This window comes from Apium graveolens, chromosome 9 (genome assembly GCF_009905375.1).
Source record: "Apium graveolens cultivar Ventura chromosome 9, ASM990537v1, whole genome shotgun sequence".
Classification (NCBI taxonomy): domain Eukaryota; kingdom Viridiplantae; phylum Streptophyta; class Magnoliopsida; order Apiales; family Apiaceae; genus Apium; species Apium graveolens.
Window position 1 is genome coordinate 78661125 of NC_133655.1, and position 72089 is coordinate 78733213.

General features: G+C 39.5%; 2 protein-coding genes across 12 annotated transcripts; both read right to left on the reverse strand.

Annotated features, from left to right (window-relative positions):
• Positions 1 to 20842: 20842 nt before the first annotated feature.
• On the reverse strand, positions 20843 to 23727 carry LOC141687480 (ADP,ATP carrier protein 1, mitochondrial-like). 2 transcript variants are annotated; one of them, XM_074492770.1, is made up of 4 exons: positions 23615 to 23727; positions 22034 to 22517; positions 21572 to 21943; positions 20843 to 21374 (listed from the first exon to the last, which is right to left on the reverse strand). In XM_074492770.1, the coding sequence occupies exons 2-4, from the start codon at positions 22475 to 22477 to the stop codon at positions 21078 to 21080; spliced, it is 1113 nt and encodes a 370-aa protein (XP_074348871.1). In that variant the 5' UTR covers positions 22478 to 22517; positions 23615 to 23727; the 3' UTR covers positions 20843 to 21077. The 2 variants fall into 2 exon arrangements, with proteins under 2 accessions (XP_074348871.1, XP_074348872.1); XM_074492771.1 differs by having other exon boundaries at positions 23545 to 23646.
• A 1054-nt stretch (positions 23728 to 24781) lies between these two features.
• On the reverse strand, positions 24782 to 46313 carry LOC141683014 (putative RING-type E3 ubiquitin transferase C3H69). Of its 10 annotated transcripts, none has more exons than XM_074487710.1 (8): positions 46188 to 46313; positions 44422 to 44512; positions 43548 to 44335; positions 43283 to 43352; positions 41003 to 41091; positions 40830 to 40897; positions 38478 to 38528; positions 24782 to 25185 (listed from the first exon to the last, which is right to left on the reverse strand). In XM_074487710.1, exons 1-6 carry the CDS (start codon positions 46196 to 46198, stop codon positions 40861 to 40863), a joined length of 1086 nt encoding a protein of 361 aa, XP_074343811.1. In that variant the 5' UTR covers positions 46199 to 46313; the 3' UTR covers positions 24782 to 25185; positions 38478 to 38528; positions 40830 to 40860. The 10 variants fall into 10 exon arrangements, with proteins under 10 accessions (XP_074343811.1, XP_074343803.1, XP_074343810.1 ...); XM_074487702.1 differs by having other exon boundaries at positions 24782 to 25228; XM_074487709.1 differs by having other exon boundaries at positions 24782 to 25228; positions 38472 to 38528.
• Positions 46314 to 72089: the final 25776 nt, after the last annotated feature.

Sequence of the window (72089 nt, forward strand, 5' to 3'; positions counted from 1 at the left end):
ACTTAAGCAAATCGGTGAGCGCAAAACAAGCGTTAGAGTCTAAGTTAGTTAAAGTATAGATTTACAAGTGACTTTGGTTTAATTCCAACTTACTTGTTATTTATAGGTTACCAGACTCGTCCCGAGCCATTCGTAACCCAAGTCGCTCAGGCAAGTTTTCTACCCGTTATACTGTTGTTGTGATGTAAATATATGTATATGCATTATCTTGTGATATTGCATGATTGTTATTAGCAAATTTTGCGATATATTGGAGCATGCTAATATGGTATATATGCATGCCTTTTTCATATTCTTGAAATATATATCTGTTGGTTCATTTGATAATACCTATGCTTTTCATATTCTTGAAATATATATCTGTTGGTTCATTTGATAATACCTATGCTAGAGGATAGCGGTAACTTGCTTATACCCTTAGTATAGGGACCCAAAGGTGAAAATATTTTCTAAAACCGGGAGTCGAGGATCCCGAGTAGATTTCATATATATATGGATATGGATATATATATATATATATATTTATATATATATATGGTTATAGTTTTCCAAACTATTAATCGAATAAGGTTTATTCGATAACTTTAAACTTTATTTTATTATTGAATATTATTTTGAATAGTATTCGAAGGCGTATGACTCCTTTTATTTATTTATCTGAATATTCATTTGAGGATGTATGACTCCTTTATTTTATTTAATGAATATTATTTATAATATTCATTCGAGGTATTATGACTCAGCTTATTTTATTTAATGAATATTATTTGAATACTCATTTGAGGATCTATGACTCCGATTATGTGCTGTAATATATTCTTTATTTTATTAAAGAGTAAGGTGTTAATAATCAAACTTATTTTCGATTATTCAAATAAAGATAATACTTTCATATAAGTATATCTTTGGTTATTTAATGTTTATTTCAAGTATAAGTTTTAATACTTCTACTTCAATTATTTTTATAAAGATTATTCTTTATGGGAATATTATTTAATTAATAATATTCAGTCATTTTCTAAATATTCTGGGGACTGATTTACTTCATTAAATCAGCCTTACTCCAAACACTCTTTAAAGTGTTTTCGAGTCTTCAAAATGATTTTTAAAAGTCAGAGCGGATCCCAAAACTCATTTTTATATTTAAGATCTTCCTTTTTAAAGGGGATTTAAATACTCGCTCAAAACCTGGGGAATCCGGCTCTGTGGTGTATTTTATATTCGCAACGAGGTTGCAGATTTGGTAAATGAATTGATTACTTGCCCAACGTTCGGGAAGTAAGCCCATCTCATTGAGTCGGCATAAGCGACAGGCCGGGGTACGGTCTATTATTGTGTAAGTGGCTGGGTGGCAGTCCATCAACGCGTGAGGGGCCGGGGTACGGTCGAGCGCGAGGTCCTAATGCGGCCAGGGTGATGACCTGTGAGGAATTCATCCATCTACAGTAGAAAAGGTTACTTATTGGTATCTTTGCCTGATCAGCGAGATATCGGGTTTATGCCAAAATTCTTTTCCTTTCCAAAATTCATTGGATGTTTCAAACTCTGTTCATACTTTACATAACAGAGGTTCCAGGAAATGTTTAAGAGATATATATATGTGGATATATATATATCGGGACTAAATAAAGTATCTCATAACTTTATTTCATTCAATAATATTTCAAAGATTGAATCTATTCAAATCTTGTCTTGTAGTCTCATCTATGTGATGAACTTTTGAAACTGATTGTAACTTGAACGGTGGTAGTTCAAGTGGTATTGGGAAAGATATAAGTATATTGGGGTATTTGGTAACCTCATCTTTTAAACTTATATCTAATTAATAATTGTCTTATGAATGACAAAGATTTTCAGAAAAACGTTGAGACAAGGTTAGATATATGAGATCACCTTGCAACGATATTTTTTTATACAGTTATACACTGGGACTTTGTGTATATTATGCATGGAAGAGGACTTCCAATATTTTGAAAAGTATATATGTATATATACTGAATATTTTGCGACTTCATCGCATTAAGATATCAAACTTGGTTCATTTCTTTTGACCAAGACTTTCATGAGTATTATGAGTAGGCTCATATACTATTAATCATTATACATATTATTTTGGTGGGCTTGCTGCTCACCCTTGCTTTATTTCTTCATCACACAACAACAGTTAGGAAAGATGGCCAGACTCCAGCAGACCCAGCGCAAGCGCGTGGGAAGCGTCCCGCGTCTTCCCGAGGATGTTGTAGCTGCTATAGCTGCAGAGGTAGATCTATTGTAGATCAGACCATCTACTTTTGAGAATCAATTATGTATAATTATAACTTGTGGCAGATAATGGCAATTAACTGTAAATTTATCAAGTAATCATTTTGGGTTGTAATAACTTTTAAATTGTGGATTCAAAGACTTGTACTTATTTAAATTTCATCTCTGAGACTATAACGGGTTGTGGTGTGTGTTAGTGTGGGGTCACAGCATAAGGTTATTTATTAATTAAGTGAAGTGTATTGTGGAAAGAAAGACCGTGACGACCCGGATCCCCGACCCCGGATCTGGGGGTGTTACAGAAGTGGTATCAGAGCTAAGCGTTATAAACCTCAGAGATGATGGGACGTTAAGATAATAAGTTCACTAAGATAATAAGAACTCTTGCCAAGTTCATAGTCGGACTACCTAACGTAGTACTGACAGTTAAAACCCTTATGGGAACCCTTATAAATGTAGCGATAGAAGCGTAGTTCGTTATCGTATATGGTAGCGGGACTCCGAACCCTGAAGTTGAGGAACATCAACGCGATGATGTTTTATTACTAATTGGAGATCAGATTGTGGATCCAATAGAGCGTCCTAATGCAGGACCGGATGATGTTGATATTGAGGATGTAGCGGTTGAGGATGTTGTCCTAGAAGGGATTGTTGCTGAGGAGGATCCTGTGGAGGATCCTGACAAGAATGAATAAAGGACCACTGATGAATTGATGACCATGGTTAGGTCGACTACCAGAGGTAGGATTGGTCGGTCACTACCAGAGGTTCGTTCAAGTTTGTAAAGACAGTAGCCCCTTTAACGCGGCTTACTCATAAGACTGAGAAGTTCGAATAGGCAGAGAAATGCGAGAACAACTTTTAAGAACTGAAGCAAAGGTTGGTGACGGCCCCTATGTTGGCGTTGCCGGAGGGAAAAAGGAGATTTTGTGATTTGTAAGTGACGCTTCGCATAAGGAATTAGGGTGCTTCTTAGCACAGCAAGATAATCGCGTCTGCGTCAAGACAATTAAGGTAATATGAAATTTGATATCACCGCCCATGAGCTTAGGCTCGTGGCAATAGTTTTACCCTAAAGATTGGAGGCACTACTTGTATGGAGAGAAGTGCAAGATTTACACAAACCATAGGAGCTCTAGTACCTTTTTACGTAGAAAGAGCTCAATATATGCCAGAGGAGGCAGTTAGAGCTAATCAAGAATAATGATTGGGAGATTCTTTATCATTCGGGGAAAGCCAATATGGTGGTTGATGCCCTTAGTAAAAAGGAGAGACTCAAGATGATAATGTCTTTTGGAGAGCTTATAAGAGATTTTGAGAAAATGGAAATAAAAGTGAAGGTAACCGGAGCCGGTACCGAAAAGCTGTTTGAGATTGCAATACAGCCCGAATTATTGGAAAAGATCATATTGTGCCAGAAAAAGTTATGAATGAAGGCAGAGAGCCAACAATTAGATAAAAGATTAATATCGAGAAAGATGGTAAGGGAATAATGAGGTATTCCTATAGAATTTGGGGTTCCAAATGTTTAAGAGCTTAAAGATGAAATCTTAGATGAAAGCTAGTTTGAGGAATAAGAGTTAGAGCAAACCCTGAATGTGATAGTCAGGGAGGACGCCATCAAGATAGAAGGAACCCATAACATAATGAAGTGGAAAATGAGGATTTTAACGTACAAGATAACCCCAAGTATGGGAGAAGGATGAAACATTCCATACTAAGGAAATGGAAAGTCGAGTAAGGAAAGGAGACCCGAGACGGTACTCCAATATGGCAATTCATGGACCTGTCTAAAGAGAACTTAGACTATTATCCCCAACCACCACCCTGAGGGGACAATGCGGCAGGAAATTCTTTCATGACCTTTAAAGCGTTAAGCTCTCAGAGTTCCAAGGAACAAGTTGACCTAGTCGAGGCAAGAGCCTGGCTAAAGGAAATATAGGAATCATTTGAGATTCTAAATGATTGACGAACCACAAAGGACTGTTTTTGTCACTTACCCTCCTAAGAGAGAGGCCACCCGCTGGTGAAAGACCAAGAAAGGTACGGAGCCAGAGGTTATGATAAACTGATTAAAGTTCAGCCAATTGTTTTCGGGAAAGTAATTCCCAAGGTTATGGAGAGAGTGTAAAAGCTTTAGAGCCAGAACAAAGGCAGACGAGTATGATGAATTGTGAATTTAAGTTGTAAAAGTTGTCAAGATTCGTTCTAAGGACACGAATCCGGAATGACGGGATGTTTGAAATCAATGCTTATGTTGTGTTGGTTCATGAAATAATGATAAGAGAAAGGGAAATAAAAAGGGACTGAAGTGGAAAGGGATATAAAGGCAAAAGAGTTTGAGGTATGATAAGGGAGTCGGGTATGAGGAAACCCTAAAGACTCATAGCAATAGAAATAGAAAAGTATGTAATCGTCAGGATGATGATGATCCACCATGAGTTAAAATTGATGGTTGAAGGCATAAGAGATACATATATTGTACCCCCTTTAAGTTGGGAGGATTCGAGGAAACCTTGAGATAGTTCGAAGGATAAATATTGAGACACGGATAGACTGAGGAGACAAGAAAGTAAGAAATCAGGAAAAAAAAAATTTGGATGAAGGAAGTGACCTTCAATAATGTGAAATGTAAGACCGGTGGCTCGATACCCAGAAAGGGAGACGCCAGGTATGAGAGATATCCCAACATTGAGATGACTGTGGAGATAAACAACAAAAGTAAATAAGGAATTATTAAGAAGAGGTTCACGTTGAACATGACCAATATCTTCCAGAACATCCATGTTATCATTACCAAATCAGGAAAGAAAAGCGGATGACCATTGTTATCTTTTGGAGGCCATATGGATTGACCTCAATTTGAATAAGGATGTTATTATGAAGTTAGGTATAGACTATCGAGGTGGGAATGATTGAATAGGACACCCTTATCAGGGATATATGACTTGGGTTATCCATAGAAGGATGCAGGTACCTTTTAAAGGTGGAATTAAGGATAGAACATTGGTAACTTAAAATGAATCCTAGGGGACTGCATAAAGGTTGGCATGTCACCCTTAATAGGGACAGTATGAGTTTTGACAGGATGAATTGGAAAGGATTAAGGTAATAACAACCTTTAAGAATCAGTGGAGAATTTTTTTCAGAAGTATATAGACAATGGTTCTACTATTAGTAAATGGTATTGTGATATGCCCTGTATCTAGGGAATACAGGAGGAACGATTGAAGGATAACCTTAGAGGTTTTATAAGGAAAAAGGTAATATTCGAAATTCTCAAGAATAAAAATGTTGATAAAGGAAATATGACATAATTATAATGTTGCCAAGTGGGGCACGTGTTAAACCACGAGAAAGTATGGATCGAACCAGTAATGGTCGAAATTATTCAGGGCAATTAGGACTTAAGATAAAAGATGTTCTAAGTATGATTGAGAGTCAGTCTTGACAGTGATTAGCCTCTAAAGACTGAGGCAATAACTTATGGAAAAATGGTGATATTTTTTTTTCTTTTTCCCATCTGATTTTAAGGAAAACATCTTCACTCAAGCAGTGATCGGAAATAAGGTAGAAAATTATTTGGAGATGGTTAAAGTGACATTGACTGTAAGGAAATTTTACTATCAGGAAAGGCCAAAGAGGTGGCCGACACTTTAAAGGTAAGAGGATAATTATGGGCGCTTGTGCCAAAAGAATACAGTGATGATGGTTAAAACTGTGAAGGTTGTATTATGGTTTGGAAGATTGACATTCCTTCTGATGACTGTGCAATACCCAGCCGTAATAGTAGTTGGTAAAGGTTTAATTCGTGTAATCGCCATGAGCGGGCTATCTATCTTAGAAGGTACTATCTTGAGAATGAGCCTGGACCATGTTTCAAAAGGACTAAACGAACCTTTGAGATCAGGAGTGTTCTTCATGAATCAGAAATGGTGATTATGTTACCTCCTTAGAAGGATTTGATACGACATGTATGGACTCCGTATGGTTAGCTATTAAGATTTCATGGAAAGTGAATGATGACAGTGGGTCAGTGGTGGACCATAGTAAGGCAGCAATGATTCTGTGAGTAACGAGCTGATTACAACCGTGAGAGTTGTATTGGAATGGATGTTGAGATTGAGTACCACTAAACGGTCGTGGTAGTGTATAAGTTATCATTGATAGACTAATTAAGTAGAGTATCTACCTATTGAATATTTATTCCCTCTTATGAAAAGAGAGTCGTATTACTATATGAGGAAGGTTGCGGTGCAAGCATAGAATCCTAGTAACGGTGATATATAGAATAAGATCCCAAATTCGATTTTCGATGTCGAGGGAGTTTCAAAGGTGATTGTGTATAAGCTCGAGGAAGAGCATGGGTCCATAGAATGATGGACGGGATAGCGAAAATATTTAGGCACGTGAAATGCGATGCTATAATACTTGATGTTGATATAAATACATATATGTTTTGTTCTTCTATGACAAACCTCTATAGTTCAGAGGTAGATTCCAAGCCAGATATTTTATGGCAATAAAATTTTTTTATGAATATACAATTCTCTTCAGTTCGTTCTTTTCTCTTCTTTTCATTTCATGTAAGTTGAGAAGAACAACCCTTCCAGAAGGGGAGGTATTGCCGAATGACTGTCTATCTGTGTGATAGAAGCCTAGTAGGATACCAACTATTGTTTAATTGCTTGTCAAGTACTAAAGGTTGGCCACCTTCTGTACTAACTATGCGAGATAACAAGTGTTCATGATCATAGTGATCTCTCAATAAATTCTTTTACTTCTATATGAAGGATTAAGCTTTCGAAAATAGAAACAGCTGAAAAAGGAGTAGTAAAGTTATGGTGGTATTCAGAATGGGAACACATTCGTAATACTAAGGTTGACGTGGTTATTAAAAAGTTATAGAACGCTAGCGAGCAAAAGTATAACCAGTATAATATTAGGAATGAAAGGTGATAGCGATTACGAACTGGGAAAGAATGGGTATTGAGAAGCAAAAGTTCTAATGCTAAAAGCTATAATGAGAGTCTGTGCAATAGACTTGAAAGAATTTGGAATGATCATTTAACGCGGATTAAGTTATCTTACGACAATAGATCATATGTCAGTATTGAGGTGTCGCCTTATGAGATCCTTGAGGGAAGATAATGTCGATCTCCCTTATGTTAGGATGAAGTTGTAGAGCGCAAGATGCTCGGACCCGCAGTAGTCCAAAGGACCAGGGATATAATAGATCTAATCAGAGGACGGCTGGTAGTAACCCAAGATGGACATAAGAGGTATGCTGATTTGACTCAAAAAAAAAAGGACAAAGAGTATGAAATAGGGGGCCTAGTAATGTTATAGGTATCCCCTTGGAAACCCTTGAAAAGGATTGATGAGGTTCGGAAAGAAAGGAAAGCTAAGTCTACAATTTGTTGGACCCTTGGATATATTAAGACGTTTGGGAAGTTAGCATATGAGCTAGCCCTAGCCCCGAACCTGTAGCAAGTTCGTAACGTGTTTCACGTATCAATGTTAAGGAAGTGAAATTCAGATGCCAGATAAATAGAGGCATATGAGCGCATAGATATGTAACCCGACGTAACCTATATGGAGCAACCAGGAAGGGTTATAGAGTGAAAAGGGAACAAGTGCTTTGGAGAAGGGTTATCAAACTATTCAGAGTTTGATGGAAGAACCACAATGTGGGAAAATTTACTTGAGAGTTAGAAAATGTAATGCTAAGAAAGTATCCCCATTTGTTTTCTATCTGATTCCGGGACGGAATCCTTTTAAGGAGGGGAGACTGTAATAACCCCAATTTTTGAGAAATTTTGAAACCCTTATGAATAGTGTTTTTGCTGAACGAGAAAACTTTTCATGCCACACTATGTAGGGGTTCTGATATGGATATTCTGAGATTTTATTAGTACTTTATATGAGATATAAGTGTATGTAAAGATCGTCAGAATCCAATTCCGAACACTTTGATTTTTCCCGGAAATCCACTAGATACGGAGAGAATTGAGTATAAGGTAACAGGATAAAAAGGATTTAAATTAAAGGATTATAAGAGAGGATCATAAAAGGAATACAATGTATTGAGAAAGGTTAAGGGAACCTAAGTAATAAGATCCCGGGTATGATCCTTCAAACGATAAATGAAAACGAAAGTTAAGCGAACCGTATAACAGATCAGCGGTCATTAGGCAAACAATTAGGAAGTTAAGCAAAGGGATTAGAGGAAGTGATGTCACCCAACCAATGAGAAGAGGACAAGGAAGGGAGGATGACATAGCAAAGTGATGCAAGCATGACATAGAAGGGAAGGAAATGTGGTGGATTGTTAACCACACAAAATCAAGGGTAAATGGGTAATTGGCCTAAAACAAAACAAAAATCTAGCAACCAAGCAAAACAAATCACAAAACACAAAAAAAATCTCTCTTCTTCTCCTTGAAGCTCTCGGGTGCTTTTCTTAGAAAATGGAAGTCCAAGCTCCTCCACTTACTATTTAGCAAGGTAATTATCTAAGCTTCCCCATGGATAGTTACATACTTCCTATAAGTTTAAGCTTCTAATTCCAAGCCAATCTTTTTCTATAAATCATGAAAGAAGATGGTGAATAGTGTTTTCAAGAACTAAAATTTGTGTTCTTGAAGTTTTGTTTAGATTAAGCTTGGATAAGGACTTTAAGGGTGATTCCAAGCCATTCTCTTGATTCTCCACTCTCCAAGGAAGGTATAAACTACAAACCCTACTTTAGTTTTGAGTAATTAGGATTGAATGTGTTTGATATAGCATATGTGAGGCATGATGCTTGATTGGTTGAAGTTTGGTTGAGTTTGTAGAGATTAGTTGGTTTTGTTGTATTGTTGAAGTTGTAAATCTTGGTAATTAGTTAAAGAACCTAAGTAAAGCTTTTAGTTCATGTGAGGAATAAGTATAAATGGTTAATATGGATTTGTTGGGGTTGTTATGATGTGATAAGGATGGATATTGGTTGTATGATTGATTTGGGGTTGATTTGTGGTTGGTATCGAGTGGTTTAAATTTGGGAAATCGCGTAAACATAGCCGTCGTAATGTCCGATTTACCGTAGACTGTTTTTGTTCTTAACATCAGAACCCTTGAACTCACTGCTAGGTTTTGACCATTGTCATGTGTAGATAGTTCATGTTACGAGCTTCGTTTTGATATGTGGTTCGTTTGATTCCGATGAACGGTTTAGGAGAAACGACCGTTTCAAGTAACGGCGTTTCGCGAACGAAACTTTTTCCCCTCGCCTTACTTTGAAATGTAGGTTAAAGACCGAAAAGGGTTAATTAATGCATGAAACATTTATGGTAAGTGTTTTAGGCAGTTGGTAAGTCACTCGCGAAGGAATCGCTTTAAAACTCGTAAAGGTTAAATTATTAAAAATGGTGGAGCCGAGGGTACCCGAGTGACTTAAGCAAATCGGTGAGCGCAAAACAAGCGTTAGAGTCTAAGTTAGTTAAAGTATAGATTTACAAGTGACTTTGGTTTAATTCCAACTTACTTGTTGTTTATAGGTTACCAGACTCGTCCCGAGCCATTCGTAACCCAAGTCGCTCAGGCAAGTTTTCTACCCGTTATACTGTTGTTGTGATGTAAATATATGTATATGCATTATCTTGTGATATTGCATGATTGTTATTAGCAAATTTTGCGATATATTGGAGCATGCTAATATGGTATATATGCATGCCTTTTTCATATTCTTGAAATATATATCTGTTGGTTCATTTGATAATACCTATGCTAGAGGATAGCGGTAACTTGCTTATACCCTTAGTATAGGGACCCAAAGGTGAAAATATTTTCTAAAACCGGGAGTCGAGGATCCCGAGTAGATTTCATATATATATGGATATGGATATATATATATATATATTTATATATATATATGGTTATAGTTTTCCAAACTATTAATCGAATAAGGTTTATTCGATAACTTTAAACTTTATTTTATTATTGAATATTATTTTGAATAGTATTCGAAGGCGTATGACTCCTTTTATTTATTTATCTGAATATTCATTTGAGGATGTATGACTCCTTTATTTTATTTAATGAATATTATTTATAATATTCATTCGAGGTATTATGACTCAGCTTATTTTATTTAATGAATATTATTTGAATACTCATTTGAGGATCTATGACTCCGATTATGTGCTGTAATATATTCTTTATTTTATTAAAGAGTAAGGTGTTAATAATCAAACTTATTTTCGATTATTCAAATAAAGATAATACTTTCATATAAGTATATCTTTGGTTATTTAATGTTTATTTCAAGTATAAGTTTTAATACTTCTACTTCAATTATTTTTATAAAGATTATTCTTTATGGGAATATTATTTAATTAATAATATTCAGTCATTTTCTAAATATTCTGGGGACTGATTTACTTCATTAAATCAGCCTTACTCCAAACACTCTTTAAAGTGTTTTCGAGTCTTCAAAATGATTTTTAAAAGTCAGAGCGGATCCCAAAACTCATTTTTATATTTAAGATCTTCCTTTTTAAAGGGGATTTAAATACTCGCTCAAAACCTGGGGAATCCGGCTCTGTGGTGTATTTTATATTCGCAACGAGGTTGCAGATTTGGTAAATGAATTGATTACTTGCCCAACGTTCGGGAAGTAAGCCCATCTCATTGAGTCGGCATAAGCGACAGGCCGGGGTACGGTCTATTATTGTGTAAGTGGCTGGGTGGCAGTCCATCAACGCGTGAGGGGCCGGGGTACGGTCGAGCGCGAGGTCCTAATGCGGCCAGGGTGATGACCGGTGAGGAATTCATCCATCTACAGTAGAAAAGGTTACTTATTGGTATCTTTGCCTGATCAGCGAGATATCGGGTTTATGCCAAAATTCTTTTCCTTTCAAAAATTCATTGGATGTTTCAAACTCTGTTCATACTTTACATAACAGAGGTTCCAGGAAATGTTTAAGAGATATATATATATGTGGATATATATATATCGGGACTAAATAAAGTATCTCGTAACTTTATTTCATTCAATAATATTTCAAAGATTGAATCTATTCAAATCTTGTCTTGTAGTCTCATCTATGTGATGAACTTTTGAAACTGATTGTAACTTGAACGGTGGTAGTTCAAGTGGTATTGGAAAAGATATAAGTATATTGGGGTATTTGGTAACCTCATCTTTTAAACTTATATCTAATTAATAATTGTCTTATGAATGACAAAGATTTTCAGAAAAACGTTGATACAAGGTTAGATATATGAGATCACCTTGCAACGATATTTTTTTATACAGTTATACACTGGGACTTTGTGTATATTATGCATGGAAGAGGACTTCCAATATTTTGAAAAGTATATATGTATATATACTGAATATTTTGCGACTTCATCGCATTAAGATATCAAACTTGGTTCATTTCTTTTGACCAAGACTTTCATGAGTATTATGAGTAGGCTCATATACTATTAATCATTATACATATTATTTTGGTGGGCTTGCTGCTCACCCTTGCTTTATTTCTTCATCACACAACAACAGTTAGGAAAGATGGCCAGACTCCAGCAGACCCAGCGCAAGCGCGTGGGAAGCGTCCCGCGTCTTCCCGAGGATGTTGTAGCTGCTATAGCTGCAGAGGTAGATCTATTGTAGATCAGACCATCTACTTTTGAGAATCAATTATGTATAATTATAACTTGTGGCAGATAATGGCAATTAACTGTAAATTTATCAAGTAATCATTTTGGGTTGTAATAACTTTTAAATTGTGGATTCAAAGACTTGTACTTATTTAAATTTCATCTCTGAGACTATAACGGGTTGTGGTGTGTGTTAGTGTGGGGTCACAGCATAAGGTTATTTATTAATTAAGTGAAGTGTATTGTGGAAAGAAAGACCGTGACGACCCGGATCCCCGACCCCGGATCTGGGGGTGTTACATTAGCTAACCACCTCTGTGAAGAGATTGTGCTTGAGAACCCTAACAACAAACTAGATTGTTGGGTTCAAGAGAGAAGGCTCATTGCAGATTTGAACATGGCCAATCATCATAAGGATGTGCCATTGTTCTATTTTCCTGTAATGCAAGCACCTCAGGTAAGTGAGGTAAGTTCAGCTATCCCTACAAATATTCCAACCTCAACAATTTCTTTGAGTTCTAGTGTGGCTATGGCAACTGTGTCAATGACCCAACAGTTGCCTACCAAAGCTACCAAAACTGCAAAAAATTTCAAACCCAAATAGCCCCCTCTGGTATCTCTCAAAAGATGCCAGTTGCAAAATCCACTAAAACCAAAGAGGGGAGTGTGAAGGAGGGCAAGATGGGTGAGGGAAGGGGTGAACATTAAAGAAATCCTAAGGATAAGGATGGAGAGTTGAGTGGATCCCAGCCTAGCCACACTGCAGTTTCCCAACAAACTGCAGTATTTAAAAATGATAAAAGCTTATTTCTAGCTGCATCCTCCTAAAAGGATGTAGTTATTGAAAAAAGCTCTCAACCAAAAGCACAGGCCAAGAGGGTTAGGGACACAAGCTCACCCCAAACTTATGCCAGAAAGAAGAAGTCTAAAACCCTTGGGGATGCACAGGGTACACACACAGTGCAAACTGGTACAACAGACACAGTCACTGCACCTTCACAAATTCAGTTTGATGTGGCTTCAATAAATATGGAGTCATAGCCAAAATCTCTCGTTATAGAAGCACCTCAAATACCAAACTCACCAACAAATTCTCTGGATGTGGATATGATAAATACATCAATGTCTGATTCCCCTTCTTTAACTCTGTTGGGGAAGCCAAAATCTAGTGCAAGTGAGCATCATCTTTTAGATGATTTGTTGTCTCACTTGCCAATTCTTTCAGGAACTGTTGTATCATCTGTGCCCAAAATATCTTCAATCAGCACAGAGTCAACAATAGTTTCTATTCCCATTTCATTCGTTTCTACTCTCTCGACGGATATTGCTCATCCGTCAAGTAGTGTTTGTATCCCGACGGATAAGCTTAACAGCAGTTATCCGTCGGATAGCAAAACCACTCACTCGATGGATATCACTCATTCGTCGAGTATCTCTGCACAGCTTCAAACTTCATTTATTTCGAGTGCAGAAGATTTAGTGGTTGTACAGTCACTCTTAGGATTGAGAGAGAAGAGTGTTTTGAGTGAGAGTCTGGGTTGCTCCCAGGAAAAAGGAGAGGAAATGAGTGAAACTATGCAATCCATTTCTTCAGGATTGGCAAAAGAGAGTGAGAGGAGTCCCACCTTAGTAGGTGAAGGTGAGGGTGTGAGGGTGGGGAGCAAGGGTGAGACCCTGATGCAACAAAAGAGAGAAATCGAGAGAAATGCAGGTACTAGAGCTATAAGGTTGGATGTCATTATTAGTGAGTCAATGAATGTCCAGGATGCAGAGAGGGAAGGACTATCGCAGTATCCTAAAGCTGTTATAGATTCCACTTCCCTTGATGCTGAGGCATTTACTCACCCTGTTCCAGCTTATCAACTTCTAGCTGAACAGGGCAATGACAATACAGAAAGGATGCTAAATTTAGTGCATACCACACAGTCTATGATGAGAGCTAAGGATGTCATCACAGCTCTGCCTTCTATAGTTGGTGATATGGACTATGAGACTGGTGGTTCAGCTGATTTCTTTGGTGATGGGAGTGGGGATAGTGAAGATGAGTCAATAGACATAGGGGAAGAAGTAGGCTCAAGTTCAAGATCAGGTATGCCATCATGGGCATTCTCAAAGCACTGTGATGAGCACTACTTCAAGACCACCCTGATCCAACTAATCAATCAGACAAATACTGCTCTTCAAACCACTACTAATGCCAGTATCAAGAAGCTCCTTCAGGCACATCTAGCCTCCCTGCAACTTCAACAAATCTGGGGCTTCCAGCATACTAGGGATGTAAACACCATGAAGGGTGATATTGAGGAGATGAAGAAGGCCATTTTAGACAAGCTAGATTCTAAACTTCCAGAAGCTACAATGCTTGACATCAAGAGGAAATTAAGGAAAAATTCTGATCTTTTAAACAAGATAGATTCCTTGGACACAAGAATGTCAGCCATGGAAGCATCTTTAACAGCCATCCATCTTCATCAAGCCCAACAGACAGATCTACTTCAAAAATTGGCGGCTGCTCAAACCTCCTCCTCTACTCAACTTGATGATAACAAAAACGGGGAGAAAGGACCAAGTGAGGGGGAGAGTCTTCAGATTCATATCAGTAAAGTAATTGTGCCTTCAATTACTATCTCAAAGCCACCAGTTACAGACAATATTGATCTGATCAATGCAGCAGCAGCCAACATAAGAGCAGCTGATAAGGAGAAGTTGAGTTTAGTCAACTGGAAGAAAATTGATGAGGAAATACAGAAGAAGTTTGAACTTGTCAAGGAGCCAGTTAAGTCAGCCATCCATCACTCTCAAGTCAAGCAAATTAGTATGAATGAGATGAGCATGAACTATCTGGAAAGAGGACAGCCATCCTGCATCAAATCTCCAAAGGCTGAAACAATTCTGAAACCAAGGGTAAACTACTCAAAATCATCATTGAAGAACCCTTTGGATACTGTGTATGAGACACCTAAGCTTGATGAGAAGAAGCTTCTGTCAAGATCAATTGCTTTCTAAAAAGATCCAGCTGATTCAGCTTCAAATAGAATTGCTAAAATTTTCAGGAATGGGAAAGAAATTTGTGTGGTAGTTGGACATCCTCAATTTGCTCAAGCAAAGAGAGAAGAAAAGGCTAGATTGAAGCAAGAAAAGAAGTAAGCTGCTCTGGATGCTAAAAAGACTAAACAAAAGAAAGAGCAAATTGCTATCTTGGCCAAGCTACATGCTGTAAATTCATCACAACAAATTCCTTCTCAGCCATCTGAAGTTATTGAATCAAAGAAGCAAGTTGAACAACAGATGAAATCTCCAAAAATCAAGGAATTGGCTAAAAGAACTAAAAGGAAACTGGACATGGTTGATAAGGAATTGGAGAATCAGTTTCCCAAGGAATCCACTCCAACCACAACTCAAGCATCAAAACCCTCTGTGGTATTTGAAGATATCAAAGTGGTGGATCCCTACAGGAACATCCATGGTGAACCTATAGTGCCTAAGGATGAACCAGTAGAATGAGAGAACATACCAATTCATGACTTCTATTTGCCAATCCTTAACAAGCCAAAGAGAACAAAGTCAAGAGCAGTCAAGAAAGTGAAGTTGTCACCTCTCAAATCCAAATCTCTAGTCAAAGCTCAATCTAAAGTCAGTAAGGGAGATTACATGTACTTGTGTGACATCAAAGAATTTTCTGATCTAAACCTCTATCTAGATGAACTAGATGAAGTGAGAGGAATTGATGAATATAGAAACTTACCTGAAAGGTTAGTGTTCAAGTACAAAGGAGAAAAGGAGATTTAGTGGCCACTTTACAGGATCCTTCAAGAAAGCCAAGCTCTACTGATTAAAGTTTATTAATCCTTCAAGAAGAACTTTGGGTTCAATATTACTGCAAGAAGATTGGTACTGAAGAAGATTGAAGAACTAAGGAGTCTTAGAGCCAAAGATGCACTCCCAAAGACTCTAATTATCCCCTACACAGGGAGAAGAGTGCATCTAAGGCCCTACTAGCTGATGGAGTTCATGGATGACAAAAGAGTGAGAAGATTTTTCAAATTAGAAGACCAATTGAGCATCTCCAGCAATGAGACTCTTTTGGAAATGCAAGAAAAGTTAAATCTCTCAGAATCTGATGAACTGAAATTCCATAGGCAGCTCCAAAATCAGATTGAGGAAAACAACAGAAAGCTTGGAAAGAGATCCAGACCTTCAAGGAACTAGATAAATCTGCTCAGGCTAGAGGAGCATCTTGAAAATGACTGTGAGCAAAAACTTTGTACATTTTGTTAATTGAAGCACTTTTCAGTAATATCTACTTTCTTTTAAAGTTGTATTTTTAAGATGTTTTGTTATCATCAAGTGTCTCTTAATTTATGGCTACAATTCCAGTAGACATAAATTGGGGGAGATTATTGTGTATATGTTGTGTACTTGATGATTTCATGAACAAAACATCTTGGTAGATTTTACTTAGTAAAATAATATAGCACTCGACGGATAAGGTTTAAAGTCCCGACGGATGACTCAATATAGTCCCGACGGATTATTATCCATCGAGTGAGTAGCTTATGTAATAATAAGTCTGAAGCACATTTCTGCATACACATTGTTTAGAATCTGTAGTAGTACTTAAGTCATGAAGACTTTAGTTAGATATGCATAATAGGTTGATTAATTGTACATAGATGATGTCTTGTAATTCTGCATAAGTGAAATGAAGTCAAGTGCCTGATTGCTACCCGACGGATGAACAAACAATGAATTGGACGGATGATCAACAACCCGACGGATGATCAATAACTCGACGGATGATCAATAACCTGACGAATAAAGAATTCAAATATCTGTTGACAGTGACAACACAATCACATGCGTCGAGTGGATGCAAATGGAATGTGGTAGCCTATTCAACTGGGTTTTCGAGAACAAAGAAGCATTGCAATTTCTATGCTATTATGAAGATATTCAAAGATGCTGGAATAGAGTAATGAAGTAGCATTGTAATATACTAGATAGTTTTGTTTTATTATCCTATCTCATTACTTTGTAATCTTGGTGATATATAAACCAAGAAGTAGCAACTAAGAAACTATCCAATCTGAGAAACAAGTAGAGAAACATTTGTAAGCAGAATCCTTAGCATTTCTCTGTATTCTTAATTGTTCAATTGTTGTAAGCAGCTGTGAGCATTTTGCACACAGGGTTCTCTCGATATATAATTTATATCTCTGGTGGAATCATTAAAATCCACCAGAAAGTTTTTAAAGACTCTTATTTTTAATTATTTGTGTTTTGATTCATTTAAGTAACTATTCCGCGTTGTGCTAATCGATTCACACTTATATATATATATATATATATATATATATATATATATTCGAGTTAGAACATTTTTATTTCAAGAACAAGTTTCAAGAATTCCATTCAACCCCCTTCTGTAATTATTGTCATATTGTTAAGGGACTAAGAACCTCTACAAGTCAAATTAACTATAGAGTACTAGAGATCTCGATAAGCCAATATACTCATCGAGCTGTCAAGTTCTCTATAGATCAAACTGGAGATCTCGAGGTAAAATCTCAAAGTACAAAATTGCAGATCATTTAAATATCCAAGATTAACAATCAACAAACAATCCAAACAGCTGGATTGACAAGTCTACAAAAAGTAGCTTGAAGGATGTGCAAGATCAATGGTGAAGATTAACTGACAAAGGAAGATCAAAGTAAACACATGATGCTAAGATATGCTAAGAAATAGAAGATATACTTTTCTATAAATGGAAATGACAAGTGACTGTTTACTAAAGTTAATAGCATGTCTTATTATACACTGTGTAAACCGGCACTTAACTAAATTATAAAGTTAACACTGGTCATTTAGCAAGTGTAACAATAAAGATAGAAAATCTTGTAACACTCTCAAAAAGAATCTAAGCTCTTTATCAACAAAGAGCCTAGAAATTTTGTAGCATAACATTCTTAATTATAATATAAAATTAAGTGAGTTTTGAAGATTTGTGTTCTTTATTCTTGCAAATTTAATTTCTGCATTAACACACTTCCACTACAAGATTTAATTTTATTTGTTCAACCATAATAGATTCAAGAAAAGCTTAAAAACAGTAAAACACATTCACCCCCTGTGTGTTATTCATTTTCTAATAATATACATATAATAATGAGAAGAAGATTAGAATGAAATTATGAATTCAATTTTGAAATAGATGTCAGATAATCAATAGCAAAGCAATTCAAAATTATTCAAGATTGATTCTTATTTTTGAATTGATATGGCATGTAACAAAGAAAGAAGAAGAAGATAATGATTATCAAGGAAAGTACATAGTAATGATTTTTGAATTTCAATTATTGAAGACATGATTTATGGATTTGTAATTGATTGGGTATAAAAATAAATCTATTTTAAAATATGTTTGATCTTTTTAATATTGAAAAGTGATTTTTTATTAATTATAAATACCATTTAAGATATGGATAGGTCATGAATATTTGCATATTTATAAAGGAATTAGTTGATTTAAGAAAATGGGTCGACCCACAGGTCAAATTTAAAAAATATGGGTCAAAATATTTATAAAAATACCATTCTTAGTACAAATTTTTGGGTCTTTTCACTAGTGATCATTAAGACATAATAGATACCATTTTCATTAATGAATTATATCCAAAATAAATAATCATTGAAAAAGTTTACCTTTGTTCAAAAAAATAAGGCCTCGTTAAACTCACAAAAGTAATATTATGGGAAAAAAACTCATAAAAGAAAAAGAGTGCTATATAAAAATTAAATTTTATATAAAAATATAGTGTTTTTCGATCACCGTAAGAAGTCCTTCATGTTATCCAAATTTGTAGATAAATTGTATTGTACTTTATTATATAATTGTGTTTTTTGCTTTAACATTCCAACCATCCTGAAAATAAGAACAAATAAAAAAAATTCAACCATCCTGAAAATAAAAACAAATAAAACAAGAAAATGTATTAAGAGTAGCAAAACAAAATTACATCTGATAATAAATTTTCAGAAGAAAAATAAATGTACATATAATAACTGATAATTTGTCTTGCACTATCTTTTTTTAATTTCATATATTACGTGTTTTTTCCGTAAAAAAAATATTTTAAAGCTCTCATATATTACCGTTTTCTCACGAAAATGAATAAAAAATAATTTTAAAGAGAAAGCAATTTTTTTAATGCAAGATAAATTGATCCAAAATCAGTTATATGTAACATGCAGAAGAAATCGATTGTTCTTGTTATATAGTACTAGCCTATAACCCGTGCGATGCACGGATTGTTTTTAACATTCGATAGTTTTTAATAATATATTTTATAATATTATTTTCAATAGTTGAAAAATAAATTGAAGAATATAATAAATTATAACAATATATGTTTTATAATAATTTGAGACTTGACTGAAAATAAATAATATAATATAATATATTGTTTAAATAAAAAATATAAAAATTTAAATATAATAAGCTGTTCACGGGGTTCGAATGCTGAATCCATGAGAGCAGTTTAAATATTAATATAATAATATTAATATTTTATTATTGTATCCAATGGTTCTCATTTTTCTGACTTTAGATCTAACGGTTGTTATTTGTCGTACCAAACAACTGTACCGAGTAACTACCAAACAACTGTACCGAGCAACTACCAAATAGAAGGCGTTCTGGTTATAATAGTATACTATAGATAGGTTATAGCCTACAGGTACATGTACGATGAAGGGGAGATTAAATATATATATATATATTTTAAATAATAATAAGGATTTATATCTTTTTACGAGCATAGAGATTTATATCTTATAATCCATCAGCATATATAATTTGTTTCAAAAACTAAATGTTTATCCTCAACCTTATCAAATCTGATAAACGAAAATGATTATCTACATTTCAAGTAATATTACCGACTCAGCCCCTCTATATATGATAAGATATTCTTGTCTTTTTTTTTGTCTGAAAACCTTAAGTACAAACAAGGTCCCAAGAGTCATCATCATCTTTCCTATCCAAACCTCTCTTGAATTATCGTCATCATATCATCCCAAATAACTATACAGAGAGAAACATGTTGCATATGTTTTTTGCAGTGGCTTTTTCTGCAGTGCCATTGATTCTGTATATTCCTCCTGTTAGAAGCTTAAATCTTTTTGTGGAGACCATGGAAGAGTTGTTAAGAGAGTCAAGTGCTCAGACTAATAGGCTTTATCCGCGTCTACGCTATGCTTGCTCTAGGATCTTGAACTGCCTGCTTTGCAATGATACAAGGTAGATTTTATGTTGAGTTTTTTTCTAGCTTGTTTTATGTTGGATCATCATCATGTATTTTAATTCTAGTTTGTACTCTGTTTTATGTTGTAATTACTTTTGGTTTCTTTGTTTCGGAAGTATATATAAATTATGAATATGGGGAATTTTACTACAGTTTTATATGTATCGAATGGACTTATAGAGCAACTCCAATAGAGATTGTGAAGTCCTATGTGACATGACATTCTTGGATGTCAGTTTATTCTGCTTGAAGGTTGGTGGTCAATTTTTGACATCTCGGCACTCCCTTAATATAGTTAAAATCCAATTCTTATAAGAAATGTATATATAAATCTTACTTTTTAATTATATTTAATTTATTTATTTATCTATTGTTGATTTTATAAGAAATGTATATATAAATCTTACTTTTTAATTATATTTAATTTATTTATTTATCTATTGTTGATTTTATTTGAATTAGTATGGGGATGATTTAAGCACATTGAGACATTGCTATTGTTGGAGTTAAAAGAATGTTAATTTTGACAGAAGAGATAAATTAAAAAATAAATATTTTAGATGAGTTGGCACTGAGGCGGCCCAAGGAAGGACTATATTGGATATATTCTAAGAGAGATTCATCGTCATGCCTTCAACAAAAACTGCATAATAATATTTCTAAAGCTGAACTAGGGAATATTGTGTAGTTACAAGTTTAAAACGATACTCAACAAGTAACAAGAACTTGTGGGGGTTCAGGGACAACTCCCATTATCGAACTGATTTATTTAAAAAAAAAATCACATAGAGTGTCAGTATGAGAGATCACATGTTCAAATTATTTTCATCACCATCTAATGTCGAAGGGATCAAGGGTGTACAATGTTTATGCACCGCCAGATCCGTACTTCTTTCCGAGAACTAGCACTTGCAGCTTGTCATAGCCAGCAAGCACACCAGCACCTGCAATAGCACGAAGAATGTTGGCACCAGCACCTTTGAAGAGAGATTTCGCACCTTCATTTTTCATAATCTGTGAAAGTGCATCCATTGAGCCTTTGTACTTTACTGCTTCACCAGATGTCATCATCATTCTTCTGCGGACAGTGTCGATCGGGTAGGATGCTAGTCCAGCACCATTAGTAATCACCCAACCAAGGGCAAAGCTAGCAAAGAAACTATCCTGAAAGCACCAAAAGTAAAAGAGATGAATCGAAGAAAGAATTGCAATGATGATATTCATTTTGTAAGTTTTTCGATGTTCATGTTTGAAATCTACAAAGAAAAAAAGACGAAGATGTCTACATTTTCTCTGAGAAGAAGAGAATCGTATGCAATCATGTCAATTCATCGTTTAGGATTGAAAGCAAAAATACTTACCTGCAACTTCCCGGTGAGGAGTACTGGCTTCAAGGAGTCATACATTCCAAAGTACAGACCCCGATAAACGATAATCCCAACACATGAAATAGTGAATCCACGATAAAGCCCAGCAACACCATCAGACGCCATAGTCTTCTTGTACACATCGATTAAGCCATTGAATTGCCTTCCTCCTCCTTTTTTTGCTGCCTTTGCATCATTAGCTAGACGAGTTCTAGCATAGTCCAACGAGTAAACAAAGAGGAGGGATGAAGCGCCAGCAGCACCTCCAGAACCCAAGTTACCAGCAAACCATTTCCAGTATCCATCCCTGTCTTTCTTGAAGTTGAAAAGACTCTTAAAGTAATCCTTAAAAGCAAAGTTTAGGGCCTGACCAACCATCACATAATTTTGAGTGCAAGAAGTACGAAAAAAGGTTTTTTTACTAAAATGCTAAAGAGGGGTTCAATTTTTTCTGACCTGAGTTGGGAAGTAACGAATGACATTAGCAGTATTTCCTCTCCAAAGAGATATTGCACCTTCATCCTTCATTGTTCGACTGAAACAATCACCTATGCCTTTGTATGGTTCAGAAAGCCTTCCAGATTTGAGCATCTCATCTTGGTTCTGTATCAGAAGTTTCACACGTTCAATTGGCGCAGCCGCAGTCTTAGATACAGCTGCAGAGACTCCACCCATGAGGAAATCAGTGACGAACCCTTTAATGCCTTTCTCTTGAGGTGCTTGAACAAAAACAGGTGATACAGACGATGATATTTCACATGTTGATCGATTTGGCTGCACCAATGGATATTGCAAAGCAACATTACTATAATTTCCAAAATTGCGTTTGCTCTGGTACAAATACGGGTGCTGGAAACCAAAATCTTTCTTAGTGATACTAGGGCGGTGTTCTTTATCCATCGAGGCTTTTCTAGGAAGAATGTGTCAGAATTCTTGAAATCTGTCAGGCAACACAGAAAACAATTCCAATAGATTAATCAGAAGTACTAATCAAAGTTCATGTACAAACAGAACCGTCTGCATCAGAGTATCTCATACTACTAATCATTCGACTAGTCAGGAACTCTGAAGGAAATGATTATCAAAAGTGCTAATTATTTCCAATCCAAGGAAGTAAATACACCTATGTCTGTAAATGAATACCTTCAAAGTATCTACAATTATATTCTGCAATAATTGACATTAAATGGCTTAGAGTCTTTTGCTGCCTAGCTCAGATAAAATAAATTTAAGCACTCCTATAATAGCAGGCTGACTCTTAACCAAATAATAACAGCATCCCAGCTTAACCACACACATGAGACAGAGATCAGGAATTTGATTACTGGGTTTAAGGAGGTGTGCTTCGATTACATGCAAATTAAAGTTCTTCCCCAAAATATAAAAGATTTCATTGCAATGAAAATGAACGTACATGGGTATAATGTAAAAAGTATGATCATTACAACTAGATCCTAGCAGTTAGGAACGCTTTTGGGGACTTCTCTTAAAACATTACTCCCCTTCAGCCTGTAATAATAGTTATGAGGTAATCATAATACATATCAATTTTTCAAGTTTCAATGTAAATATGTGAACATCTCTGTTAAACTTTCCTTTTAAAAGAAAATTGTATAACAATTAGTGAGGAGGAGGGAGTAAGGGTCTAAATTAGTGTATATTCTTATGAAATCAATTTATTTAGAATAATGGATATAAGTGAAAATGTATTATGAAAACTAATATTTAAAAATGAAAAGAAACAATGATGATGGCACGGGAGTAACATATAACCATGTTCCATCAAAAAATTTCATATTAAGCTGGGAGATTATCGATGTAAATCAATATAATATTTAAATCCATAGGCATTACACACTTTAAAATTCTGGTTCCATCCATGCATGCGTAGGTTAGGTATACATACAATACAAACTTAGAACAAAACAATTACAAATTATGTTAAGAAAAGAGAGAGAAAGAGGTACCTTCAAAGAGAAGATAGATGTAAAAAATGAGGTAGAAAATAACAAGAAATAAACATAACAAAGTATATACCTAGTAGAAAGGGGGAAAGAGAAGGGGGAGAGGGGAAGTGCGTCTCTTTGGGCTTGCCTTGGGGATTTCAGGAGGTCGAGAGAAAATACAGGACCTAACTCACTTATTTCACTCACACCAGGTCTACGTTTTTCTTTACTCTGGGTCGTTGGTGTTGCAGACAGTTATAGCAGGTTTTTGCTGTTAAAAAAGTTTTTGGCAAAATATGCCCCCTTATACTTTTGAAAAAAAGCTTTTTCAGCTTTTAGAGGAATTAGTTATTAGTTCTCAAAAATATTATTTTTTATTAGGAATTAGCTTTTACAGAAATTAGCTATCAGATAAAGATACAGAAAATGATTTGGTTTTATGACATGCATGTTTTAGTTGAATTAGCAATCACAAAATATAAATTATAACAAGTTAATACAAGAAAAACATCATTTATTCAATCATTTTAGTTACATCTTCTCATCTCATTGTTTATCCCCTTATCTTCTGCTTCTTATTTGGTACTCCCTCTAATTTTTTATATTGCACATTTTAAAACTCCCATAAAATATAGTTCTCTAAATAATTTTAAATATATATATATTTTTTAATAAAAATATAATATTTAAATTTTTATACAGAAAAAAAAAATTAAAAAATAAATTATAAAATGATATTTTATAATTGCCTTAAAATTTGTATAAAAAAAGTATGTAAACAGAGGGAGTAGTTTTTTTCAAATGTTAGGGGCTTTTACTTTTTATTTGGAGGTACAGGTTTTAAACTTTTAGCCGAGCGAAGATTTATTTTTATTTTTTTGAAAACGAGCGAAGATTTAATTACTCGGGTTATCTGTTAGATCACAGATGAGATAATCGTTACCATAGCACATATACACACACTGTTGACTGTTTATCATGGTTGTTATAAACTACTATTTTATTTTAAAGCAATTTTCTATTTCACTTGCAACAATTTTACATTTAGTAAAACTCGTTACATAAACTAAAAACATATAATATAAAAAAATCTAAAACTGACTGCATAGATAGTTGCATTTATAATTATATACAACAAAATCAATAATTATTAAGATTATATGATTCCAGAAAAAAAAAAGTTTCTTTCAAAAAATAAACTCCTTTGTTGGGGAGCTTTAGCAACCAAAATGTGCTACAACTCCGAAGAGCCACAAGATTGTAAAAAATTTCGTTACCTTCAGCTTCACACACTATTTTATATATATAGGTGATGATTTTCTATTCACTTGTTACATGAACAGTGCAAATGACAGTACATGACCCCTCAGCAATGCAAACTCATGTCTTGTAAAAACAGGTGAAGGAAGGATTTGCAATTTAACAATTTCTTGTAGCAAAATCTCACAGTTTTTTACAGTTCTCATTATATATAAAGGGTCAGACAGGCAGGCAAAGGCAAGTATACATATTATCCTTTTTTATCAAGTTTCTTTATGTTTATCCAATATATATACTTAATTGCTTGATATATTATTAGAGTAAGTTTGTGATTGCACTGCCCCCTGCTCTGGCTCTGCACTGCCCCCTGCTCTGGCTCTGCTCTGCCCTGCCGCCCTGGGCCTAAAAAAATTTCCCAACGCAGCAAGAAGGCGACCATTAAACACTGTGGATGGATAATAGGAAAAAGGTATCAGTACAAGTCAAGTGATAACGTAGCTGTAGAAGTACCGAAACTGCAGAGCATAAATAAATTGGCCTCTAGTGACTGAAAAGAAACAACTTGTTATGCACATTGATATATGTACACTTCTTCATGACATGCAAAAAAATAAAGAAAAAGTTGTCATTGGAGTTCTAATGTGAACTTGGACAAACAAGAGCTATTATCAGGGTATTAAAGAACTAGCTTTGTATCTGACTAAAACTACGGTAAGATAAGCTTTCTACGAAGGAATGGTCATAAATGATATCAAAATTAACAATCCTACACTGCTATGAATATAGACAGATAAAAAAATACACAAACAACCTTAGGCATAATGTGAGAAATATTGAAAACTATGAGATACATGGTAAGGAAAAGGAGATGGGACTCTAAAGATTCATTGTAACTATCTGTAATAAAACACTAGTTCTAAACTCGTACTTAAGTTCAACTTTCTAGAAATCATAAATTTACTATAGTGTCTGTTATAGGGAGAATTTCGTATAATAATGTTGTGGAGGTTAATGGGCGGAACAAAGATCAAGGACAGTGTTTGAGGGCGGAGGAAGGTTGTTTGGTGGTGGTTGAGCTTGTATGTGGACTCCTTAAGAAAGAATAGGGTTTGTTATTCTCTGTCAAGTGTCGACCCATGTCTCATACAAGTGCCTACGTACCCTATTTATAGGGATCAAGCCTTACGTAGTTCTTGGGGAACAAGTCATGTAGGCTAGGGTTAGGACTCTTCAGCCCGTGCAGCCCAAGCCCACGATAAAGTCAGGCCTTCAGCCAATTAGTCACATAAATCTCGATCGGCTCCACACGCTTCCTACGATCTCGCGGCATCTCCGCAATCCTTCCCGTGATCGTAGGAACAACCCGTATCGACCCCGAAATCTACGAGCAACTCAGTCATCTATGAGTCACTTTCCATGTTGCACACAAAGTCTTTCGATGCGGCCCGGCCTGGTCACCTCGGCCCGCACCGCCTTCAAATAATAAATATAATGTTACCTCTGTTTCTATAAGATGTGGGCTCATGAGCTCAGCCCGCGTATGGGCAGCTAAGCCCACCTCGCATGAAGGCACCTGAGCCCACCTCGCGTGGGCACAACCGAGCTCAGCTCGCACATGAGAGCCCAAATGACAAATATGAGCTCACCTTACATATGTGAGCCCAGCTCGCATGTCCTCACTTGAGCCCAGCTCGCATGTTTGAGCCCAGCTCTCATGTCATGAGCTCAGCTCGCATGTAAACTCAGCTCGCATGTTACGAGCCCAGCCCGCATGTGAACCCAGCTCGCATGTTGCGAGCCCAGCCCGCATGTGCTGGCCCAAGTCATATAAATCCATGGTTCTAGCCCACACACAAGAGTCCAGCTATTTAGTGCACCCACAGGGACCTGTTTAGGGCCCATGGCCGAAAGCGGGCATAACAACTACCCCCCAAAATTCCTGGTCGCATCTTGAGGCTAGGTATTTTCTAATCTTTTTATGGCCTCGCAAGTGTGAGCCCACCAGGCCGCACCAAGCCGCCTCGCGTGTCTCGCCTCGCATGCCTTTTATCTTTGCATTCATTTTGACAGCCGTTGGACAGCTGGCGTGGGGATTCGTGTCATCTTATGAGATAACGACATGTGTCGCCTCCTCCTTTCTCTCTCCTATCCCCTATAAATATGTGAGATTTCAATTCATTTCTCACATTTCCAAGAACACTTCCTGAATTGCTGCTCAATTTGCTCAAGGATCTACCACGGCGAAGATTATCATTTCAACAAGAACCGTCTACCGGCGGCGATATTCTCCGGGACCAGATTCATCAGGATCTTCATACACCTCTCCCACAGGTACTCTTCGATTCGAGCCCGTTTTTTTATTCATGCTTCATTCACGCACACCATGCGAGCACACACCACCTGTTCGATGCGAGTTCACACACAACCACAACGCGCGATGCGAGTCCTTTTGCTCGTTTAGATACTTAGGTGCGATCCCGTGTGAGATGTGAGGACACTTAGGTGCGATCCCATACTTGTTTTTTTTTTTTTTTTTTTTTTTTTTTAGGGCCACACACTAATCTTCACCATCCTTTACAGATGTCGAGTGCGTCTTCAGCCCGCTCCTATGGATCATCTCGCTCTTCCTCGAGCCCGGCTCGCACCTCTGCTAGCCCGGCTTGCTCTTCAGCTACTCCATCTCCATTAAACCAATACCCTCCTGAGCAGCGAGGCTCCAAGGACTTCCAACGCGAGCTGACCTCTCTTTCTGGTCGTCTTAGCCAACCTATCTCTCCCGGCTCAGCTATCACCCCTCAAGGGGCTTTGAACATTGCCAGAGTTGAGAACTCGATGCGAGCAGCTGGATCCGGCTCGCTTGATATTCACCTCGACCCGAACCCTGAGGATTTTACCAGGGAGAAGAATATATATAATTGGAGAAATAGGCCCGTGGACCTCTCTCATATTCCAGCCTCCCTTGGGGTAGAAGAGCTGCTAAACCGCGAGCCTGCTCCCTTGGATAAAGACCGAGCCGAGGAGATTTTAAGAGAAATGGCTGAAGAGAAGGCAGCCCGTCTGAGGCAAGCAGCAGCTAACCACCTCGACCCCATTCACCTTGACTCAGAATCAACTGACAGCGACCTGGGGAGTGCATACTATGACACCAGGAAGAAAGGAAAAGAGCCTGTAGCTGCTGAGTATCCCATCCTGGGACTCGAGGGTGAAGAGGACGGCTCGCATTGGTCCTATGACTCTCCTCAGAGCGAGGAGGTGGCAGATGTTACAAGTCAGTACAAGATTTGTAACTATAATTATGCCCCCGCAGCCTCTCCCGAGCCTTATGTGCCTCCTGCCCAGCCTGAGCTCGAGGGTGAGATTGTTTTCAGAAGGCAGATCATTCCTGATGGGGAGGAGAGCTCAACTGCAAACGAGGAGGTTAAGGTGCTCGCTTGCCGCGACCTGCCTACCTCGCTGACTCAGAAACATCTGGCCGAGCACATTGAGCAGTTTCAGCTCGAGGGCCATATTGTCTTGCCCCTACCTCATATGAGATGCTATAGATTCAATCACTCGGAGAATGGAGGCAGGGTGCCTCGCATGGTCTTGTCCACCTTCCTATTAAGGCTGGGAATCTCCTCTCCTCTTCATCCCTTCATCAAAGATGTTTGCGAGTACTTCCAGCTCGCACCCCTTCAGATCAATCCAAACGGATACCGGGCCGCCCTCGCATTGTACATCATGTACCACAAATGCGGGTACCCTTCTCTAACCGCGAGGCAGCTGGGTTACTTCCTCCATTTGAAGCATTCTCCTAATGACTTTGGGTATTTCTACTTCTCTCTCTGGCCGTGCTTCAACAAGAAGAACCTCATCCACAACGGGCCGAGCAACTTAGGGAAGTGGAAGAGCCCTTACTTCTATATCCACGAGGTGCCTCGAGTTCAGACTCATTTTTATTATAATCCATGTAAGTTTTTTCCTGCCCGCTCTCGTCTCTTCTACCATAGCTCTTTCCTTTTAACAAGAATTTCTTCTATCTCCAGCCACCCCGCCTCGCACTGTCCTTGTGGGACAGGAAAAGATAAACGCGGACAGTCTTCTAAACCTTCCTAAGGCGGACCGGGACATCCGAAAACTCATAACGACCTCCAATCTGGTCGCATGTGGGTTTTTGAAGGAAGGAGTGAGGCTGACTCCTCAGAAGAAATCTAGTAAGAGATCCAGAAAGGGTAAGAATATCGGGCCCGCACGTCCGGGCCTGGCTGCTCGCATGCGCGAGCTTGTGTGCTCGCGTGCTCACTTTTCCTGCATGCATCTTGTTTCACATCGCACTTTAATTCTCCGTATTTTTCACCTGCTCGCATTACTTCTTTCCTTTGCATCTTGCTGTGACTAATCTATTGCTTTGTTGTTTTCTTTTTCAGAAATGGCCATCTCCCCTATCCCCTTCATGGAGGAGGCTGAGCAGGCTGCGGCCTCGGGCCCAGTTCAGCCCACAGCTGCGAGCACAAGGGCTCGCTCTCAGTCCAATCCTCTGGCCCGCATGACTACTCTTTCCGAGCATCTCAAGGATTCAGGGCCCTCTCCTCGACTAAAGAGACATAGAGGTAAAGAAGGAAAAAATGGCGAGCCTGAGCCAAAGAAAGCTGCTCCCTCTGATGCTCCTCTTCCCTCTTCTTCTTCTGCCAATGCGGTTGCGACCACATTCGGCCGGCTCGCCCAAGGTCACATCAGCGAGCAGGATTTAAAGGATTGGTCTTCTTCTGCTCTCGAGGTTAACCAGGATGCCCTCTCCCGAGCCGCGGCCGAAGTATACTATCGTCAGTTATCTAAGGCTCGAGAGATGCGAGCCCTCAGCCAGACCAACACAAAGCTCGAGGCTAAAGTCAAGTCCCTTCAGAGTAAGGTCGCTGAGCACGGGCAAGAGAAAGTTACGCTGGTGAACATATATAATCAGAAGATAGTTAACCTGAACGCTGCTCACGACAAGGCCCTAAGGGAGCAGAAGGAGGCTCATGACCTAGCTGCTGAGGCATGTAAGAAGGAGAAGGATGCCCTCGAGGAGAGGGTGCTCGAGCTGGAGGGATCAGTCTCTGCCCTGACCGAGGGCCGTGAGGCCGCCCTCGCTGATGCTAGGAACCTGGGGGCCAGGAATTTCATGAAAGTTTTTATGAAGAAGGTTCCTGACTTCGATTGGGAGGCTCTGGGTGCGAGCACAGCGAGGCATGCTGACAAGTTGAAGCTGGAGATGGAGAGGGATGCCCAAATTGCTGAGGAGGCTAGGCTCGCGGCCGAGAAGGCCCAGGTCGCTGGTGAAAATCGTGAGGGAGCAGAGGCTGATAACCCTTGATGTAATTTTGATTAGAACTAGACTTTTGACTGGGTAAGCGGGCACCCCTCTCGCCTCGCGCTTGTATTTGAAATATTCTGCCACGGGGCATAACTTATTTAACTTTTGTTTGTATAAAATGTCTAAGTTTTTTGTGCCCGCGTATGTCTTTACGGTGCTAGCTTTTTTTTTTTTTTTTTTTTACCATGCTTCTACTGACCAAAAAGTAATCATAACTCTGGCCGCTTATGGCGAGCGTTACCCCTTCACTGCGAGCCCAATTTATTCAGCTCGTGTCATTTGTTCAATCAAACAACCATTGAAAGAGAATGCCAAGTGGAACAAGCCCGCATCGACTCGCAGGTGTTGTAGGTGTGCTCGCACTAGGAGCTCGCATGTGTCTTCTCCTCGCATCATGCGACTTTGAGTATGTTTGATGGAGGGCTGGGCCCCCTGGGTCGCATTTATGGTTTTGAGGGCCAGGGTATGGGCTCGCATCGCGGGCCTATATCTCTATCAACATCTTTTATCTACTATGTGTTCGTATTTGCCTAAGCGGGCCGTGGCCCGGCTCGTTTCATGTTCTTGGCATCAAGTGGGTTGGGGCCCAGCTTGATTTAACATGTTAATAAAATAACTGTTCTGTCCTCGCATGGGTTCCCAAGGATGGGGTCCCCTGCTGGGTATTTAATCTATTAACAGAAGTTAAAATATCAAGTGCACAAATAGAGATCAATCGTTTATTCATAGATAATGGGAAGTGAAAGAAATACATGCTTGTGGTCTCAGGGAGGCACCTATATGGCACTACCCCCCGAGACTTAGGAATATTTGAAGATAATACTAAGTCTGAAAAGAATAATATTACTGATAATACTTACAAAGGTGTTCCGCGTTCCAGGCTCTTGGGATCGACTTGTCTTGCATATCATTGAGGTGGTAGGTTCCCTCCCAGAGCACCGATTTTATCTTATAAGGGCCTTCCCAATTTGCTCCCAAGACTCCGTGACTCACCACCTTGGTATTTGGCATGACCCGGCGCAGAACTAAATCTCCCACCTTGAAAGTTCGGGCTCGAACCTTACTGTTGTAATGCCTAGCTGTCCTCTGCTGATATGCCGCAATCCTGATCTGAGCCTCTTCTCGAGTTTCTTCGATCATATCCAAATAGAGCCGATGATTGACCTCGTTTGCCTCTGAGTCATAGTTGTCCCTTCGAAAAGATCCTGCTCCCACTTCAACGGGCACCATAGCTTCACACCCATACACCAAAGAGAAAGGGGTCTCTCCAGTTATGGTTCGGGGTGTAGTGTTGTAAGACCATAGGACCTGGGCGAGTTCTTCTGGCCATGCTCCTTTCTTCTCTTCAAGCTTTGCCTTTAAGGTATGCTTAATGATTTTATTAACCGCCTCTGTCTGCCCGTTACTCTGAGGGTGGCAGACTGCGCTAAAGCTCTTCTGAATCCCCAGCTGCTCACAAAACTCTCGCATCTCCTTGCTATCAAATTATTTCCCATTGTCAGATATCAGCTTGTAAGGGATGCCATAGCGACATACAATAGCCCTGTATACAAACTCCCTGAGCTTTCTCGATGTGATAGTGGCTAGGGGCTCAGCCTCTGCCCACTTAGTGAAATAGTCTACCGCAACTACCGCATACTTGACGCCTCCCCTGGCCTTCGGGAGTTCCCCAATCAGATCAATTCCCCACATGGAGAAGGGCCAGGGGCTCATGAGGGATGTGAGAGAGGCCACGGGGTTGTTGTAATAATTGGCATATCGCTGACACTTATCACAAGCTCGGGAGAATTCAAAGGCGTCCTTTTTCAGCGTTGGCCAGTAGTAGCCTTGACGGAGGATTTTCTGAGCTAGAGAGCTACCCCCCGAGTGATTGCCACAAATACCCTCGTGTACTTCCCTTAGGATGTAGTTGCATTCCTCCCCATGTATGCATTTGAGAAGAGGAACACTGAACCCTCTTCTGTATAGAATCTCGTCGTATATCACATAGCGGGCTGCTTTATATTTTATTCTCCTTGCCTCGTTCTTTTCGTCCGGAAGTGAACCTTCTCTTATGTATGCTAGAATAGATGTCATCCACGTGGGGCCGAACTCATTATTGAGGCTGCTCACCTCGTGCTCGGGCACACTAGGTTGCCTCTGTATATCAAGGGGCACGGTCCCTAGCAAAGTGCTCTCGCGGCGTGAGCCGAGCTTAGCTAGCTCGTCCGCGCCTTCATTCTGTCCACGCGGGATTAGTTCCAGCCTCACCTCGTTGAATCTGGCGATTATCCTCTGTGCGCACTTCAGGTAAAGCTCTGTTCTCGGCCCCTTAGCTTGATACCCCCCATTTATCTGATAGACCACAATCATGGAGTCGCTAAATACATTCAAATTCTCGACCTTCATTTCCAAAGCTAGCTTGAGACCGTTGATCAGGGCCTCATACTCAGCATCATTGTTGGTTGCATGAAAGGTCAGATGGGTCGCATGTCTGATTTTGTGAGCCTCTGGGCTGATTAGCTCGATTCCAGCTCCTGCTCCATCACCGTTAGAGGCACCATCCATATATAGGCTCCACCATGGGGCACTATTTTGTCTTTCCAGTCCAACTTCTTCTGTGCTAGGTATAACAATAAGGGCTCCCGGCTCCACTTCTTGATGAGGGGGAAATTCTAGCACAAAATCGGCCAGGGCTTGGCCTTTGATCGCAGTCCTTGGCTTATAATCCACCTCGAATTGGCCGAGCTCAACCGTCCACTTCAACATTCGACCAGAAGATTCTGGTCTATGCATCACTTGTCTGAGGGGGTAGGAGGTTCGCACTTCTATCTTATGTGCCTGAAAATAGGGCCTGAGTTTTCGGGAGGCCAGAATCAGAGCATACGCTAGCTTTTCGAGGCTTGTGTATCGAGTCTCGGCATCGGCTAGCCTTTTACTCACATAATATACCGGGAGCTGGACACCATCCTCCTCTCGGACTAATACTGCACTTATTGCAAAGTCGGAGACGGCCAAGTATAGGATCAAAGTTTCTCCTGCTTTTGGGTTGGACAACATGGGAGGGCTACTGAGATGCTTCTTTATGTTCTGAAAGGCTTCCTCACATTCTTCGGTCCACTTAAAGTTCCTCCCCACTCCTTTGATTGCTTTGAAGAACTCTTGGCATTTATCGGAGGATTTTGAGACGAATCGGTTTAAGGCAGCCACTCGTCCCGTTAAGCTTTGAACATCCTTCACCCGTCGAGGGGATCTCATCTCGAGTAAGGCTTGTATCTTGGCTGGGTTGGCCTCAATGCCTCTATGGTTGACAATAAATCCCAAAAACTTCCCCGATTCAACCCCAAACACGCATTTCTGGGGGTTGAGTTTCATTCTGTACTCCCTTAGTATCTGGAACATTTCTGCCAGGTGGCGGACATGATCCCTCGCTTCTTTCGATTTCACCAGCATGTCGTCTACATAGGCCTCCATAGTCTTCCCCAATTGATGTTTGAACATCTTATTCACCAGCCTCTGATAGGTTGCCCCCGCATTAAGGAGCCCGAAGGGCATCCCGATGTAACAGTAAAGGCCCCGATCAGTAATAAAGGAGGTGTGCTCCTGATCTGGCCCATACATGGGGATTTGGTTATATCCTGAATAAGCATCCATAAAACTAAGCAGCGCGTGCCCAGCCGTGGAATCAACCAGCTGGTCGATTCGGGGTAGAGGAAAGCTGTCCTTCGGGCAAGCTTTGTTCAGGTCGGTGAAGTCTACACATGTCCTCCACTTGCCATTGGGCTTCTTGACAAGCACAGGGTTGGCCAGCCACACGGGGTAGAAGGCTTCTCTCACAAGTCCTGCCTCCATTAATCTATCCACTTCTTCTCTGAGGGCCTCTGCCCTCTCTCCACTAATCGGCCGTCTCTTTTGCCTAACCCCCTTCTTTTTCGGGTCCAAGTTGAGCCGGTGGCATATGTCATTTGGGTCAATCCCTATCATATCGGAGTGTGACCATGCAAAGACATCCAAATTCTCCCTTAGGAAGCGGGCTAGATCCTCTCTCAAGTCAGGACTTAGGTTAGAGCCTATTCTGAGTACCTTGGAGGGATCATTTGGGTCTACCAAGATCGGGATTGTGTCCTCTGCGGCCCCGGCCCTCTCGACCATTGAGGGCATTCTCGGGTCTAGATCTGCTTGAGCCTCGCTAGTTTTTTCCATTTCCGTGATTGCCAAACCTTCCGCATCCTTGAGCTCGGTTTGGTGAGCTTGGGTCGGGTTTATCAAGCGTTCAGAGGTCGCAGTTACAGTTCGAGTGATTCTGTCGGGTGGGTCCATAGTGGTTGTTGTTTCTTTGTGTGCCCACTTCTCTCTCCTAAGTGTTGCAGTGATTTGTTCTGGGCTCTCTTCTTCATCACTTGCTTCCTCTACAATCCCCTCTTGTATCAACATGATGGGCTGAGATGCTTCCATTAGTAAGGCCCCTGGGCGTGGTTCCACATGAATTCCCATGTGCTCGAAGTAGTTCTCGGGAAACTCCTCAATTGAAATCAAATTACAAGTCTCGTGGCCCTCAGGACGTATTCTTTTCCTGCCCTCTGCCTCTTCCATGGGGATGTCGCACTCACCTACTTCAGCTATCTCCCTTGAGGCATTTCTTGACTCGGCCGCTTTGAGTGCCTGGTTGTAGTAGACCCTGGATTCGTATTGACAGCTCTTCAAGATGCCTACCCCCGTGGGGGTTGGGAATTTTATCGTCATATGATGGATCGAGGTCACCATCCTCATTGCCCTCATAAGGGGTCTGCCCACTATAACATTGTAGGCACAAGGCTGGTCTACGACTGTAAACATAGCGATCTGGGTGGCCACATGAGGCTCCTCTCCTATGGTCACCGGGAGTCGAATTGTCCCTTTCACTCCGATCGAGTCTCCCGTGAACCCGTACAGGTGCCCACCTGTTGAGGTTAATTCTCTATCCAATAATCCCAGTTTTTTGTAGGCATCATAAGTCAAAACATCAGCCGAGCTCCCGGTGTCCACCATTGCTCGGTGAACATTCACCGTCCCAATCTTCATTTTTATGACTAGGGCATCGGTATGAGGGTAATGCACCCATTTTGCATCATTCTCTTTAAACACGATATCATCGACCTCCCTTTCAAAGAGTTCCGGGGGCCTTTGGCTTAGATGATTGACGTTGGTGAGCGGCTTGTCCTTTGCTTCCCGGGCATATCTGTCCATCGCCTTCCGGCTGTCTCCACCAATGTGAGACCCGCCTAGAATAATATGAATACTACCAGCCCGAGGGACCCTTTCTTTGTCTTCTGGGGGTGGAGGAGGGACGGTATGATAATCCGTCCTGTGTCTTCGAACCTCCTTGACAACCCACTCCGTAAGCTTCCCTTGTCTAATCAAAGTCTCGATCTCATCCTTTAGTTGTCTACAATCAGCGGTATCGTGTCCGGTGGCCTCATGGTATGCACAATACTTCGAAGTGTCTCTTTTATTGTAGTCTGTGAGAGGAGTTGCCTTCCTGAATACCCCCTTCCCCACATATGTAGCATATATGTGGTCAATAGAGGCTACCAGAGGGGTGTGTGTCTGCCATTTGCTTGTATAAGGCCTTCCCGAATCTTTAGTGGTCTCTTTGCCACGGGCAGACTTTTTCGGGCTCGAACTACGCCGATACGTCTTCCTCCTTTCATCAGGGCTTGAGGATCGGTCCCTCTTGTCTCGATAGCTTTCGCTGATTTTCAGCTCTCTCATCGATTTCTCTACCCTCTTGAAGGGTTCGGCTTGCTCATAGAACTCGGCCAAGGTCCTCGGCTCACTCGCTTGGAGGCTCTTCCAAAATTTTGATCCTTCTTTCAGCCCTGCTATCAAGAAATTTTTGATGGTCTCCTCACTGGCTCCTCTCACCTTCGGGACCTCGGCGTTGAACCGACGAAAGTATTCTGCCAAGGGCTCCCCCTCCCTTTGCTTGATGTTGGCTAACGTGGCCACAGGAGGCGAATAGTGGAGGGTCGACTGAAATTGTCTGACGAACAAGTCCTCCAATTGCCTCCACGTTCTTATGCTAGCCGGTCCCAACTTGGAGAACCATTGTTGGGCACTACCTCTGAGTGATGCCGCGAAGAGTCTGCAACGGGTCATCTCCGGCACCTGATAGACTTCCATCTCAGTGTTAAATTGAATAAGGTACTCCGCCGGGTCGGCTTCGCCGTTGAATAGAAGGTCGGGGTTGTGCCTAAACACCCGAGGTAGGGGGGATGATCGGATAGCAGTCGTAAACGGAGAGGGGGCAGCCGAGGCAGGGGGCCCTCTCTTCTCTTGCTCCATCTCATCTAAGATCCTTCTCAGGTCCCTTACTCTAACAACTTCTCCTTCTCTGTCACCACCCGCATTACTCGAATGGTGTGAGCCCTGAGGTCGTTCGCGGCGTCCCCCTCCTCCAGCTCGGTCCTGCGACTCCTCTTCACGATTGTATCTGCGTCTATGTCGCTCCTCCCTCCTGGGTGAGGTGTGTTGACGTCTTTCCGGAGGGGTCGTTGCCCGTTCCCTTTTCGAGCCTCTTTTATCCACGGGCTCTTTCTCTTCTCTCTCCTTCTTACAATTCTCCAATTTGAGCCTGAGGTCATGCTCGCTTAGCTTTCTACCCACTCGGTCTAGCACGCTAGTTGACCTTGCCTCAGATGAAGCTGGCTTCGGCCCCGATCTCGTAGAGATCTGGCTGCCCCGCTCATCATGGCCTTGGGGTATATCTTCCTTTTCGCGTGATGTCTCTTTCTTCTGTTTGGTCTCGGTTGCCACGTCATCAAAATCGTGGATCAGCTTCTTCTGAGGGCCTTTGCCCTTCCAGCTACGCTGTGAGACCTTGAGGCGGCGCGCCTTACGCTTGGCGTTCCGGACCGAGCTTCTTTCTACCTTTGACATTCGGGCGTTGATCTGATTCATCTGATCGGCCAGCCCTTCGAGATACGTCATCACAGCCTGCCCGTCCACGGTTGCAATTGGTGGAGGTGGCGCCTGATTCTCTGGGGGCGTGTGTTCGAAAGTAGGGTCCTTCTTGCCTCCGCTCCCTGGTGTCGTTGCTTGCTTGCTTTCTTTGGTCATCTTTCTCCCTAAGATGAACGTCCCCTCCTTCTAGCGCCAAATGTTATAGGGAGAATTTCGTATAACAATGTTGTGGAGGTTAATGGGCGGAACAAAGATCAAGGACAGTGTTTGAGGGCGGAGGAAGGTTGTTTGGTGGTGGCTGAGCTTGTATGTGGACTCCTTAAGAAAGAATAGGGTTTGTTATTCTCTGTCAAGTGTCGACCCATGTCTCATACAAGTGCCTACGTACCCTATTTATAGGGATCAAGCCTTACGTAGTTCTTGGGGAACAAGTCACGTAGGCTAGGGTTAGGACTCTTCAGCCCGTGCAGCCCAAGCCCACGATAAAGTCAGGCCTTCAGCCAATTAGTCACATAAATCTCGATCGGCTCCACACGCTTCCTACGATCTCGCGGCATCTCCGCAATCCTTCCCGTGATCGTAGGAACAACCCGTATCGACCCCGAAATCTACGAGCAACTCAGTCATCTATGAGTCACTTTCCATGTTGCACACAAAGTCTTTCGATGCGGCCCGGCCTGGTCACCTCGGCCCGCACCGCCTTCAAATAATAAATATAATGTTACCTCTGTTTCTATAAGATGTGGGCTCATGAGCTCAGCCCGCGTATGGGCAGCTAAGCCCACCTCGCATGAAGGCACCTGAGCCCACCTCGCGTGGGCACAACCGAGCTCAGCTCGCACATGAGAGCCCAAATGACAAATATGAGCTCACCTTACATATGTGAGCCCAGCTCGCATGTCCTCACTTGAGCCCAGCTCGCATGTTTGAGCCCAGCTCTCATGTCATGAGCTCAGCTCGCATGTAAACTCAGCTCGCATGTTACGAGCCCAGCCCGCATGTGAACCCAGCTCGCATGTTGCGAGCCCAGCCCGCATGTGCTGGCCCAAGTCATATAAATCCATGGTTCTAGCCCACACACAAGAGTCCAGCTATTTAGTGCACCCACAGGGACCTGTTTAGGGCCCATGGCCGAAAGCGGGCATAACAGTGTCTTATCTTACATTTTTGTTATGAGTACCAAATTCATTTTTTTTTTAAATCTACTTTTCGTCTTACTGCAGATTTAACCTATTCTTTAAGTTTTAGGAGAACAAATCTTTGTTATGGCTACAATAGGACCTCCCAAATATTCGTAACTAGATAGGCCATTATGCTTAAGAGTAATAATAGCATGTGATTGGTAACAAAAGTATGGTCAACTGATTATAAACTTAAATATACTGCAACAAAAATCATGATCATAGAACTGTAAATATACAAACTCTTCAGAGACCTTTACCTCAAGAACAAATTGCACTCTGCAGCGGCTTATTTAATGAAATTTTCTTTCCTGCCATGGCACATAATTCGTTATGTCAGATATCCTGCATCAGAAAGATATCTTGAGACAGTTAACTATATATCTGGTACTTCCCTATTTTTGAAATGGTATTTTAATCTGTTCCAAATCACATTCAAGAGATTCCACAATTCCCATTGACAATCAGTAATATGCGTACAAGTAATACTTGCATCAAAATATTAACATTAATTTACTTGCGCGTAAATCTCATCAAAATTGATCTCCAGGATTTCACAGACTGACAGTCTGACAATAACAAAAATTCTTAAAGGACCCTTCTGGAACACATGAAAAACTTAGTTTTAATTATATTTTTTCTTCGGAATCGGTATAATTCATTGCTTTAATCTTTTGTTCTTGTTTTTATATTATAATTCATCTTTCTGAAATCTTGTCCTGCATCAGGTTGTTAACATATTGGCTCTTAAAGTATGTCTATTTGTACACATCCACCCTTAGACAAAGAAAACGTTCACTTTAACTTTTAAAGAAAGCTGTACATCTCGATTATATTCGCCATTTTTATTCCCAAAACAACCTTTCCGCATTTTGGAAACAGTTGGGGACTGGAATATGTTGGAAATGAATCTTAAAACTTATTATTTAGATTTTGTTTTAATTTTAAATAAATGTGTTGATATTTTAATCTAAGCTTATTCTTTGTTTTAAGTAAAATGCAGCACCCAGTTTGTAGTCGTGGAATTAGTCAGCTAGAAGAAATCATAGTCTGTTTGAGTATTTGTAGGGCAAGTTGGAGTCATGGAGTATTTTTAGGAGTGTTATTCCTAGATGTACATAGTATGTGATAGATTATATATCACTGTATGTAATTAGTTTCATTTTGAGAGAAATAATATTAGTACTTGTTTTTATGTTCTCTTCATCTTAAACATACAAATGTATGTTTGAGTATTTTTAATTCTACACTTGGTATCAGAGCCTCATGATCTAGGGCTTGTGAATTATTTTTATACATATATTTATATATATATATATTAAGTATTTATCTGTGATTTAAAATGGCATCAAAAAAAAAATCTCCATCTATATTGAATGAGTTATCAAGATGAAAATATTCTTAATAGAGAAGCATGGGAAAAAGAAAGAGAAGTAAGAACAAAAATCAAGGAGGAATATGAGCGGTGAAAATAATGAGAAAGATATCATGGCACAAGTGACCGTGAAATATTTTAGAAGTATGGGTGATTATGTGCACCTGGAGAGAGGTACTCCAAAATTGTTTTTGATGAGAAGTGCATCAAACTTGATAGTGGTGAGAAGTGCATCACAAAATGAAGAGATGGTGATGAGAAGTGCATCACAAAGATGAAGAGAAGTGTTTCATAAGTTTAAGATTAAGGGGGTGATTGTTGAAAATTAATCTTAGAACTTATTATTTAGATTTTGTTTTAATTTTAAATAAATGTGTTGTTATTTTAATCTAAGCTTATTCTTTGTTTTAAGTAAAATGCAGCACCCAGTTTGTAGTTGTGGAATTAGTCAGCTAGAAGAAGTCATAGTTTGAGTATTTGTAAGGCAAGTTGGAGTCATGGAGTATTTTTAGGAGTGTTATTCCTAGATGTACGTAGTATGTGATAGGTTATATATCACTGTATGTAATCAGTTTAATTTTGAGAGAAATAATATTAGTACTTGTTTTTATGTTCTCTTCATCTTAAACATACAAATGTATGTTTGAGTATTTTTAATTCTACAGAATATTTGTCCAAATCTTTAACTACGTCACATATCAACATCCACCCATTATAAACTTGACTTTATGATCTTTAAATTAAATTTTAAATGGGAAATACTATTATATATACATGCATATGTATATATGAGCCAATAGTAAACCATGATTGAATAGTCGTAATGAGTAGTAAGAGAAGAGAAGGCTGAGTTGAATGCCTAAATTGAATATGTGGTTCTTGGAGATTCCAACCAAAAATAGCTCTTCAAATCCAACAGTTTTTATCATCCTTCAAGGGTAGTTTTGGAAACAATTACCTAAAATGGTCAAAACACCCGGAAGCCAACTTAAAGGGCTAAATCGGACATCTTTTTTTCTTTAAGGGTTCATGTGTACAACGAGCAAACCCTCAAGGAAAATATGTTTATAACCCAATATATATGCTACAAGTTCTATTATAAGATTGGTCATGGAGATGGCTTATTCAAATTATATCAATCATCAAGATTGCTTCATATATCATCAAGAACTAAAATTTAAGCAACTATAATGCATGGGAAAAAAGTAAAAAGGACCAAAAAAACTCGAGCCATTACCTGAAAAGAACCTCAAAGCAAATCTGGGAGTTCACCTTAGCCGTAAACTGTTTAGGAAGTCTGACAGCCTGAACCACAAGTATATAATTTAAAGAAATTGTAAAGACAAAAACAAAATCGTTCATTGAGAAATTAAAGAAAAATGACATTAAATGAAATCACATATGGTCAACCTAATATCTTTAGCAATCACTGTATTCCCATCTTCAGCTCCAAGATGTCGCAGATCAACTTCCTCGAGACGACCATCACGGTATGCATGCTGTAAAAAGAAGCAATATAAACAAACATATCAGACACTAACTATGATCTTGAGCTAAGAAAAAAGATTTGCAAACAACGTACATCTGCTAAACAAACCAAACATGAAGACTGAGCAAGAAGATTGTTAGAAGTACCACTTATTGGCATCTAAACATGAGACTGAGCAAGAAGATTGCTAGAAGTACCATGGCCTATAATCTCTAGGGCTCCTTAAAACTATAAAAATATCTCATAAACCATAACCTTTTAAATGTTTTACAACCTTTTACAATTTTAATGTAATTTGACATCTAGAAAACATTTAAACAACCTCTTCAGCACAATTTCTATTAATAATATCAGACATAAAAAGAATCTGAAATCTAGGTACTAAATATAAAATACACAAATAACTAGAGTTGAATATGAACAGAGTCGTTCGGGAACAAAACTCGAGTTCAGCTCGTTTAGATGGAACTAGGCTCGGTTCATTTACTAACCGAACCCGCGTTTGAACATTGAGCTTGAGCCGAGTTTAACACCAGTTTGACTCGAACTCGGATCGATTTGTTCGGGATCGGCTCGAGCTCGGTTCGAACTCGTTAAACTCGGGTTTGTTCGTTTAACTTAACAAAAACTTATGTATGTTATATACTTTAATATCATGAATATTTATATATGTAAAATAAAACTTAAATTACAGTCCATTATATTATCGTGCTATTGAATGTTAATCATAATATCTGTTTGTCAAAAAAAAATCATAAAATATCTACATATATTAAATTTGGTCTTATTAAATTTTAAATACCCTTATGATTTCTGAAACATCGCTTATGTTTATGAATCTAAGATAAAAATATTAAAAACTAAAAGGTAATTAGATAAATCACCTCCTACACATACAGGTTGGATTTGGGTACAATTTATTAATACCCACTAGTAATGAGGATGCGGGACACAAATTTCTATGGTGGATATTATAAATCCAACAATGTAAATGTAAAAATGTAATGAAGATGTAATCATAGGAGTCGATTCAAAAATTGGATTTGGTTGAGTAGTTAACATAAAACTATTAATGAACTCAACTTGGCTCGAGTTTGGTTCAAGTTCGGCTCAACTTGAATTGTTCGTGACCAAACTCGTGTTCGGTTTGGTTACTAACGATCCGATCTTGAACATCACTTATCGTTCGATTAGGAAGTTCGACTCGGTTCATTTAAAAAAAAAAAGCTCGGCTCCACTCGGGCAAAACTTGGCTCGACTCTGTTCGTTTACAGGCCTACAAAGAACTAATATGCAGACAAGAATGTGGACACCATTTATATAGAAATTATAAAATTACAAAAGAATTTTTACGAAAACTATGCTCAGTGCCCGATTTAAAGTCATCGTTCATAACTGTTGATATAATATTGTTCTGACTATACAACAAAAACATAGGCCACATGTGTGCTTAACATATTACATAATCCTCAAATGAGTGCAGACAGAGGTGAATATGTCTCAAAGCAAAATAATTACTGAACTGGAAGACCACATGCATCACTTTCTGCAAATTACAATTCTAAGTCAATTATCAAGCTCATTTTTCAAAGGTCTATCACTTAATATAATAACAGACGACTACGACTAGTATACAGTCTCAAGCATATACTATTCATTCCACTGCACATTGAAATTAGCACATAGGCACGAAAACCAATTCTATACCATGAATCGCTTCGTTTTACAAACTCCAAATTTCTTTAATCCTCCAGAGTTCCACGCACATGGCAAATGGTTGATTATAACTCTCTATGTGCACATACTTCGCACAGTCACATACGAACATTGGAGCAGCAAACACACAAAATTACAAGATTAAGTTTCACTAAATCGCCACTCACTATTTATATGTACTAATCATCAAATAATATCATTAATCGCTGAGTACTATATATTCTAGAAAGGATGGGGGCCCAGATGTAGACATCACTAGAAGCAAACAACTTCTAAGTAACTCACATTCACACTTTACCAAACTTGCCAGCATACGCAACAACACCAGGCCCAACTTGGCTACATGGAATTCATGATTTTTGCTATAAATAAAAGTTGCATTTAGCTGTACGGAAATCTAAGTTCAATGATAGAATGTGCGAGTAAGACCATGGTTTAGCAAAATCAATATTATGTAACCATAGTACTGTAATCATTCAACTTACCTTGTAAAAACAACTAGTTCCAAATGGACAAGAACCATCACCAAAATCAAAGTGCCTGCAGTGAATAGACCTGGACAAAAAAACACAACATTACAGCCGTAAAAACATCACGCATGCATATAGAATTGACAACCCTTAATAACTTCAAAAATCATGTATCGTGATAATGCAGCACCGTATTGCTATTTGCTTATTAGCCTACTGGAGAATCAGTCCTGCAGCAACCAACTACAAAGATATAGCACAAGTTCTAGAGTAAATATACCTCAGTTTGGATTTGTAGCTGTCTACAATTTCCTTCTTTTCCTCTTTCGAGGAATACCAAATGACACTAGGAATGACAAAGTACGAGAGCTTTCGACATATTGGGCAGGCTCTTAAGGCAGAGTTCACATCCATTCCAGAGGTTGGAGAACTGCTACGCCAATTTCTGATACATGACACACAAAATGCATGATCACATTCTGATAGCAACCCGAATTTGCGTTCAGCTGGGGTAGGTTTCGAAAGAACACGTTCTAGGCACACACAGCACTCTATTTCTTGACTATGTTTCAATGCCTCAATCTGATTTTGTTTTTTCTCACACATTTTTACATGATCTGCTCTCTCCTCTGGTCTATAAGGATGCAAACAATGTTTTCCGCAAGTGGGGCATAAATCCCCATGAATATGGGAGCATGTATCTCCGCGTGGACAGCTACCAGCAGCAGCAAAGGAGCACATAGAAAGTTCAGATGAATTAGTATTTCCAAATTCCTGGGTATAACTATCATATAATGAATTGGGGAGCGCAGATATATCATTCCGCTCTGGTTCGGTGGCAGCTAAAAAAGATCTACTTGAAGCTAAAAGGTCCCCATTAACATCTACCACTGGAGTTACACCACTTGCAGCATTTCTGGAAGAATGTGCTGCAGTAAAAGAACCAGATGATTGCAGAGTAACTGCCGAAGAAGATGGAGCACAAGCCTCTGACCGAGAAACCTTGACATGCTCATATCTACAACGGCTACCATAAGAACAAGCTCCTTTTTGATAGAATGTGCATGCCTGTCAAACAATTAGAAAGATAAAGAGGTGCAAAAGATGACAACAAAATTAAGATGTTACCAATCACCAAGCTTTAGAAAACATACATTATTAGCAGGGTCCTTCCAATCATGTGAAAACTCACAACTCTCCCCCTTTAGACAAGCTCCATGCGAAAAGAATTTGCATAGAACTTTGCTGCAAACCAAAGATCATATAATAAGAGAACAGATTGTACCCAAGAAATGGTGGAACCAAAAATTTTCTTACCACATAAACTAAAATCCAGAAAACAATATAGCTCCTTATAACAATGAAACAAAAAGAAAGTAGTATAGCAATATATAGCAAACAACGATAAATAGGCGCCGTCCGGTTTCCAAAACCCCAAATGCCGAATAAACATCATAGAACCCATATCATCTATTAAAACTGTAATTAGAATATACAACATTTAGTACTAACTATAAAATAAACACAAGAAGGCCAACGGGGCACCTGCCCCATTAAGTGTATACCAAGGACACCTAAGAAACCCAACAAGTAAATCAGACCAAACATATCCGGTAAATCCCGAAAATTAACACAACCTATAAAAACTTAATAACTACCACACACTTAAACTTCAGGAAAGAAGTTAGGAGCAAGCAAGCATATATAAAAATTCAACACACCTATCTGTCGAAATTCAAGAAACACTAATTACGAATACAAGAAACCGTAAATGAGTGTATATGAGGCAAATTAGTGAACTCTAATCAATAATTAATTGAATTAAAACATGAGACAAATAACAATATATATATATACAGTTAAACCTCGATTAAGTAATATCCGATAAAGTAATAACCTCGCTAATTTTCATCGGTCCCAACTTGGGCCAATGTTGTAAAGTAATATTCTCGCTAAAAGTATAAGATAATAAAAAATTCGAAAGTCATTAAGGGCCCAAGTAATATGTAAAGTAATAATTCCATAATTATATATATATATATACTGTATAATGTATATGATTACAAAATTTAATTCTTATTAAAATATGAATCTATTGTAGCTTGTTTCTTCTTTCCACCAAAGCCAAAATTAATCTCGTCCTTGACTTTATGTAAAGCAAAAATAACTCCTGGTATGTTTTGCTCGTGTTGTAACAAGTAATTGTTCAAAGTGGTGAGTGCTTGAAATGCTTCCTTTGATGACACGCTTGGGATGACATTGCTATCGTCGGGTTCAGGATCAGTCCCTTCATCAGTGCTCATTACCGACTCAATGATTTCTTCATCCGTAGGTGATTCCATAACCGCATCATTCTCGTTTGGATAGTTTAAGAGATGCTCGACATCCATCACATTCCTATATCGTAAATTAGAGATAACTTCATTTAATCCTTCGACACCTTCATTTATTTCTCCAAGTTCTTGTTCATCATTTTCTTCTGAACGAATCTTGCAATGCCGAAAACAATTTGCAATTGTGGTTGTTTTCACATCAATATTCCAAGCCATGTTAGCAAAACTAATAGCATTCAATATATTAACTTTTTCAGGATTTGTTGCATTAACTTCAAGACTTTGCAACATGCTAGAATATAGACGACGCCGATAGTGAACTTTAAATGCTCGAATAATTCCAGCATCGCATGGTTGAATCTTAGATGTTGTGTTAGGAGGTAGAAAGAACAACTCTGTATTATATATTATACTGTACCACATAAACATAAAAATTCGGTAAAGTAATAAAATATTACTTTATCGATAAAGTAATAAAATATTATTATATCGATAAAGTAATAAATTCGGTAAAGTAATATTTTTTCCCGGTCCCAAGGGTATTACTTTAAAGAGGTTTAACTGTATAAGAAATGAATTGAAATTACCTCTTCGACATGAAAAATGAGAGACCTGGACAAGGCTACTATGGCTGAATGAGTGTGTTGTAGACTTGTAGTAATATCGATAAGGGTTTGTCCCAGAGTAAGTCCCAGGTAAGTCCCGGATAAGCCTAAAGTTTGGAATGTTTCGATTGGTGTATAAGGTCCATTATTATTAAAAAGTATTGGCTAATTAAATTAAGCTAAAATTATACTCCCTCTATTTTGACGTTTGACGTTTGACTTTTGTGCACATACTTTTAAGTGCTTTGATCACATAGTTATAATAATAATTTTTAAATTTTTTTTTTCATGAATAAAAATATATAATTATGTGGTTCATGAACCGTTAGGGCGAAAACACGCGCTAATATTCACGCAAGTATACGCGTTCGCAAGTAATATAGAATACTTTCTAGTTCGTTCCACAGAGACTCAGACTAATTATTGTCCAATTAAACTCACTCACCAATGTATGATTACTTCTCAATGTTAAGACACTAACACTTAGAATTGTTAACTAAATATTAACTACAATTAACTACTTAATTAATCACTTAATTAACACTTCGAATTAACAATATTAAAACACTCATGAGATCACAACTTCATTACTAATTCCTTCAATAGTTATTGTTATTATCCTTAGCATGCAACAGTGATGTTATTAATCGAATAACACGAAACTGATAAAAGCCAACTTTCATTATACTAATACCATTCTACCAAGCATCCACAATTGAGATAGAAGTTGAATAGGCATCAATTATGTTGAGTCCCTATATGTCTACAGAAATTGACAACATAACGATTTAAGCACAAGTTATTCCTTTTGATTACACAGGGCGAATAAAACGGTTAGAGTTACCCACAAATCATGCGCATCATACATGATCCTATGCTAGCATGGCAAGTTCTAAACCTCGAGATACACTGTCGCTTCACAAGAGATTAACACCCTATCTTATATGTTCGCGACGCACATAAGACGAATACGCACAGCCAATACTAGATATCATACAATCATCACACACTAAGGTATTAAATAACTAACTAAAGAATTCCATAGTAAATCCGTTACGACCCCATGATCACGATTAGCCCATGATAGCACTTATCGTCATCATGGGTTCATATGAAAACATGATGAACAAACACAAGAGAATAATAACTAAACTAATTATATTAAACCAGAGTACGTCATAAGAGTAATTAGGTTCAAAGCAAAGAAAACTAGCATTCAACGTTACAACGAAATAAGAATCACAAGAAAATATGCTTCCTCTTCGTTGCGGTGTGCTAAAAGGTCTTCTTCCTTGTCTCCTTCTCTCCTTGCTTAATACCACAAGCCAACCTTGTGAAAACGTCTCTAAATCTACTTATATAATAGTCCCATAAAACTCAGATTACATAGAAGTTGGAAGCCAAACAGAAGTAGAAGTCTAAAATAATTTATCAAAATTCCCGATCCTGCGTAGCCGCTCAGCATAGCTGAGCGGGCGCTCAGGACCCTACTGGAAAATTCCTGAGTTTGCTCCGTTTCTTCGCTGCAATCTGCCCCTTTCTTTCCTCTCGCAATGCTGAACACATGCCAAGGCTTATTCTTGATGATTACTCCTCCGAAATGCAACTAATACCCTGAAATGCACAAACACTAGAAAAACGCATCAAATACACAAAATACTTGATTTCAAGACACCAATTTAAGCTATTTTAAGACGTTCTAAGTGGTATAAAATGCCACTTATCACACCCCCAAACTTAAATCGATGTTTGTCCTCAAGCGTCACAGACTTAAAACAAATAAAAACATGCATGAATGCAATCTATATAAAATGCAACGATCCCCCTTACTACGAACAAACCAACCAATTTACAACATCTCAACAAACGCAGTTAGGCGACTAAAGATCAATTAAATCATGCCAACTAACATACAACCAGAAACGTGGTGTGTGCAGATGCTTAACAGATATGCTTCGAAATTAGACCAATTATTATGACTCAACCATCATCAAGGCAATCACATGATTATACAAAGAATAGAAATTCTAGGCACAAAGTAACTTATTACACTACAAGAATCATGGAGCTCATTACGGAATCATGCTTTTTATTCACAACAACAATGTTTATTTGACCGTGCAATGAATGAGGTCCACAAAAGACTTATACAATGGTATCCATGTAGCGAGCGTTAGGTTAGTGGATCCCAGACTCTAAAAGCCTTAGGTCACTAGGAACAAAGTCCCCTAAGAACTTAATAACTCGAATACCAAAGAGCCCACTCGTGATCAATTATGCATAAATACATACTTCTTTTTTTTCTTTTTTTCTTCTTTTTTTTCTATTTTTTTTTCTCTCTTTTTTTTTCAAAATTTCTAAGCAAGTGCGTTTCGCTCCATCTTGCTCAACCCTAGACTACTCGCATAACATGCGAGCCGGCTACTAGCAAGTTGACGCCTAGCCACAACTAGCAACAAATTCCATTTTTACTCCATTTTTTTCTTTTTCATGTCTTTATCACTAAGAACCTATTATCAAATTCTAAGCATAATAAATAGATTAACCTCGAAACAATCAGATCATAACAACAATCTAGTCCTTAAGCATTCTCTAAGACTTAGTGAAAATAAGTGTTTCTAGCATGCATATCAACCTACATGACTCCTCATCACTTTAATGATATCACTACACTCGCATCAACATCACAAATCAGTCGGCAAATCATCGTAAAAGGGATCATGGCATATGCATGAGCTACATGACATGATAAACAAATAAAGCTATAAATAAATAAATAAAAACTATATGGCAAAAATAATGCAACTATATGAACTAAACTATCATGAATATGCAGCTATATGACACACACACAAAATATTCCTTAACTACCACCCCCAAACTTAAAATCTTCACTGTCCCCAGTGAAGGTAGTAGAAAGGAACACAGGGTATACCTACTCGGAGTCATCATCATCATCAGCCTCAGTGGGTGGAGTATCAGGCGGCGGGTATGCAGAGTCCTCACCAAAAACTGGCCACTGAATGTCAGCTCCAAGGCCCCGAAAAGCAGTCCCTAACGCAAGGGTGAGCTCCTGAGCAAACCTGCTCTGTGTCTCGTACATGGCATCCATCCGCCCTACAGCCTCCTATACTGGGCATCAGCCATCCCAGCACCCTCCTGAGCACTCGAAGAACCAGCCTCATCACGCCTAGGCCTAGCCATAGTAGCACCTCGTGCTGGACGCCCTCCTGGAAGATGATAACCCAGCCCATGCTCCTCGGGCTCACCACCGGTCCACTCCTGCATCCCATTCAGAGTCCTAGAATTAATCGGAGCGGCCGGCAACTGCAACTACTCATGAAACGGCCAGTTCACTCTCACTGCTCGGCAAAGCTTCGTGACCGTGGATGCATAAGGGATGTTCATGTGCTTAGATCCCCTCAAAAACTTCAGAATTCCTTGGTAGATGAACTCACCAAGGTCCACATAGTACTCTTCATTCACAATTCCCCACAACAACTGTGCTCTCTCAACTGTGATCTCATGTGCATGCGAAGAAGGTAGAATATTAGCACAAATAAATGCATTCCATGCACGGGCATACCTGTTCATAGCGATCGCCGGAAAGTGACGATACTCATTAGTTCCTGCCTTGAAGGTCCAAACTGTGCCCGGCCTACAGAGAGTAGAACAAATCAAATCCAAGTTGAAATCCTCAGCAGTCTTCTCATTCCAGTTCTCCTCCTCGGGCTTCCTCTCTCGCTGCCCAATCACACGGCGAATCGCCGCTGGGTGATAATCAACCGTCAGCCCTCGGACCACAGAAAACCCATTCTTCTCAGCCTTCGCGTTCGCATAGAACTCGCGAACCACGCTCATTGGTACTGCTTCAGGTGACTCACAGAAAGCTATCCACCCCTTCTCCGCAATCATAGGTAGCAACTCACCATCCCTCCCCGATGGTAAAAACCCCCTCTCCTTCAGAATCGGCTTCCCCAAAAGCCTAGTGTACTCCTCCTCCGCATCTCTGTCATTCAACCGAGGCCTCGCAGCAGTACCCCTCGATGAATCAGCAGTAGGGACTGTGCTGCTGCTATCAATAGTCCTTGCTCTCTTGGGTGCCATTGAATCTGAATAAAAGTGCTTGGGAATAGTGTTTTTGTGTTTGGGAGAGAGTTTAAGTGTAGAATATGTGTGGGAGATGTATAGGATAAGTGTATGTATATATAGGGTATGGATTAGGTTAAAATTAGATTATGAGTGGGTTTGAGGGATAAAATCATGGTGTAATGGGGAAGGAAATCGTGGATAAAATCATGGTTGTAATTAGATTAGGAGTGGGCGCTCAGGGGGTCTCTAGAAAAAAAAATTTCGAGCCCGGCTTTTCTGATTTTTTGTGGTTTTGGATAGGTTATTAACTTCTAAGGGTTCCTGTAACAACAAATCATGGGTTGCCTCCCACGCAGCGCTTCTTTTTCGTCATTAGCTTGACGTTGCGTACCTTCCTTAAGTTGACAATTAAATGGCACTAACTACTTCTCGGGTTGTCGTGTCCCCATAGTAGTGCTTCAAATGCTGACCATTAACCTTGAATGCCTGGTCCGGATCATTCTCAAAAATCTCCACCGCTCCATGTGGAAACACAGTTTTGACAATAAAAGGTCCAGACCACGTTGATTTCAACTTCCCATGGAAAAGTCGGAGACGAGAGTTGAATAAGAGAACTTGTTGCCCCGACATGAATAACTTAGGATGTAGCTTCCTATCGTGCCACCTCTTCACCTTTTCCTTGTACATTTTGTTATTCTCGTACGCTTGAAGTCAAAATTCGTCAAGTTCATTAAGCTGAAGCATTCTCTTTTTACCAGCTGCATCTAAATCCAGGTTCAACTTTTTCAACGCCCAATAGGCCTTATGCTCAAGCTCCTCAGGTAAATGACATCCCTTACCATACACCAGTTGAAATGGGGACATACCAAGTGTAGTTTTGTATGCTGTTCTGTAGGCCCAAACAGCTTCATCGAGCTTTAAAGACCAATCTTTCCTTGACGGACAAACAACCTTCTCTAGAATGCGCTTGATCTCTCTGTTAGACACTTCCGCTTGACCATTTATTTGCGGATGATAGGCAGTAGCAACTCGATGATTCACATTATAACGCTGCATCATAGAAGTGAACTTACGGTTGCAGAATTGCGACCCTTCATCACTTATGATTACCCGAGGCGTTGCAAACCTTGTGAAAATCTGCTTATGAAGAAAATTCAACACTGCCTTTGCATCATTTATCGGTAAAGCTTTGACTTCTACCCATTTTGAGACATAATCGACTGCCAATAAGATGTACTGATTATTGCAGGATGAGACAAAAGGCCCCATGAAATCGATTCCCCAAACATCAAAGACCTCGACTTCAAGCATCACATTTAACGGCATCTCATCCTTTCTCGTCAAATTTCCCACTCTTTGGCAACGATCACACCTTAAAACAAACTGATGCGCATCCTTAAACAAAGTAGGCCAGACAAAACCTGCTTACAGAATACGAGCTGCCGTCTTCTCACCACCATAGTGTCCACCATAAACTGTGGAGTGGCAGTCTCGTAATATCCCCTCCGTCTCACAGAACGGGATACATCTCCTGATGATCTGGTCAGCTCCCTATCTAAACAAATATGGTTCATCCCACATATACCACTTCACCTCATGCAGAAACTTCTTCTTTTGAGCTGATGTCAAATTAGGAGGCATTATATTGCTAACAAGATAGTTTACAATATCTGCAAACCATAGCTCTTCCTCCTGAACTACGAACAACTGCTCATCCGGAAAAGATTCGTTGATCAATGTCTTATCCTGTGAAGTAGACTCGGGATTCTCCAATCTAGAGAGATGGTCAGCTACTTGATTCTCAGTACCTTTTCGATCCTTGATCTCTAACTCAAATTCCTGAAGTAAGAGCACCCAACGTATGAGTCTTGGCTTCGAATCCTTCTTGGAAACCAAATAGCGAATGGCCCCATGATCAGTGAATACTGTCACTTTTGTCCCAAGCAGATAAGATCGAAATTTCTCGAAACCAAAGACTATAGCCAAGAGCTCCTTCTCAGTAGTGGTGTACTTCATTTGGGCCCCATTTAAGGTCTTACTAGCATAGTAGACCACATGAAAGAGATTATTCTTGCGCTGCCCAAGAACTGCACCTACCGCATAATCACTCGCATCACACATCATCTCAAACGGCTCTGTCCAATCCGGTGTTGTAATAACTGGTGCCGTGATTAAACTCTTCTTGAGAGTCTCGAATGCCGACAAACATTCATCATCAAATTTGAAAGGCACATCTTTCTCAAGCAAGTTGCACAACGGCTTAGATTTCTTTGAAAAGTCCTTGATGTACCGCCGATAAAAAACCCGCATGACCAAGAAAACTACGGATTCCTTTAACAGAAATAGGTGGTGGAAGATTTTCAATGACTCCCACCTTAGCCTTATCCACCTCAAGACCCTTGCTAGAGACCTTATGCCCAAGAATAATGCCTTCACGCACCATAAAATGACATTTCTCCCAATTGAGCACCAGATTAGTTTCCACACACCTTTTGAGCACGGCACGAAGATTATTCAAACATTCATCATACGAATGTCCAAAGACGGAGAAGTCGTCCATGAACACCTCGACATTATTTCCAATCATGTCAGAGAATATAGCCATCATACATCTCTGAAAAGTGGCCGGTGCGCCACATAAACCAAACGAAACTCTACGAAAAGCAAACGTGCCAAATGGACAAGTGAAGGTAGTCTTTTCTTGATCCTCTGGTGCAATACAAATCTGATTATACCCCGAGTAGCCATCCAGAAGACAATAATACTCATGACCAGCCAACCGGTCGAGCATCTGATCAATAAATGGAAGAGGGAAGTGATCTTTCCTCGTGGCTTTGTTTAACTTTCGGTAATCCATACATACTCTCCATCCTGTAACTGTTCGAGTGGGGATGAGCTCATTCTTCTCATTTGCTACCACAGTGATACCTCCTTTCTTAGGCACACATTGTACGGGGCTCACCCAAGAACTGTCAGAAATAGGATAAATGATGCCTACATCCAGCCATTTCAGAATTTCTTTCTTCACCGCCTCCTTCATGATAGGATTAAGTCTGCGCTGCTGCTCAACAGTTGGCTTACTACCCTCCTCTAGCAGAATCTTATGCATACAATATGAAGGGCTGATCCCTTTGATGTCTGCTATGGTCCATCCAATTGCTGATTTGAATTCTCTCAAAATCCTTAAGAGCTTGTCTTCCTCACTACCTGAAAGGTCAGATGCAATAATAACAGGTAAAGTAGATGCATCACCTAAAAAAGCATACCTCAAGTGTTCAGGTAATGGCTTGAGCTCCAAGGTAGGTGCTTCCTCAATTGATGGTTTGAGCTTTCCATCAGCATTCTTGAGGTTAGAAGTACCAAGCGATTCAAACGGCATGTCCAGCTTTCGCCTCCAAGGAGAAGCATTCAGATTTTGTAATTGCTCGTTGCCATCTTCATCATCACTGTCAAAATTCCCCACTAAGGCCTTTTCTAATGCATCAGACATTAGCATATGATCGAGTTCTGAAGTAACCACAGAATCAATCACATCCACTTTTAAGCACTCCTCATCTTCTATAGGGAATTTCATTGCCTTGAATACATTGAAGGTCACATCCTGATCCTGCACCCGCATAGTAAGTTCACCTTTCTGCATATCTATCATGGTACGGCCAGTAGCCAAGAAAGGTCTTCCCAAGATTATGGGAATCTTCTTATCTTCCTCGAAATCCAGAATAACAAAGTCTGCAGGAAAGAAGAGCTTATCCACCTTGACTAGCACATCCTCCACTATGCCCCTTGGGTAAGTAATAGAACGATCAGCCAATTGTAGAGACATGTAGGTGGGTTTTGGATCAGGAAAATCCAACTTTTTTAAAGATCGACAACGGCATCAGATTGATGCTTGCTCCCAAATCACAAAGGCACTTGTCAAACGACAACTTGCCAATGGTGCAAGGAATGGTGAAGCTACCTGGATCTTTAAGCTTTGGAGGTAACTTTTGCTGCAGAACAGCGCTGCATTCTTCTGTTAGAGCAACAGTCTCAAGGTCATCCAGTTTCACCTTCCTTGAAAGAATACTCTTCATAAACTTCGCATAACTAGGCATTTGCTCCAGAGCCTCAGCGAAAGGTATATTTATGTGAAGTTTCTTGAACACCTCCAGAAACTTACCGAACTGCTTATCCAGCTTTTGTTGCTGCAATCTCTTAGGGAAAGGTGGTGGAGGATAGAGTTGTTTCTCCCCTATATTACCTTCAGGCAGAGTGTGTTCAACAGTAGTCTTCCTTAGTTCCGCCGCTTTCTCCTTCTGCTTAAATTCTTCATCTCTAACTTCAGCTTCTCCTTCTTTTGCCTTTTCAGCATCAGCAACTTTCCCAAACCTTAAGGTAATAGCCTTGACTTGCTCTTTAACTTCCTTTCTGCCTGGTACTTCCGTGTCACTAGGAAGTGTTCCAGGTTAACGATTGAGCACTGCATTGGCTATTTGACCGATTTGATTTTCCAAGGTCTTGATAGAAACTGCCTGACTCTTGCATAACATCTTAAGGATATGATTGCCTTTGAGCATACAGCTGTGGTTACTGGAATCCAGGTGGAGTAAACTGTTTACTCACACCTTGCTGATATAGTGGCTGAATAGCATTCTGATTATTACTCCAGCTGAAATTTGGATGATTTTTGTTGTTAGGATGATAAGTAGCTGGCACAGGCTGCTGTTATCACTGATAATTGTTCACATACTGAACAGATTCGTTGACAAGAGAACACTGATCCGTAGCATGAGAACCTGCACAAAGCTCACAGACCATAGCTATTTGATTAACTCCATATGTAGCTAGAGAATTAACCTTCATCGACAGCGCTTGGAGCTGCGCTGCAATAGCGGTGGCTGCATCGACTTCCAGATTACCTGCTACCTTCCCAGGCATCATCCTCTGAGTTGGGTTTTTGTGCTCATTTGCAGCCATAGTCTCGATAAGATTATAAGCCTCAGTATAACTTTTGGCCCACAAGGCGCCTCCAGCTGCTGCATCGAGCATGGGCCGAGATTGGGCCCCCAAACCATTATAGAAACCAGTGATCACATCCAATCGGGCATTCCATGTTGTGGACACTTTCTCAACATTTCCTTGTAGCGTTCCCTAGCTTTGCACATAGATTCTGTAGGTTACTGTGCAAATTGAGTAAGAGAACTCCTCATAGCAGCAGTCTTTGCCATCGGATAAAACTTCACCAGAAACTTTTGCGCAAGATCTTGCCAAGTAGTGATGGACCCAGCTGGCTCAGAATGTAACCAGTCCTTAGCTTTGTCCCTCAGTGAGAATGGGAAAAGCCTCAGCTTGATAGCCTCATCAGTCACGCCATTATACTTGAAAGTGCTGCAGATCTCGACAAAATTCCTTATGTGCATGTTGGGGTCTTCAGTCGCAGCACCTCCAGAAGAAACAGAATTCTGCACCATCTGAATAGTGCCCGGCTTGATCTCAAAGGTGTTAGCTTGAATAGCCGGATGAAGAATGCTTGACTGAATGTCATCAATTTTAGTCCGAGAAAAGTCCATAAGAGCTGGATCGGCCTGAACAATATGATCACCCATGATTACTGGTTCTTTCTGCTCACTTCCTGAATCCGAATTTTCAAAATCTATCTTCTCCGGAATATCAAGAACTTCGTCTGTCTCCTCAGCTGTATCTAAAGTCCTCTTGCGAGTACGAGAACGAGTTTGCATAAACGCTTGCTAAAGTATCTGAAACACAACCAGAAACAATAAGTAACAATTCCGTCCTAATCACTGAGTCCTAACGACCAATGATGGTACGTACATAAACTAAACAAATACGCCGAGTCCCCGGCAGCGGCGCCAAAAACTAGTTAGGGAAAAAACACGCGCTAATATTCAAGCAAGTATACGCGTTCGCAAGTAATATAGAATACTTTCTAGTTCATTCCCACAGAGACTCAGACTAATTATTGTCCAATTAAACTCACTCACCAATGTATGATTACTTCTCAATGTTAAGACACTAACACTTAGAATTTTTAACTAAATATTAACTACAATTAACTACTTAATTAATCACTTAATTAACACTTCGAATTAACAATATTAAAACACTCATGAGATCACAACTTCATTACTAATTCCTTCAATAGTTATTGTTATTATCCTTAGCATGCAACAGTGATGATATTAATCGAATAACACAAAACTGATAAAAGCCAACTTTCATTGTACTAATACCATTCTACCAAGCATCCACAATTGAGATAGAAGTTGAATAGGCATCAATTATGTTGAGTCCCTATATGTCTACAGAAATTGACAACATAACGATTTAAGCACAAGTTATTCCTTTTGATTACACAGGGCGAATAAAATGGTTAGAGTTACCCACAAATCATGCGCATCATACATGATCCTATGCTAGCATGGCAAGTTCTAAACCTCGAGATCCACTGTCGCTTCACAAGAGATTAACACCCTATCTTATATGTTCGCGACGCACATAAGACGAATACGCACAACCAATACTAGATATCATACAATCATCACACAATAAGGTATTAAACAACTAACTAAAGAATTCCATAGTAAATCCGTTACGACCCCATGATCACGATTAGCCCATGATAGCACTTATCGTCATCATGTGTTCATATGAAAACATGATGAACAAACACAAGAGAATAATAACTAAACTAATTATATTAAACCAGAGTACGTCACAAGAGTAATTAGGTTCAAAGCAAAGAAAACTAGCATTCAACGTTACAACGAAATAAGAATCACAAGAAAATATGCTTCCTCTTCGTTGCGGTGTGCTAAAACGGTCTTCTTCCTTGTCTCCTTCACTCCTTGCTTAATACCACAAGCCAACCTTGTGAAAACGTCTCTAAATCTACTTATATAATAGTCCCGTAAAACTCAGATTACATAGAAGTTGGAAGCCAAACAGAAGTAGAAGTCTAAAATAATTTATCAAAATTCCCGATCCTGCGCAGCCGCTCAGCATAGCTGAGCGGGCGCTCAGCTTTCTGCGCGGCCGCTCAGCATAGCTGAGCGGGTGCTCAGGACCCTACTGGAAAATTCCTGAGTTTGCTCCGTTTCTTCGCTGCAATCTGCCCCTTTCTTTTCTCTTGCAATGCTGAACACATGCCAAGGCTTATTCTTGATGATTACTCCTCCGAAATGTAACTAATACCCTGAAATGCACAAACACTAGAAAAACACATCAAATACACAAAATACTTGATTTCAAGACACCAATTTAAGCTATTTTAAGACGTTCTAAGTGGTATAAAATGCCACTTATCACACCCCCAAACTTAAATCGATGCTTGTCCTCAAGCGTCACAGACTTAAAACAAATAAAAACATGCATGAATGCAATCTATATGAAATGCAACGATCATCCTTACTACGAACAAACCAACCAATTTACAACATCTCAACAAACACAGTTAGGCGACTAAAGATCAATTAAATCATGCCAACTAACATACAACCAGAAACATGGTGTGTGCAGATGCTTAACAGATATGCTTCGAAATTAGACTAATTATTATGACTCAACCATCATCAAGGCAATCACATGATTATACAAAGAATAGAAATTCTAGGCACAAAGTAACTTATAACACTACAAGAATCATGGAGCTCATTACGGAATCATGCTTTTTATTCACAACAACAATGCTTATTTGACCGTGCAATGAATAAGGTCCACAAAAGACTTATACAATGGTATCCATGTAGCGAGCGTTAGGTTAGTGGATCCCAGACTCTAAAAGCCTTAGGTCACTAGGAACAAAGTCCCCTAAGAACTTAATAACTCGAATACCAAAGAGCCCACTCGTGATCAATTATGCATAAATACATACTTCTTTTTTTTCTTTTTTTCTTCTTTTTTTTCTATTTTTTTTTCTCTCTTTTTTTTTTCAAAATTTCTAAGCAAGTGCGTTTCGCTCCATCTTGCTCAACCCTAGACTACTCGCATAACATGCGAGCCGGCTACTAGCAAGTTGACGCCTAGCCACAACTAGCAACAAATTCCATTTTTACTTCATTTTTTTTTCATATCTTTATCACTAAGAACCTATTATCAAATTCTAAGCATAATAAATAGATTAACCTCGAAACAATCAGATCATAACAACAATCTAGTCCTTAAGCATTCTCTAAGACTTAGTGAAAATAAGTGTTTCTAGCATGCATATCAACCTACATGACTCTTCATCACTTTAATGATATCACTACACTCGCATCAACATCACAAATCTGTCGGCAAATCATCGCAAAAGGGATCATGGCATATGCATGAGCTACATGACATGATAAATAAATAAAGCTATAAATAAATAAATAAAAACTATATGGCAAAAATTATGCAACTATATGAACTAAACTATCATGAATATGCAGCTATATGACACACACACAAAATATTCCTTAACTACCACCCCCAAACTTAAAATCTTCACTGTCCCCAGTGAAGGTAGTAGAAAGGAACACAGGGTATACCTACTCGGAGTCATCATCATCATCAGCCTCAGTGGGTGGAGTATCAGGCGGCGGGTATGCAGAGTCCTCACCAAAAACTGGCCACTGAATGTCAGCTCCAAGGCCCCGAAAAGCAGTCCCTAACGCAAGGGTGAGCTCCTGAGCAAACCTGCTCTGTGTCTCGTACATGGCATCCATCCGCCCTACAACCTCCTATACTGGGCATCAGCCATCCCAGCACCCTCCTGAGCACTCGAAGAACCAGCCTCATCACGCCTAGGCCTAGCCATAGTAGCACCTCGTGCTGGACGCCCTCCTGGAAGATGATAACCCAGCCCATGCTCCTCGGGCTCACCACCGGTCCACTCCTGCATCCCATTCAGAGTCCTAGAATCAATCAGAGCGGCCGGCAACTGCAACTGCTCATGAAACGGCCAGTTCACTCCCACTGCTCGGCAAAGCTTCGTGACCGTGGATGCATAAGGGATGTTCATGTGCTTAGATCCCCTCAAAAACTTCAGAATTCCTTGGTAGATGAACTCACCAAGGTCCACATAGTACTCTTCATTCACAATTCCCCACAACAACTGTGCTCTCTCAACTGTGACCTCATGTGCATGCGAAGAAGGTAGAATATTAGCATAAATAAATGCATTCCATGCACGGGCATACCTGTTCATAGCGATCGCCGGAAAGTGACGATACTCATTAGTTCCTGCCTTGAAGGTCCAAACTGTGCCCCGCCTACAGAGAGTAGAACAAATCAAATCCAAGTTGAAATCCTCAGTAGTCTTCTCATTCCAGTTCTCCTCCTCGGGCTTCCTCTCTCGCTGCCCAATCACACGGCGAATCGCCGCTGGGTGATAATCAACCGTCATCCCTCGGACCACAGAAAACCCATTCTTCTCAGCCTTCGCGTTCGCATAGAACTCGCGAACCACGCTCATCGGTACTGCTTCAGGTGACTCACAGAAAGCTATCCACCCCTTCTCCGCAATCATAGGTAGCAACTCACCATCCCTCCCCGATGGTAAAAACCCCCTCTCCTTCAGAATCGGCTTCCCCAAAAGCCTAGTGTACTCCTCCTCCGCATCTCTGTCATTCAACCGAGGCCTCGCAGCAGTACCCCTCGATGAATCAGCAGTAGGGACTGTGCTGCTGCTATCAATAGTCCTTGCTCTCTTGGGTGCCATTGAATCTGAATAAAAGTGCTTGGGAATAGTGTTTTTGTGTTTGGGAGAGAGTTTAAGTGTAGAATATGTGTGGGAGATGTATAGGATAAGTGTATGTATATATAGGGTATGGATTAGGTTAAAATTAGATTAGGAGTGGGTTTGAGGGATAAAATCATGGTGTAATGGGGAAGGAAATCGTGGATAAAATCATGGTTGTAATTAGATTAGGAGTGGGCGCTCAGGGGGTCTCTGGAAAAAAAATTTCGAGCCCGGCTTTTCTGATTTTTTGTGGTTTTGGATAGGTTATTAACTTCTAAGGGTTCCTGTAACAACAAATCATGGGTTGCCTCCCACGCAGCGCTTCTTTTTCGTCATTAGCTTGACGTTGCGTACCTTCCTTAAGTTGACAATAAAATGGCACTAACTACTTCTCGGGTTGTCGTGTCCCCATAGTAGTGCTTCAAATGCTGACCATTAACCTTGAATGCCTGGTCCGGATCATTTTCAAAAATCTCCACCGCTCCATGTGGAAACACAGTTTTGACAATAAAAGGTCCAGACCACCTTAATTTCAACTTCCCATGGAAAAGTCGGAGACGAGAGTTGAATAAGAGAACTTGTTGCCCCGGCATGAATAACTTAGGATGTAGCTTCCTATCGTGCCACCTCTTCACCTTTTCCTTGTACATTTTGTTATTCTCGTACGCTTGAAGTCGAAATTCGTCAAGTTCATTAAGCTGAAGCATTCTCTTTTTACCAGCTGCATCTAAATCCAGGTTCAACTTTTTCAACGCCCAATAGGCCTTATGCTCAAGCTCCTCAGGTAAATGACATCCCTTACCATACACCAGTTAAAACGGGGACATACCAAGTGGAGTTTTGTATGCTGTTCTGTAGGCCCAAACAGCTTCATCGAGCTTTAAAGACCAATCTTTCCTTGACGGACAAACAACCTTCTCTAGAATGCGCTTGATCTCTCTATTAGACACTTCCGCTTGACCATTTATTTGCGGATGATAGGCAGTAGCAACTCGATGATTCACATTATAACGCTGCATCATAGAAGTGAACTTACGGTTGCAGAATTGTGACCCTTCATCACTTATGATTACCCGAGGCATTGCAAACCTTGTGAAAATCTGCTTATGAAGAAAATTCAACACTGCCTTTGCATCATTTGTCGGTAAAGCTTTGACTTCTACCCATTTTGAGACATAATCGACTGCCAATAAGATGTACTGATTATTGCAGGATGAGACAAAAGGCCCCATGAAATCGATTCCCCAAACATCAAAGACCTCGACTTCAAGCATCACATTTAACGGCATCTCATCCTTTCTCGTCAAATTTCCCACTCTTTGGCAACGATCACACCTTAAAACAAACTGATGCGCATCCTTAAACAAAGTAGGCCAGACAAAACCTGCTTACAGAATACGAGCTGCCGTCTTCTCACCACCATAGTGTCCACCATAAACTGTGGAGTGGCAGTCTCGTAATATCCCCTCCGTCTCACAGAACGGGATACATCTCCTGATGATCTGGTCACCTCCCTATCTAAACAAATATGGTTCCTCCCACATATACCACTTCACCTCATGCAGAAACTTCTTCTTTTGAGCTGAGGTCAAATTAGGAGGCATTATATTGCTAACAAGATAGTTTACAATATCTGCAAACCATAGCTCTTCCTCCTGAACTGCGAACAACTGCTCATCCGGAAAAGATTCATTGATCAATGTCTTATCCTGTGAAGTAGACTCGGGATTCTCCAATCTAGAGAGATGGTCAGCTACTTGATTCTCAGTACCTTTTCGATCCTTGATCTCTAACTCAAATTCCTGAAGTAAGAGCACCCAACGTATGAGTCTTGGCTTCGAATCCTTCTTGGAAACCAAATAGCGAATGGCCCCATGATCAGTGAATACTGTCACTTTTGTCCCAAGCAGATAAGATCGAAATTTCTCGAAACCAAAGACTATAGCCAAGAGCTCCTTCTCAGTAGTGGTGTAGTTCATTTGGGCCCCATTTAAGGTCTTACTAGCATAGTAGACCACATGAAAGAGATTATTCTTGCACTGCCCAAGAACTGCACCTACCGCATAATCACTCGCATCACACATCATCTCAAACGGCTCTGTCCAATCCGGTGTTGTAATAACTGGTGCCGTGATTAAACTCTTCTTGAGAGTCTCGAATGCCGACAAACATTCATCATCAAATTTGAAAGGCACATCTTTCTCAAGCAAGTTGCACAACGGCTTAGATATCTTTGAAAAGTCCTTGATGAACCGGCGATAAAAACCCGCATGACCAAGAAAACTACGGATTCCTTTACCAGAAATAGGTGGTGGAAGATTTTCAATGATTCCCACCTTAGCCTTATCCACCTCAAGACCCTTGCTAGAGACCTTATGCCCAAGAATAATGCCTTCACGCACCATAAAATGACATTTCTCCCAATTAAGCACCAGATTAGTTTCCACACACCTTTTGAGCACGGCACGAAGATTATTCAAACATTCATCATACAAATGTCCAAAGACGGAGAAGTCGTCCATGAATACCTCGACATTATTTCCAATCATGTCAGAGAATATAGCCATCATACATCTCTGAAAAGTGGCCGGTGCGCCACATAAACCAAACGAAACTCTGCGAAAAGTAAACGTGCCAAATGGACAAGTGAAGGTAGTCTTTTCTTGATCCTCTGGTGCAATACAAATCTGATTATACCCCGAGTAGCCATCCAGAAGACAATAATACTCATGACCAGCCAACCGGTCGAGCATCTGATCAATAAATGGAAGAGGGAAGTGATCTTTCCTCGTGGCTTTGTTCAACTTTCGGTAATCCATACATACTCTCCATCCTGTAACTGTTCGAGTGGGGATGAGCTCATTCTTCTCATTTGCTACCACAGTGATACCTCCTTTCTTAGGCACACATTGTACGGGGCTCACCTAAGAACTGTCAGAAATAGGATAAATGATGCCTACATCCAGCCATTTCAGAATTTCTTTCTTCACCGCCTCCTTCATGATAGGATTAAGTCTGCGCTGCTGCTCAACAGTTGGCTTACTACCCTCCTCTAGCAGAATCTTATGCATACAATATGAAGGGCTGATCCCTTTGATGTCTGCTATGGTCCATCCAATTGCTGATTTGAATTCTCTCAAAATCCTTAAGAGCTTGTCTTCCTCACTACCTGAAAGGTCAGATGCAATAATAACAGGTAAAGTAGATGCATCACCTAAAAAAGCATACCTCAAGTGTTCAGGTAATGGCTTGAGCTCCAAGGTAGGTGCTTCCTCAATTGATGGTTTGAGCTTTCCATCAGCATTCTTGAGGTTAGAAGTACCAAGCGATTCAAACGGCATGTCCAGCTTTCGCCTCCAAAGAGAAGCATTCAGATTTTGTAATTGCTCGTTGCCATCTTCATCATCACTGTCAAAATCCCCCACTAAGGCCTTTTCTAATGCATCAGACATTAGCATATGATCAAGTTCTGAAGTAACCGCAGAATCAATCATATCCACTTTTAAGCACTCCTCATCTTCTATAGGGAATTTCATTGCCTTGAATACATTGAAGGTCACATCCTGATCCTGCACCCGTATAGTAAGTTCACCTTTCTGCACATCTATCAAGGTACGGACAGTAGCCAAGAATGGTCTTCCCAAGATTATGGGAATCTTCTTATCTTCCTTGAAATCCAGAATAACAAAGTCTGCAGGAAAGAAGAGCTTATCCACCTTGACTAGCACATCCTCCACTATGCCCCTTGGGTAAGTAATAGAACGATCAGCCAATTGTAGAGACATGTAGGTGGGTTTTGGATCAGGCAAATCCAACTTTTTAAAGATCGACAACGGCATCAGATTGATGCTTGCTCCCAAATCACAAAGGTACTTGTCAAATGACAACTTGCCAATGGTGCAAGGAATGGTGAAGCTACCTGGATCTTTAAGCTTTGGAGGTAACTTTTGCTGCAGAACAGCGCTGCATTCTTCTGTTAGAGCAACGGTCTCAAGGTCATCCAGTTTCACCTTCCTTAAAAGAATACTCTTCATAAACTTCGCATAACTAGGTATTTGCTCCAGAGCCTCAGCGAAAGGTATATTGATGTGAAGTTTCTTGAACACCTCCAGAAACTTACCGAACTGCTTATCCAGCTTTTGTTGCTGCAATCTCTTAGGGAAATGTGGTGGAGGATAGAGTTGTTTCTCCCCTGTATTACCTTCAGGCAGAGTGTGTTCAACAGTAGTCTTCCTTAGTTCCGCCGCTTTCTCCTTCTGCTTAAATTCTTCATCTCTAACTTCAGCTTCTCCTTCTTTTGCCTTTTCACCATCAGCAACTTTCCCAGACCTTAAGGTAATAGCCTTGACTTGCTCTTTAACTTCCTTTCTGCCTGGTACTTCCGTGTCACTAGGAAGTGTTCCAGGTTAACGATTGAGCACTGCATTGGCTATTTGACCGATTTGATTTTCCAAGGTCTTGATAGAAACCGCCTGACTCTTGCATAACAGCTTAAGGATATGATTGCCTTTGAGCATACTGCTGTGGTTACTGGAATCCAGGTGGAGTAAACTGTTTACTCACACCTTGCTGATATGGTGGCTGAATAGCACTCTGATTATTACTCCAGCTGAAATTTGGATGATTTCTGCTGTTAGGATGATAAGTAGTTGGCACAGGCTGCTGTTATCGCTGATAATTGTTCACATACTGAACAGATTCATTGACAAGAGAACACTGATCCGTAGCATGAGAACCTGTACAAAGCTCACAGACCATAACTATTTGATTAACTCCATATGTAGCTAGAGAATTAACCTTCATCGACAGCGCTTGGAGCTGCGCTGCAATAGCGGTGGCTGCATCGACTTCCAGATTACCTGCTACCTTCCCAGGCATCATCCTCTGAGTTGGGTTTTTGTGCTCATTTGCAGCCATAGTCTCGATAAGATTATAAGCCTCAGTATAACTTTTGGCCCACAAGGCGCCTCCAGCTGCTGCATCGAGCATGGGCCGAGATTGGGCCCCCAAACCATTATAGAAACCAGTGATCACATCCAATCGGGCATTCCATGATGTGGACACTTTCTTAACATTTCCTTGTAGCATTCCCTAGCTTCGCACATAGATTTTGTAGGTTGCTGCGCAAATTGAGTAAGAGAACTCCTCATAGCAGCAGTCTTTGCCATCAAATAAAACTTCACCAGAAACTTTTGCGCAAGATCTTGCCAAGTAGTGATGGACCCAGCTGGCTCAGAATGTAACCAGTCCTTAGCTTTGTCCCTCAGTGAGAATGGGAAAAGCCTCAGCTTGATAGCCTCATCAGTCACGCCATTATACTTGAAAGTGCTGCAGATCTCGACAAAATTCCTTATGTGCATGTTGGGGTCTTTAGTCGCAGCACCTCCAGAAGAAACAGAATTCTGCACCATCTGAATAGTGCCCGGCTTGATCTCAAAGGTGTTAGCTTGAATAGCCGGATGAAGAATGCTTGACTGAATGTCATCAATTTTAGTCCGAGAAAAGTCCATAAGAGCTGGATCGGCCTGAACAATATGATCACCCATGATTACTGGTTCTTTCTGCTCACTTCCTGAATCCGAATTTTCAAAATCTATCTTCTCCAGAATATCAAGAACTTCGTCTGTCTCCTCAGCTGTATCTAAAGTCCTCTTGCGAGTACGAGAACGAGTTTGCATAAACGCTTGCTAAAGTACCTGAAACACAACCAGAAACAATAAGTAACAATTCCGTCCTAATCACTGAGTCCTAACGACCAATGATGGTACGTACATAAACTAAACAGATACGCCGAGTCCCCGGCAGCGGCGCCAAAAACTTGTTAGGGCGAAAACACGCGCTAATATTTAAGCAAGTATACGCGTTCGCAAGTAATAAGAATACTTTCTAGTTCGTTCCCACAGAGACTCAGACTAATTATTGTCCAATTAAACTCACTCACCAATGTATGATTACTTCTCAATGTTAAGACACTAACACTTAGAATTGTTAACTAAATATTAACTACAATTAACTACTTAATTAATCACTTAATTAACACTTCGAATTAACAATATTAAAACACTCATGAGATCACAACTTCATTACTAATTCCTTCAATAGTTATTTTTATTATCCTTAGCATGCAACAGTGATGATATTAATCGAATAACACGAAACTGATAAAAGCCAACTTTCATTGTACTAATACCATTCTACCAAGCATCCACAATTGAGATAGAAGTTGAATAGGCATCAATTATGTTAAGTCCCTATATATCTACAGAAATTGACAACATAACGATTTAAGCACAAGTTATTCCTTTTGATTACACAGGGCGAATAAAACGGTTAGAGTTACCCACAAATCATGCGCATCATACATGATCCTATGCTAGCATGGCAAGTTCTAAACCTCGAGATCCACTGTCGCTTCACAAGAGATTAACACCCTATCATATATATTCGCGACGCACATAAGACAAATACGCACAACCAATACTAGATATCATACAATCATCACACACTAAGGTATTAAACAACTAACTAAAGAATTCCATAGTAAATCCGTTACGACCCCATGATCACGATTAGCCCATGATAGCACTTATCGTCATCATGGGTTCATATGAAAACATGATAAACAAACACAAGAGAATAATAACTAAACTAATTATATTAAACCAGAGTACGTCACAAGAGTAATTAGGTTCAAAGCAAAGAAAACTAGCATTCAACGTTACAACGAAATAAGAATCACAAGAAAATATGCTTCCTCTTCGTTGCGGTGTGCTAAAACGGTCTTCTTCCTTGTCTCCTTCTCTCCTTACTTAATACAACAAGCCAACCTTGTGAAAACGTCTCTAAATCTACTTATATAATAGTCCCATAAAACTCAGATTACATAGAAGTTGGAAGCCAAACAGAAGTAGAAGTCTAAAATAATTTATCAAAATTCCCGACCCTGCGCGGCCGCTCAACTTGGGCGCTCAGCTTTCTGCGCGGCCGCTCAGCATAGCTGAGCGGGCGCTCAGGACCCTATGCTGAGCGGGCGCTCAGGACCCTACTGGAAAATTCCTGAGTTTGCTCTGTTTCTTCGCTGCAATCTGCCCCTTTCTTTCCTCTCGCAATGCTGAACACATGCCAAGGCTTATTCTTGATGATTACTCCTCTGAAATGCAACTAATACCCTGAAATGCACAAACACTAGAAAAACGCATCAAATACACAAAATACTTGATTTCAAGACACCAATTTAAGCTATTTTAAGACGTTCTAAGTGGTATAAAATGAAAGGAATATGTCCTAAGTCCAATCATGTATTAGGATTTAGGAATAACTTCCTGTGTAATCTGTTTTGATTTTATTGATATTAATAAAAGACTTATTTTGTTTTTATTACGGGCTTTATCTATTTAAGTGTTTAAATAAGGTATACCATAGTTTAGAGTAAAGCTTTTTATGGATTATGATGAGATCATAATAGTGAGACCTAAAAGATGATAACTCTAAACTTAAATAGTTCCTGATCATAGGATTACTAACTGGTAATTAATAATCCGCAAAGATCGGTACATACTATGCTTGCTTCATTATGAAGGATGTCTGTTCTCATAGACATTTGTGTGGTGACACTATAGCTAGTATGTAGGTGCTTATTATAGAATAAGTTCACTGAACATGACTCGTACAGCTGAACAACTGATGGAGTTCACTCACGTGTCAGTAGTTGTTCACATAGTGATAGTTGTACAAGTATCCTTAGACTTGAGGTCATCATAGTCATCTTGTGTACACTGAACTATGCTTTGGTTTAGTTCTTAGTCTCCAGGGATAATTATTAGGGCTTTACTGGGTATAGAAATTTGTACACGAAGATAGTGTATGATCAATAAAGGATCTACCCCTTCTAGTGAAGGAAGCGAATGTTCAAGGCTGATCCACTTATGCTAGTTCAAGAATTTCTGGCCAGAGTGAATGAAATTAGAAAGGAGTTTCTAATTTGCATAGAACTAAGCATAGTAAATGGTAAGCAAGTGATTAAATTAGATAGGCTTGACACGAGATCCATGCCTTGTATTTAATCGGGACATTGTAGGGTAGAAGGAGTTTATTGTACGGTAACTATTCACTGAATAGGTTCTTGGCATTCTAAGCAGTGAATTCGTATTATCCGGATAGTCGCAATATGCTGAGAAGTATCCCTCACGATGTAGAATAAATATGATTAATTAATTAATCATATTTAATAAATTAGAGAATTTATATAAATAATGATAAAATAGTTTTATTATTATTTATTTCTACTACCGGCTTAATATTGAACCTACAGGGTCACACCATAAAAAGATAATGATTTAATGGTGGAGGAATTAATTAATAATGGCTAATAATTATTTATTTATGAAATAAATAATTAATTGACAAATTTAATAATTGATTAAATGAGATTTAATTGATTATAAATTAATTAAGAAAAGTTCTTAATATTATTAATTAAAGGATTTAATTTTTGGAAATTAAATCAAGAGAGAGAATTATTTCTAAAGTGTTTAGAAAAAGGATTAATAATTAAAAGGTGTTTTAATTATTAATGAGAATAATAAATGGGTTAATAATAATAATAATTTATGGGAAAATTTCAGCTAAAAATTTTGCCTATAAATATACTATTATAAACCCTATTTTTATTTGAACCCAAATTTTTTCAGAAAACCTAATTCTCTCCACCTCATCCTCCTCCTTAACGTCGTTTTCTTGGTGGATACCGGTGGAGTGCTTCACGTTTGAGGAGCAGCTGCTAAGGATCTCTGATCGTTGCTATTGGATCGCATATTAAAGGTTAGTATTCGATCCCTATGTTTTTACCACGATTTATATGCTTTTATTTGGATTTTATATGTGTAAAAGTGTTTTACCATGCCTCCACTGCGTTTAAAATCCAACAATGGTATCAGAGCTTAGGTTGTATGCATATAGATCTGTGGTAAAAATTTCAGAATTTTATGTGTTTGTATGAATTAATTATGATTTTTACAAGTTATATTATGGATTAATTTTATCTGATGAGAAATCGTTTCTTAGAATAATTTTGATTGTTGATCTGGGTTCTACAAGTGTTGTAGATCGTCTGGATATTTTTTTCATAATTTTATGATGTATAGATTATTTATTATGAATTTTTGAAGTTGTATCATTAATAATTCGTAATTAGATAAGTATATATATATATTCAATTATGTATATATATATTTGTGTTGTTTATGCTGCTGTTGAAATTAATGGCACATGTGATGTGCTACTATTAAAGTACGATGGCAAGAAAGAAAAGACAGTCACGGCTGTGAGTAAAAGAAAAGAGAGAAACAGGCTCGTTTTCTGTGCAAAAGCGGCGACTGACTGAAAAAGGAGGGAGGACCGCGCGTCGACCACGCGCACGTGGGGCTCACGCGCTGGCGTGCCACGCGCGGCGCGTGGTAGACACGCGCTGATGACGTCGTGCTGACGTCATGCTGATGTCATCAGATGACGTCATGCTGACGTCAGCATAAGAGTTAGGGCGCGTGGGGCGCGTGAAGCGCGTGGTTGGTTGTCAGACACGCGCCTGTCAGCGCGTGTGCGCATGGGGGCGCATGGGAGACCTTTTTTCGGTGTGTGCGGGCGCGTGGCAGCTCAGAATAGGGCGTTTTTGGTGCCGTTGGATTCGTCTTTTCGAGACGCTTCTAATGGTATATTATATGATATTGTATGAAATTGTTTCGAACTGTTTATAGCTAAAAGAAGTGTTTTAAAGTTGTTTTTGATTGTTTGAATTGCTTTTAAGTGCTTCATGTGATACATATAGATGTATATTGCTTAGACTAATATACTAGATGATATAACATGCCTACCTTGATGTTTATTCATGTTTATACATGTGATATATGCTTAGTTTATCATGCGATGATAGATTTAGGTGAACTTAAATGAACATAAGGCGTTTGTTAGACAACCTAGTATAGTGAAATTGTTTCATAACCTTAATAATAATATTATGAATACAATCATGAGATTCTTGTGTTTATGAAACACGTAATTGAATATGAATTTTCGATATGAGAGAAAGGATGATTCTGTCAACAACAGATTTCTATCTGTAAGAAAGGGTTATTAAGTGACGCCTCTTGACAATGCTCCACCCGATTTGGGAATCATCTGATTATCGATTATTGATTTGAAATATTTAATTTAAAAGGAAGAATCTCTTTATAATATGATTATGATTGTAACGTAATATAATCCCTCTAAAATTAAATAATATCAAGTAGTAATTGGCCAATGATACAACGGGCTTGTGTCGGTCATAGCCTTCCAACATGATAGAAAAGTAGTTCTTATTTTTAAATCATTGTCGGTTCGTGCTACAGCCGAGGGCTTTGATTTCGAAATAAGAAATACTTGTCTATTACATAGAGATGTGTACATTGAATAAGAATCTAAAGGTCGGTACGTGCCACAGCCGTGGGCCTTTGGGGACTGATTCAATTGTACGGAATGTTGGGTTAGACTTGACTTCGAATATTGAGTTTGTCGTGCCACAGCCGTGACTCAATTATTCAAGAGGCTAAAGTTTGATTAGGGAATAACATAAGATGTAATTGACAAGAGTTGTCTGCCTATTGAACATTACATGGCTGTTCGTGCTACAGCCGGGGTTGTGTAATGGAATGTAGGATCCCTATTCCCACTAGCATTATGAATGCTTAATTTTTCACGTAGGGGGTTGAATAAATTAGATAAACTAGTGGGAGCCACTTATGAATAAAGACCCGATTCATATAGTGTTTTTAAAATGAAATCGAATATTTGCTAAGTGTTGTTATGTGTTTATCATTTACAGATTTACTATATACATTATGTCTTCTGCACTATCACTCAGGAGCATACTAGATGCTCACAAGTTGATTGGTCCTAATTATGCTGACTGGCTTCGAAACTTGAGAATTGTTCTCAGGATTGAGAAGCTGGAATACGTGATTGACTCACCTAAGCCTACTGAACCTGCTAGTGATGCACATAATGATGAACATGTTATGTATCGTAAGTGGGTATATGATGCAAATATTGCTCAATGCATCATGCTAGCTTCCATGAACATTGAGCTACAGAAGCAACATGAGCATATGGATGCTCATACTATCCTCATGCATCTACAAGAGTTGTATGATGTGGCGGGGAGGACAGCTCGATATGAGATATCGAAGGAGTTGTTCGGTTGTAGGATGTCTGAGGGATCATCTGTGAATGACCATGTACTTAAGATGATCAATTTGATTGAACGTCTTGGACAACTTGGTTTTGCCATGGATGGGGAGCTGAGCCAAGACTTGGTCTTGCTATCACTTCCGAGTTCGTTCTCACAGTTTGTTGTGAACTTTCACATGAATAAGTTGGATGTCAGCCTGCCTGAACTCCACAACATGTTGAAGACTACGGAATCGAATTTCCCCCCTAAGAAGAGTTTTGTTCTTCTAATTGGTGAAGGTTCCAATCCTAAGAAAAGGAAGAGGAACTCTTCCAAGAAGAAGAAAGTAGGTGAGAAAACGCCAGTTCCACCAAAAGCTGAAGACCCCAAGAGCAAAGTTGTTTGCTTTCACTATAACAAGGTGGGGCACTGGAAGAGGAACTGCAAGGTATACCTTGCAGAATTGAAGAAGAAGAAAGGTAGTGAGACTACCGCTTCTGATTCAGGTATGTTCATGATAGAAGTGAATATGTCATTAAATCAAATTTCTACTTGGGTATTAGATACCGCCTGTGGTTCTCATATCTGCAATTTGTTGCAGGGACTAAAGAGAAGTAGGACTCTTGAGGAAGAGGAGGTGATTCTACTGATGGGAAATGGAGCAAGAGTTGCTACTGAAGATGTAGAATCATTTCATTTACATATGCCTACGGGCAAGAATATTGTTTTTTAAATAATTGTTATTTTGTTCCCTCAATTGTGAGGAATATTATTCCCATGTTAGACTTGGCTGGATTTTCATTTATTATTGAGAATAATGAATGTTCTATTCTTAGAGATAATATTCTTTATGGACGTGGTACTTTAAAATAATGGTTTGTATAAG

What these genes read in the sequence shown, in the direction of transcription:
- LOC141683014 (XM_074487710.1), bottom strand. An exon ending in AGCTACAAATCCAAACTGAG is followed by an intron (nt 43,353 to 43,547) that starts GTATATTTACTC and finishes TTTTTTGTCCAG; the next exon opens with GTCTATTCACTGCAGGCACT. An exon ending in GAACTAGTTGTTTTTACAAG is followed by an intron (nt 41,092 to 43,282) that starts GTAAGTTGAATG and finishes TTCTTTTTACAG; the next exon opens with CATGCATACCGTGATGGTCG.
- LOC141687480 (XM_074492770.1), bottom strand. Translation starts at nt 22,477, where the DNA reads ATGGATAAAGAACACCGCCCTAGTATCACTAAGAAAGATTTTGGTTTC. An exon ending in TTCGTTACTTCCCAACTCAG is followed by an intron (nt 21,944 to 22,033) that starts GTCAGAAAAAAT and finishes ATGGTTGGTCAG; the next exon opens with GCCCTAAACTTTGCTTTTAA. An exon ending in TCCTCACCGGGAAGTTGCAG is followed by an intron (nt 21,375 to 21,571) that starts GTAAGTATTTTT and finishes TGGTGCTTTCAG; the next exon opens with GATAGTTTCTTTGCTAGCTT.